At 36.7% G+C, this 68,644-nt stretch overlaps 2 protein-coding genes and 2 long non-coding RNA genes across 14 annotated transcripts; 2 read left to right on the top strand and 2 right to left on the bottom strand.

Annotated features, from left to right (window-relative positions):
* Positions 1-14,904: 14,904 nt before the first annotated feature.
* Positions 14,905-24,645, bottom strand: LOC18443733 (uridine 5'-monophosphate synthase / UMP synthase (PYRE-F) (UMPS)). Of its 10 annotated transcripts, none has more exons than XM_088867364.1 (8): positions 24,375-24,645; positions 22,948-23,741; positions 21,771-21,854; positions 20,726-20,808; positions 20,543-20,630; positions 20,195-20,449; positions 15,335-15,464; positions 14,905-15,236 (listed from the first exon to the last, which is right to left on the bottom strand). In XM_088867364.1, exons 2-7 carry the CDS (start codon positions 23,719-23,721, stop codon positions 15,336-15,338), a joined length of 1,413 nt encoding a protein of 470 aa, XP_088723490.1. In that variant the 5' UTR covers positions 23,722-23,741; positions 24,375-24,645; the 3' UTR covers positions 14,905-15,236; position 15,335. The 10 variants fall into 10 exon arrangements, with proteins under 10 accessions (XP_088723490.1, XP_088723489.1, XP_088723488.1 ...); XM_088867363.1 differs by having other exon boundaries at positions 14,905-15,223; XM_088867362.1 differs by having other exon boundaries at positions 22,948-23,767; positions 24,387-24,645.
* Positions 24,646-28,011: 3,366 nt separating this feature from the next.
* LOC110008050 (uncharacterized) lies at positions 28,012-66,363 on the top strand. Its single transcript, XR_016055860.1, has 4 exons — positions 28,012-28,092; positions 65,038-65,106; positions 65,836-65,887; positions 65,995-66,363. It is a non-coding gene; the product is annotated as an uncharacterized LOC110008050 (long non-coding RNA).
* LOC148781935 (uncharacterized) lies at positions 41,121-49,574 on the top strand. 2 transcript variants are annotated; one of them, XR_016055862.1, is made up of 4 exons: positions 41,121-43,353; positions 48,014-48,155; positions 48,316-48,507; positions 49,030-49,574. It is a non-coding gene; the product is annotated as an uncharacterized LOC148781935 (long non-coding RNA). The 2 variants fall into 2 exon arrangements; XR_016055861.1 differs by having other exon boundaries at positions 41,201-43,353; positions 48,020-48,155.
* Positions 47,005-54,036, bottom strand: LOC18425989 (ent-kaurene oxidase 2). The gene is made up of 7 exons (XM_088867360.1): positions 53,185-54,036; positions 51,923-52,083; positions 51,650-51,811; positions 49,016-49,405; positions 48,339-48,500; positions 48,039-48,233; positions 47,005-47,611 (listed from the first exon to the last, which is right to left on the bottom strand). Exons 1-7 carry the CDS (start codon positions 53,303-53,305, stop codon positions 47,294-47,296), a joined length of 1,509 nt encoding a protein of 502 aa, XP_088723486.1. The 5' UTR covers positions 53,306-54,036; the 3' UTR covers positions 47,005-47,293.
* Positions 66,364-68,644: the final 2,281 nt, after the last annotated feature.

Raw genomic sequence — 68,644 nt, 5'->3', positions numbered from 1 at the left:
TTATTACCATATCTAATGATTTTCTAGATACTTTAAAGATGAATTATATTAGTTTCCCAACACCCTATTTTATAAATTTCCTTCTGAATTTATTTTAAATAACGTCTAATAATCATTATGATACAACTACTTTTTATTTTAATATATTTAAACTGAAATTAAGTAGGTATCATATCCTATATTTAATGGTAACTCTGGTTATCATATGGGTGTTTATGATTTACTTTCTATTATAGTGCGGCTGGCATACGGATGCAACCGTAGCTGTAGAGGTAAAGTGCACTTTCAAATTTTATCATGGTATATAAATTCGATGTAAAATGTTTTTAGGATTATCTTAAAATCTATTTTTATATTTAATTATAAAATTTTAAATTTCAAAAATAGTTAAAATCAAGTAGGTCTATAAAAATAGACGGCATAAATAATAAAATAAACTATTTATGAGACTTAGAATCTTTTTATTTTGTATAGTTATACGTTTCGAGATGATCCATTAAAAGATTTTTCAACTTTAAAACTACCCTTTTTAATAGATTTTTGAGGTACATCCCTAGTGCTACATTATAAGGTTGCATCCTTACATAAACGTTTTCCTTTTATTCTTGTTATCTGTAATTTGTTTAAGACAAATCGGTACATAAAAGATAAATCGGTATATTCATACGATAAATAGACATCGAATCTGTTCAGAGAAATCTGACATCGAGTGTGTTCAGATAAATATGACTCTTCACACTCTGAACTTCCGTAAGGACGTGTTTTGAACCGTGGTAATTTCTAGGGTTTTTCTTGTTAATTTAGGGTCTCTCTACATTGAGAGAGTGGCGGGTAGAGAAAGAGAAGGAGAGAGGCGGGTAGAGAGAGAAAGACAGGTTAATTTAGGGTTTCTCCCTACATTGAGAGAGGGCGGGTTAAGAGAGAAAGACAGAAGGTGGGGAGAGACAGAAAAAAGCATTTTAATTTTTTAGAGTAGGCAGGTAGAGAGACAAAGACAAAGGGTAGGTAGAGAGAGAAAAAGCATTTTAATTATTTTTTTTACTTTTTTACTGGTGGTAAATAATTTTGGCGTATCTATCATTTTCCCTAAATTTATCCGCTTAAGAGTTCGCGCTCTCGTTTTCTTTTTGGGGCACAGGAAACTCTCGTTTCTCCTAAGTTTCATATTCTCTCATTTCAGAGTTGAAGAATATTACACCTGATTAATGGCGTCCTCAGTTTTAAGAGCCGCATCAGAAAGATTAGCGCCCTCTGCAAAACGCCAAGCCATAACTTTAACAGACACTGCAGCTTCAAGAATTCGCCAACTCCTGCAGCTGAGGCAACGCCCTTATCTTCGTCTTGGTGTAAAGGCTAGGGGTTGTAATGGCCTCTCTTACACTCTCAATTATGCAGGTTTCCGTTCGCAATCTTTTCCCCTTTTACTGTGTATTTATGCAGTTTTTCTTTGGTAATATTTTTCCCTTTTTCTGTGTATTTCTGCAGTTTTCCTTTTGCAATCTTTCCACTTTATCTGTGTATTTGTGGAGTTTTTCTTTCGCAATATTTTCCCCTTTTTCTTATGCAGGTCTTCTTTTACAATCTTTTCCGCTTGTCATGTGAAATTTTATTGCGTATATGCTTCTGGTTTGTATTGTTTTCTTTCGTCTGTAATCTTGTTTTTGAATGGATGATTTGTGAGAATATCTGGTGAATCCTAGGCTGTTTTGGGAGAGAAATGAAAGATACTTTGGAGATTGAAGGGAATTAACTGGACTCAAGTTTAACCATTTTTTTAGATGAGATATCAATTTTTGTTCTATATTGTGTTTATATGAATTTTATCTTCATCGTGCTGATTATCTTGCATTAGTATTTGAAATTTCATTTTCAAGTTTTGAATATGGATCCAGAAGCTCGTATGTTCCAATTTTTCTTTGCCAAAAATGAGTTCCGTTTTGCAAAAATTGGGGTTTTTTGTGAATGAAGCTATAAGATGAAACTGACATAATCTCACTTTTTTCATTTAGTTTTCTCTGAAATATACCCTTTTCTTGGTTGCTTCTTTCTATTATTTCTGTAATTTTTTTCGTGAATTGTATCTGGCTTTTTCAAAAACATGGTGATTCCTAGTTTACCTTGTGCAAGAATGAATCAAAAGGTGGTCGTTGATGGAATTAAGATATTTATTACATAACTGCATTAATGTCTTCTTTGATATGCTTCATTTCTTCTTTGATATGCTCTGTATCTTACATTATTTTTGGAGAAATATCCTCTCAAACATATGATGCATAATTTGTGTGGATACATGGAAACACCTTGGATGCTGCTTCATCTTGGTCAAGAGGTCGAAAAAGCCGAGTTACAAAGAGCGAATGAATTATTGTTAAGTAACTGCATTTAATATGCTTTTTTGTTTATAGAGCTATGCATGTCTGTTTTAAACCATGCAACATGGATGAAGCAATGGCACTTAGGATGCTCTATAGTTCTATAGGTGCACTTCATTTTTCAACGTCACTAGGTTTATTTTCTAAATTATTTAGGTGGCCTTTTAGGGAAGGAGGCTTCATTCAAATAATTCCAATTGGGAGATTAGAAATCTGTGAGTTTAGCAATATGAATTAGTATGGAGTGGTGAATCGCGTGGCCCATAAATTTATAGAGAGTAGGTACTTTTAGCCTTCATATCCATAACAACCAGGTGTTCAGTAACATCCTTCGAACTCTGGTTATTAACTATCGACCCATGATTCCCCGACTCAGATGCGAATGTGGGGTCGGGTACGAAGAGCGGTGATACGACTCTGTATTTTCAAAATCTTGGGTATCAATAGAATATGAGCATCCTATTTGACATAACAAATCATCATCATCCCAGCTTTATCCCAATTAATTGGGGTCGGCTACATGAATTTTGTTTCTCCATTCTTCTCTATCAAGTACCATATCTTAAGTATGATAAAAAAAGTCACCATATTTTTTCTTAGTACCTCTATCCATGTCCTTTTGGGCATTCCCCTTGCCGCTTACACCAAATCGCACTTCGTAACTAGTGTTGTATTAGGTCTACGCTGCACATGGCCAGCCCACCTAAGCCTACTTTCCCCAATCTTATCGCCTAGTGAAGCGACACCTAAGTTCAGTTCAGTCTTCCAAAACTGCTCGGCGGTGCCTAGGCGGCCGGGGGGGGTCCAGGCCACTTAGTGCCCAGGTGCCCTAGGTAGATTTAAAAGCATCGGAGATCCAATTGTTTTAGGATTAGATTTTGTGTAACTAAAAAATGCATATTGATACGTATAACACATTAAGGATGCATAATATATAGTCCATCCATAGTCCATTACTCCACAATTCCATATATTTCAAATTCAAAGTTCAAAGTTCAAACCATTCGACATTAGACCATACTCCCTAGACCATACTCCATAGTCCATGCCATTGTCCGAACTCCATGCACAAAAATAGGATAATATAATCCAAGACATCGATTCATCATCAAGAAAAGGAAATAAATAACACATAGGGCATATCAAATGTCCATGGTTCATAACATATACACTCCTCCATACTCCATATCCGTAGTTCATACATAGTTACATACACATAACTAAGAGGACGAAAAGAAAAAGGAAAGAAATTGACTTTGAAGACTCAAAGAATCCTCAATCATTAGTCATCATCAGAAAAAGCAGGGTCATATGCATTGGAGTCGTGCCCATCATGATTAGAATCATCTCCCTCCTCAACATGATGGTTTTCCGCTTTTGTCTCTTCTGAATCTGCCTCTACACCCTCTTCTTCTGTGAAGAAGATCTAGTGGCCCTAGGACGGTCAGCTATTGTCCCTAAGGCCTCCATGACCATATTCCATGTCAATCCTTCATGTCCCTCGACCTCATCATCATCAACCAACCACTCCATGGCATTATCCATATTTGCTTATCTGAGGGGGTCTCTCTTATCTCTCTTAGCAAACCTCTCCTTCAAATATCGATTGTACTTCACATAAACTTGGTCATTGAGCCTCTTTAATTCAAGTATGCTTCGTTTCTTTGTATGAATCTAATAAAATCAAATGAAAATAATTAATAATTTAATATAGTACCACAAATTCACAATTGACAATAGTAATCAGTAATTTCTAAACTTGGTCATTGAGCCTCTTTGATTCAAGCCTGTTTCGTTTCTTTGTATGAATCTAATAAAATTAAATGAAAGTAATTAATAATTTATTTTTTGAATAAGTTAGTGATTGTATTAATACAAAGGAACTAACTAATAATTTATTATAATCCTACAAATTTACAATTGACATAGTAATCAGTATTTATTAACTAGTAACTACGAATACAAATTAGTAAACTGTAAAATAGTAATATACACCAATTCCGCTCATAGACGGGCGAGGTAATAGTTAGGCTGAAAATCCGAATGGCCAACTTTTATAAGTATGAAGCAATAGACGGGCGAGGTAATAGTTAGGCTGAAGATCCAAATGGCCAACTTTTATAAGTATGAAGCACTACACCTGTGTTGGCTCCACCAGTTGGCTGCAAATTGATCATGAATCTCTATTATTTGTAAAAGATAAAATTATAGATACCCCCCCAAAATCAACTTTTTACACATCCTACCCCCAATACTTTTTGTATTATACCCTAAACCCCAACACTATTTTTCCTTATATTTACCCCCTAATAAAAAAGTCAATGAGTTTTTGGACAAAATTGCCCTTTTTCTCTTTCTTCCCCTTTTCTCTCTCTTTTTCTCTCTACTTGTTTCTCTCTCTACCCTCCCTCACTCTTTCTCTCTACTTGTTTCTCTCTCTACCTTCCCTCACTCTTTCTCTCTCCATTTTTTTATGCTGTCTGGCACACTCTTTGTTAGACCGAAATTTTTTTTAGCGATTCGGCACAAAAACGTGCTAGACCATAAAAAAATTTTAGTCTGGCAAGGAGTGTGCTAGACTGCATAATTTCTAAGAACTTTACCTCTTGTCAATAATGCGGTCCCGCACACTACTTGCTAGACCGCATAAAAAAATGGAAAGAGAAAGAGTGAGGGTGGGCAGAGAGAAACAAGTGGATAGAGAAAGAGAGAGGATGGGTGGAGAGAGGTAGAGAGGGAATAAAGAGAGATAAAAGGAGAAAAACGACAATTTTGCCCCAAAACTCATTGACTTTTTTATTGGGGGGTACATACAAGGAAAAATAGTATTGGGGTTTATGTTATAGTACAAAAAGTATTGGGGGGTAGGATGTGTAGAAAGTTGATATTGGGGGGGTATCTATAATTTTCCCAAATATAAAAAACAAACAACAAATATGAAACTTGAACTTGAGGATTGGGTTATGTATATTATTAAGTGGATCAAGTTTGGCCTTTGTCTCACCGCCATTGGACTCCCAAAAAACTTCAATGCGCACTTGTAACTTACCAGCTCGTCAGAGCATATAATGTCTTAGATATCCTGATTAGGGACTAGCACATCCGGACACTTATTAATCTAGTAATTATTGTGTTATTTGAGTGTATACCCCATCAACATAATAAAAAGTTTGGGTTTAAAAAATAACCAGCTACATGCAATGATCGATGTAGCTACCTATCCCACTTCTTATCAATAATCTTCCAAATTGACTCATAGCGATTCACATCATCATCCAAGTTATGCACTCTCTGTCGTTTGCAACTTTCCATTGCCTCATATATGTAGCCCATGGACGGCTTGTCGTTGTCAGCCAGGCGAAGGACTTTGACGAGAGGAAAACATACCTTAAGAGCGCCCTTCACCCCTCGCCAGAAAAGCCTTAGAAAGGACAATATCTCCCGCCTTCTTCCTTTTATAATCCCTGACCCACTTGCATGCACTCCAATCATCAGAGGTAAACATCTATCTCAACTGGACTCTCCTCGAATTATGTTATCAAGACATACAGGTAGCAAATCTCGTGATCTTGGGCCTCACAATCTCCTCCTTTGTAAATATGCGCATCATGTAGGCCATAAATGAAAGTCGTAACTGACCTAGCCTTCTTAACTGCACCTACAATCTCGGTTAAACCGTAATAGCCTCAAGCATGAGGTCTATACAGTTGTTTCTCATGGTGTCCAAATGATATTAGGATAGGCTATGCACAACAAATTAGCAGTAGCAATATAAGGAGCATTGTTATCTATGACAATGTGTATAACATGCTGCTCCCCAACCTCCTTGATGCTCTTCTCCATGACTTTAAATATGTAATGGGCATCATGGCTATCATCAAAGGCATCAGTACACCTCAAAAATGTTGTCCTTAAAGAACAATTCGCCAACAAATTCATGTAACTTCTTCTCTTACTATCACTCCAAGTATCAATCATAATAGATATGACTCCACAATCTCCCTTGTGACATTCAACTCTTTTTTAAAGAGGCTTTGAAAGCTCATATGGGGTTGGGGGCTTCAACCCATGCCCAAATTGGCCAATAGCCTCTACCAAAGTGTAGAAATTGCTTAGGCAAGCAGCATTGAAAGGAATGAAGCCTCATAAAACCACCTAGAAATGTACTATATTGTTCTCTCTCTTCCTTCTTGATTATGTTTTCAATGGTTATTGGCTTCTTTGTTTTCTCACTTTCAACCTTAGAGTCAAGCCAGGGAAAAAAAGAATCGATAGGCCCCCTATCCCGAGACATCTTAGGCCCCCTACCCCCAAAACCAACTACAATTCCCTCCTGATTACTATCATCATCATAATTAATACAAACCCCAAACCTTAGCCCTGTATGCAGGCCTCTTTTTCCTCTTTTTTCTTTTTAACTATACTCGTATAATTTTTTATCTCCCCCCTAATTGCATCAGGAACTTTTTTAAACAGGATAATGTCCCCCCTTGATACTGGCAAGATGTTTCTTGAACCGGTTTATACCCTCATTCGTGTCCTTTTCACAATAATTGCATCTTATGGAATTTTTATCTAAAGGATTCAGGTTAGCCATATTTCTAACCCGGATCACCACTCTGTTAGATCCGAAAGAAGACATCAGAAATTGATCTAAGTAATCAAAAAACAAAATTTGTCACTAACCTTGATTGCTTGATCTTCAAACTTCCACCTTTGAGATTTTTTTTCGCTGACCTTGATTGCTTGATCTTCAAACTTCCACCTTTGAGATGTTTTTCAATCTCAATATCTTATATAAAACCCTCTAATAGTCCTAAAAAATCTCCTAAACTAAATCTAAACTCAAAGGGTGATGTTTGGACCGATTTCTTGGAACTTTTAAAAACCCTTCGATCTTATGGAAATCACAAAATTTCAATTTTTTTGATTTTTTTCTCACTAAAAAATGGTTCAAATGGGGTTTAGATTGCATATGAACCTAAACCCCATTTTTTAGAAGCTTAAATTTTTTAAAAAAACCTAAAATGCCCCTCAATGAGGGGCATTTTCGCCCCTAGGCACTGGGCAACCACCTAGGCCAGGTCAGAGGACCATAGGCCGCCGCCTAGGGACTCCTCGCCCAAGCCTTGGCAATGCACCTAAGCCCCCCTAGGCCACCTAGGTGTTAGGTGGGTGCGATTTTTGCAACACTGCCTGGCCTGTGTGTGTGTGTGTGTGTGTGTGTGTGTATGAAGCCATCACTGTTGGCACAATTCTACTCCAAGTGGAAGGCCACCACCACGCCAGCATCCAAAGGGCAATGGAAGAGTAGATGTTTGACTGTATCATCATGGAAGTTTCAACCTATGACTTCGAAATTTTTTTAATGTGAGAATTTTATTTGTGTTCACCAGCCAGCCACTTGCCTCAAATCTGAGAGGAAGAAAGGCATCCTATACAAATCTGGCCACAGAGACTCCATGGCCTGAAGGACCAGTGTTTCATGACACCGACACAGGTGTCACTATTTAGTACGTATCCAAGTGTCTAGTATGTGGGCAAAAACTCAGTATTTCCTTAATATATCCTTACAAGTGTGTAAGATAATATAAATATATAATATAATGTATATATTGAATATATTGATATTCTATCCCATAAAGTTACATCGGTTGTAGCCTAAACCTGTTGTTTCATGCCCAAATGATTTGAGGTTCAAATCCTATTGTGACTAACTTTTTATATTATAAAACCTCTATCCCACGAGGCCTACAAGATTTGAAGCATACAATATTTGACTCTTGAAAAACGCCTACATGGGCTACAAGATTTAAATCATTGAAAACCTTCATGTGGCTTAAAAGGCTTGAATCCCTTAAAAACGAGGCCCCAAGAGATAAAAGACAAAGCAACAAGTAGAGATCGAACCTTAGAAGAGCAAGCAACATGCCATTCTATGAGGTAAACCATCAATGCTTTATGATATGAAACAATAAGTTATTATATAAAACACATTACAAAAAAAAGCATCAATGTTGTATTAAAATCTAATGATGTCATCATTACAAAGGGAGAAGGTCAACACCTGTCGGCACACGACACCAAAGAAACTTACAAGTGTCGAGGTAACACTGAATTGAAGGTGGAAGCAGTTTCGCTTTGATGGGCGAAATAAGCGTGTATCTAAAGTGGACTTAGCATGAATCTGGTTAATCATCAAAGACCAGAGTATAGTTCAGTAGAATCTTTTACATTTACAAAGTAAAGGGTAAGGGTAAGTAAAGTGAGTACTATGATTAAGAATGTGGATATGATCAAAGCATTGATGAAAAGATAGATTAGAGTCTACATCCTATAATCTCTAGGTTTCATGGGAAAATAAGAAAGGTGAGGCATTCCAAGACTAATGATGATGTAATCATCGATGCGGATATTGTTATTCGTGATCCAACAAAACACTAAATATCTAAGGAAATGCCCTTAGGAGAGTGTGCCAATTTTGTTTAAGTCCTAAGGTATTTTAATATATATTAAGAGCTTGAGTCCTAAGGTATTTTAATATATATTAAGAGCTTGAACCATTTTTCAAAAAGCAAAGTGAACTCTTAATTTGGACCAGCCTACCAAGATGTCGCTCATTGGATAAAGTAAAAATAAATTGACTCTTAAAGAAGGTGGTACATTATCATCATCATCATCATAGGCATATCCTAACTAAAAGAAGGTGGTACATGTGTCGCTTTTGGCCCTCTACAATGGATAGGAAGGAGAGTAAAGGAGGTCTTTCTGCCTAGTTTAGGGGGTAATCTGAGTATCTGAAACTACGATAGTGAAGGTCAGATCTCGATAAGGCCTTCGCATCAAGTATTATTTAGTGTTAACCCGCCACTTGAGATTTTCTTTGGTGTCACATGTTGACACTTCTGCACAAATTGATACTCACCAATACCCCTTTTGACACTTGCCCATATGTATTGATGATGTCATTAGATTTCAGAACCGTGTTGTTGCTTTTCTCTAACGTGTATTAGATAATAATTCACTACATATCATCAAAGCATTAATGGTCGATTGCTCTTCTATCTAAGGTGTGATTCCTACTATTAGATTCATGTTTTTTTCTGGCCATGTGGGGGTTTTCAAGGATTCAAATCATGTAGGCCATGTTTCTCTCAAACAAAATGATATAAGCTATGTGGGGCAGAAGTTTTATATAATATAAAAAACTATTCACAATAGGAATTGAACCTTAAAGCTTTTGGGTATAAAGCACCAGTGCCACCGTACTACCAACATAGCTTTGTGGGACTATAATGGGATACTATATTAATATACTATATCATATATTTATATTATCTTATTCACTTGTACAGACATGTCATGAAGTATTGGGTTTTCCGCTCTACATACTAGACACTTGGATACGTATTAAATACCAACATTAGTGTTAGTGTCCATGTAACACTACCCGTTAACCCTTTTCTTTATATTTACCACCCCTCTCTCTATATATATATATATACACACACACCAATCTCTCCTCCATTGGTGCAAAGAAAACCGAACTCTCCCTCTCCCTTCATTTCGTCTTCATGCACAGAAGCTCCACTTTTCCCGTCTCATTCTCTCCAGCATATTTTGGATCCATTTTTCACTCTCTTTTTTGCCCTTTTCTGCAGAGAGGACCCACCATTTTCCCCTCATATTTTTTTTTTTTTGGTCCCTTTCATGGTCTGCTGTTATTGATTCTCGTTTCCACAGTCGACAATTTTGTGCAAGGAGAGAGAAAGATGGTCAAGGAAGATTGCAGGGTCTCAAATGGTTATGTTAAGCATATGCAAGTTTCTATGCATTATAAAAGTAGGCTTTTTCCACTATCATGTTGCGAAATGTTTCATGCCCCTTTTTTTCTTTCGTAGAAGATGTCCTGGTATCAGAAATGTTAAGTGGCTTAATGAAATCTTGGGTATTTATAAGAGTATTGCAACATTTATATCTATTTGGATAACCGTTGTATCTTCTAGTTCTTTTATAACATCACAGATTCCAGATTCAGAGTTATAGAAGAAGCTATCGAGAATGAAAAAGTTGGGGGATATAAGTATGTTAGTTAGACTTCATGATCAAGTTTATTCTAGCAACGCACTTTGGGCTGAAGTTATGAATTGTAAATATATTAAAGGGGCACTTCCTCTTTCACTGGTTTGTAAGCAGCTTATTAATGTGTGTTTTCATTCATTCAAAGTGATCTATGGACTGGAATTTTTTAGTAGCTCACTTTCTGGTCGAGACATCACCATTCTAGAGCCACGAAAGAAGGCTAGAGGTATTTTACCTGTAGACTTTTTCCAGGCTGGTTAAAATCAATATCCATTAAACTTTTATTTTTCTCATGGTTTGGTCTGAATGGTCTTATCAGTGTCAATCTGAATTAGCTTATGCAAATGAATGTCCATCAATGGGCCATACAGTTAATTTATAATGCCCATCTTCGGGTTTTGGTTGCATATGTCCTCATAGTATACGATACAACACTGGAGCTGGGTGGTCGATCCATCATAGTGCAAAGTGATTTGCAAGTTGTTGTACAAATGACAAAGCTGACTTACTCAAGGGAAACTCCTCTATAGGACAGAAGTCCAGCCGATTCAAAAGTGCATTGGGAAATCAGAAGTCTTAATCTCATTGTTGTGTCACTTTTGGCTCAATAGGGGCCCAAATGTCAGATTCTCATATTTTGGAGACTCTTCATAGGGGTGCTTATTTTAGGGACCATTGTTTTAAAAAGCGGACCGCCCAGTGCCTAGGTGGTCCAGAGAGCCGGACCGCCTCTCCCAGACCTAAGTGGCCGCCTAGAAACCCTAGAACCCGCCTAAGCCGGTGCCCAGGACTTGTGTCCCGCCCAGGGGTGGAAATATTCCTAGTTGAGGAGCATTTTTCGGTATTTTTTAATAAACAAGGGGAAATTTGTGGGTTTTAAATTCATTTGAAACCTAAACCCCATTAGATCGATCTAAATGTCACTCATTGATATTAGACTCTTGTCTTATGTGTACCCTAAGTCCCTATCTCTTGTCTTATGTGTTATACAGTTATATTGTTAGACTGTTGACATTTTTTTTTATACTAGGCCGTCCAAGTTTTGAACGTCCACCTAGGTGCTGGGCGGCCTGGACCCCTCCGGCCGCCTAGGCGTTAGCTAGCGTTTTTTGAAACATTGTTTGGGACGTGCCCCAAATAGGTGTGATACCATTTTTTTTGTCCTATAATTCGTATTTCCTACTAAAAGAGAAAGAAACTAAAATTGGAAGAAAAGATGTTAGACTGCAGAAAAAGTGGGACCAGCGAAAGATTTTTTTAAATAATAGATAAGTGTGGGACTCTCTTTTTTTGTCTCATTTGCCGGAGAAATGCGAATTAGTGAAACCTTGTTGATGGAATTCGGACTTCTTTTTAATGGACAGCAGATAAGTAAGAAAATAGTTGTGACCTACATTTTTTATACCTTAATACAGTAGGTGGTTTGCACTCTCAAACCCTTGCAAACTTAGTGAAAAAAAGAATCGAGTATGTACTTCTGAGCGATGTAGTGATTAGACCGGTATATTGGGAGCCTTTGAGAGCCTTCTACATTTCAGTCTTGTATAATCCTTTTATACAATCTTCCCACATTGATACAATGATTGGGCACTCGCTTTAACCTCCACTTACTTTGCCAAAAAATAACAATAATATCTAATGGCTGGGTGGCATGTCAAGTAGGATTTGAAGTGGAAAAATGCTTTGGACCTTGTTCATGGTGACTTATTTGTAGTTTAGACAATGAAATATGAAAAGTATATGGAATGTTTCTCTTGTGTCTTAGGTAGAAATGACATTTCAAAGACTAGAATAACTCCTCAATTAGCTGTCTAGTATTGATCGATTTTCCAATTTGCCAAATTATTCTGCAGTCGAATTTGGGATTTTCTTTCAATTTACCTGATATACATGGTTTCAGAATTTGTTGTTAACGTGGTCTTTGTTACTCTGTTTTGACGATTACTGCCTTCTAGCAATTTACAAATAATGTGATGGTTTGGCATTTTACTTTGTGCAGTTGAGAAGGGGAAATTGACGAGCTTGTTGAGGATAAAGGTGTCAAAATTTTAATTGATCCGAAAGCACTCATGCATGTCATAGGGACACAAATGGAATTCGTAGATGATACATTAAAGTAAATCTACTGCCCTCTCTCACTCTTGACGTATTGTCTTTTTTTCTTGCGCACCTGCACCCAGCCCCACACACGTGCACACACAGACATAATTTTATATCTTATACATTTTGCCTTGCCACTTATTTCTTGCAAGTGCATTGCTTATCTTTCTCGGCCGTAGGAATCTCTCTCCTCTGCATTTTTTCATGCAAATAAACCCATCATCTCTCTCTACCTTAGATATGCCCCCTGGCCCCCCAACACCCCATTCTCTATCTGATTCTTGTCATATTACGATGAAATATGCAATCTCTCTATCTGAAAGAGAAATCCTCCACTGTATTTCTAAATTGATAGCACCCTCTCTCTCTCTTTCTCTCTCTCTCTCCCTCCCTCGCACATGGCGTCCTGACACAAACCTCTCTCTCTCTCTGTTACATAATTGATTTGCTTTGCAGGTCTGAGTTTATTTTCATTAATCCCAACTCAAAAGGACAATGTGGTAATTGATTTGCTTTGCAGGTCTGAGTTTATTTCATTAATCCCAACTCAAAAGGGCAATGTGGCTGTGGAGAATCCTTCACGCCTACGAGTAGTGGTGCAAAATAACAATTATTTTTAGCCATTGGATGTGAAATCCAATGGATTAAAGAGTGCCACAACATTTGAGAAAATTTTATTTTAGATATTGTGCTCAATTAATGCCATATCTTCAACCGTCCGATTTCACACCCAACAATCAACAATGATTGTGATCTCCTTGTATGAAATGATTACATCACTTAAATTGACCGTCCACACGAATCTAAGCTGTCCATTGAGATGAACTATAAAATGATTCATTAGCTCTGACGGAAACTAGAGGGAAAATTGAATTTGCCCATAATTCTCGGCCAAAGTTCCAATTATGATGTAGTCATTTATGAACAAACTAGAATATGTATCTTTGAAAGTTGAATAAAAATAAAAACAAATTTTCCCGCCATCAAATTTTTGCTTAGGAGCATAGGCATTCACTCCCGTACCTTGGAAACCCCTTTTTTTTTTTACTCGAGTAGTCATTGTGATCGAAGTCAGTTAAAGACTTTCAATAGCTTATTTAAAAGCCACATTGGTTTTTTTTACCTTTTATTTTTCATCAGTAAGCTTGAATTCTGGCATGCATTGTAGGACTCAAAACTCGGATCCCTGAACTCCCATACTATTTGTGTTTCAGGATGTTACCCTTTAGAAAGTAGATGCCTTGTTCTTTCGTATCTTGGTCCTTTTCTTTATTTTATTCTTTTTTCTTATTTAAGTACCAATTAACATAGATTCGTAATTCATGATAAGATGTGGCAACGTGTTATGCTAACTGCTTACTTAATGGCACCCACCTTCTATAACCGAGCTTGAGACGGATTAGGGGAAAATTTAAGGTCCTTACCCCTCTTATCCTCGATATATATGCTCTCCTTTATTTTTTTTGTGATCAAAGTGCTCTCCATACTCGAACTTCCATCTTTTTAGCATAGTTGAGTTATTTCATTGCATTTGAGGAATTTATGTACTCGACAAGGTAAAGTGTGTTCCTAAGTTCCTTATAAATATGTGCGAGGGTGTAATTTCATTCGTTCATGGTTTTTGGCATGAGTTTAGCACTTCATATGGAACATTTCCATTGAATGTGGTGGTTTGTCATAATGTTTCTTCCCACGTTGGAATCAGGTGCTCATCTGTGATGTCTGCTTCTCTTTAGCATAATAGACTAGCTAATGCATATTTTGGTCATTTTATGTTATTATTTACAATTCATCGAAACAACATTTACCATCCGAAGAGCGAACAACTTATGTATTCCACTTGTCCATTCTAAATAGATGACTAAGATAACTTTAATCAAAATGTCAGTAAGCCTCTATCATTTGATTTTGATTGGAGGTCTCAAAATTTTTAATTTTTTTTCTACATATCATTTTGAGATGTAATTTGGCGTTTCCCAATTCTCACAAGGTGCACCTAAAAAAGCAAAAAAAAAATTTATTTAATAATAAATTATGATCAAAATGTTCCTATAACTTATTGGCATATTTTGGTCATTTTATTCTATCATTTTTTTTTTTGCTGTGTACGTTTCCAAAGTGTAGACACTCCAAATTTTGTGTTAAGATGATTTGTAAAAATTAAAAAAATAAAGGGCGAGGTTTGTGTATGCTCTCAACTTAAAATAATCAAAGTAATGTGGACTTCTAAACGAGGGAGTAGAGGCAAACTATGCTCAAGGAAGTATAGTATACATCCTCTTAGTCTCGTACTCAAAAACATAATCATACAGCTATTTTTTAGCTAATTAACTAGAGAGTTCAAAAACGATGAACCACAGTAATCAAGACTTATTTGCTTTCATCAATTTGACCATCCGTAACTACACACCAATAAGTGAATTACTGGTAGTTGGAATTTTAACTGAGACAGAAGAAGTCCAATGGACGTATAACTTACAAATAAAGGGATTTTTCCTTGCATTTTGCTGATGAATACACCCAATCAAAGTTTCACTTTATTCTTCATGGCAATCAACAAAATCCAAATTGAAGATGACCATATATTCTGTCATGCTTCAATTAGTTTGAACCAAACTAATGGCACTGTAACAAAGTAATGCAGCTGCCCCAGGTTGCAAACCTTTGTCCTGACATAAAAGGCTATGAGCCATAAAGCTTATAAACCATCACTCCGTGAAAATTTACATCAATGCAAAATAAGTAGATTTATAAATACTATAACAAAGAAAAGTGCATACTTTATGAGCAGCTTGCCTTATACGCTTCCCACCCCGCAAGACGATACTGCCTGGCTGCCTCTGCTGGATCTGTCGCTTTAATGATGCCACGACCGACAATGATAATGTCACTTCCTCTATCATGAATGACCTGAGAAAAGGAAAGCACTAACTGACAAGCCCCAAAAAACAACTACATTAAAACTTGGATCTTTAGGATGATTGCATTCCTGATTCATATAAAATACAAAGGGCACAAATGTTGAATCCTTTATATCGGGATCAAAGAGTTCGTTATTCCCCCACATGAGAGTAAAATCAACTTATTTACGTGTTATGTCTCTGCAGCTTTCAAATTGAATAAAACTTATCCATTAGTGATGCAGTTTTTCACAATATAAACTTGATGGCAGTTATCAGCCATGGCCAAAGAAAAGCATCTCCCAAAGGTTTTTGAAACAAAATCGAGCCAATTTGAAATTGCTTTGCTCAAAGCATTTTGCAGAAGCCAATCCATTAGCTAAATTTGCATCTTCATTTTTCCCTGAATTCAACTATACCAGTCATATTCCTCAGCACGAATGTCCTGTAGTTAAGGCAGCCCTTTGATCATTCTTGCTGCCAAGAGGTGTAATTAGGAAATCATGTCACTGCACTTGACATGTAAATAATTTTTTAGTTGCTTAAGGGGGTCTTAATTCTAAATTTGATTGAGAATAGTAGTTTGGAACTTCTATCAATCTTTAGGTAACTTTTCTCCAAGTGACTAAACCCATTTCTCATTTAAAATATTTTGGATTGTGTCCAAAGCCTAAAGCCTAGATAGACTGGCATGGTTTTGAAGTGATGGAAACATGGAATATTCAATCGAAGCCCAACAAAATTGTGGTGCGGTATACAGGATTGCTGACACATGAAAAGCCTTCAAGTGTTAGCCTCAGGGCTTTAAGAAGAGAACGTTGAAAGGGGGGGGGGCGGGTTGGCGGGTTTGACCACTTAAAAGAGCTGCATGGTGCCATGGAGTTGGGTGTCTAGAATATGACTTCCTAGTCCATAGTCCATTTAGACTCCATGGGCAGTGTTACAACAGCCATAAATGACAAATCATCCTACCTTACAATGACCAATGAAAAAGACGGATTCAGGTGCCTAGGCAGTTTGGGTGCCTGGCCACCTAGGTGGGCGCCTAGAGACAGGGTCCCCTCACCAAAATCAAACCTTCCCTCCCCCCGCCCCCAACCCCAAATATCGTCCAAGCAAAAAAAGCATTCAATTAATCACCAAAAAAATATATCGTAAAAGGAAAAAAAAAAAAAAAACACATGATTCATAAAATAATATGTTGTAGCAAAATAATAAAATATGATAATATTTTAAAAATATCAAAATCAAATCGATGTTGGTGCAAACCTTGTCTAGTGGGTCGCCAAAAATTCTCAAAATCAACTACTAGAAGCTTCAAATCCACCCACGAACTATTTCTTTCATTTTGGGAAGAAATCGAAAAAATAAAAAATTTATCGATCTTTCGATAAATTACTAAAAAGTGGTTTTTGGGGGGTTCCCCACCCCAAAACATCGTCCAAGTGAGAAAAGAATTCAATTAATCACCAAAAAAATCAATCTTTTAACCACAAACATGTAAATATATCGTAAAAGAAAAAAAAAAGTAAAAGAAAAAATACATGATTCATAACAAAATATGTTGTAGCAAAATAAAATCAAAAGCTTCTTTCAAATATGATAATATTTTAAAAATATCAAAATCAAATTGATGTCGGTGCAAAACTCGTCTAGTGGGGTCGCCAAAAGTTCTCAAAATCAACTACTAGAAGCTCCAAATCCACCCACAAACTATTGCCTTCGTTTTGAGAAGAAATCAGAAAAATAAAAAATTTATTGATCTTTGGATAAATTACAAAAGAGTGATTTTTGGGGGGGTTTTATCACCCTAAAGGCCAAGGATTTTCTATTGGGGGTTTAGAATACCCCCTTAAACCCTTTTCCCCCTATTTAAGTGGGAAAAAATTACATTTTTTATCCTCATCGAGCGTTTTTTTTTTCTGCCCACCCACAAGTTGTCACTTGGCGACGCCTAGGTGGGCGTCTAGACAATAGCGGCTAGGCGGGCGCCTAGAACTAGGGCGCATAATGATCCCGCCAGGACTGCGCCTAAGCGTTCTCAAAATTTTTTCGCCTAGGCGGTTGGGCGGCCGAATTTTCTAATATTGACAAGGACAATCACAATTCATGGGTGCTACAATTAACTAAGTAGTTGTAGTCAACAATTAAGTGTTTGTGTTCATCTTTAGCCTGAATTGAGCTTGTCACCGATAATAAAATCACTAAGGCCTGCAGAAATGATTATGGGGAAAGTCAATAGTATGGAGACCTACAATGGAAATTTCATGATGGGGAACATTTTGGAGGGCATATATTTATTGTATAATAGTAGAACTAGATAAAAACACAATACTACAATAGTAGAAATAGTTGAATCCAAATCACCAACCATTGTTGAGACAGAAAGCTAAGGCCATAAAAATCCAATATTAATAACGTCCCTACTTCATATTCAAAAATAAATAAAAATACGGTTCCTACTGCAATCATGGACTCACTACAAGCACGTACATAAATAATGTTAAGCATCAGACAAAAAGAATGCTCACAATTTCTATTACCAGTAAGATGTTGCTGAATATTACCAATTCAAGTAATTTCCTTCTATCAATATCCACCTGAATAAATTTTAAGGTCTTAAATCAAAGATTGAGCCCTTCCAATACTACATTTCTGACTTGGATCATTTTTGGAAACATCAAGCATTTATAAGCTACACAACATTCACCAAATGCTGCTTCACAAATGATATGTCCAAAAATGGATTGTGGCTTGTTCATTTTACAATGGCGATGACAGCCAAATTTAAGCATCTGCATGTCTCTCATAACTGGCATGTATCGACCATAGAGAGAACAAGGTTAGTTTAGAGTTCAAACCTAAATGAGCAGATATGACACCTAAGAATACAAATTGAACTACAAATAGATATACTAGTCTGCTAATGTAGGACCTAAGCCATGCCTAGTGTTTAGATCATCAATGCAACAAGAAAATCGTCCAAGGTACATTGATATAAATGCACAGCTTCTGAACATGCAACAGTGTTTTTCATGATGAACTGAAAAAACTCAATCATACATTGCACTGCACCCTCTCTATTGAAGTGCCTAATGCAAAAGCTCCTAGTAACCTCACATCTTGCATGCTTCTAAACCAACAACTATACATCCATCACCTTCCAACATTTCTCATACAACTCCTGGAGAACTTGATCAATCATTGGGTTTCCCAAGTAAGACTCATACTAGTTCTATTTGTCGGTACTTTGGTTCAACGGCTCAACCATATGGCAACCAATCGCTCCTTGCAATCTTCAGTTAAGCCATGAAAATGCTGCACCCAATATAAAAGTTGTTGTTGGACATACTTCAAATGTAGGCTCCGTCACTATCTTATAAAAGAGCCCTAAATTGTTTGCCTATCATATGTTATCCTTCTCGGAAACCTAGTTATGACTTCTTTGAAGGTCAACTAAATGAAACATTTAAGCTTTTTTTTTGTAATCATTTTTTTGTAGTAATTTGTTTAATCCTCAATGAAATACTTATGTTGCTATTCCTAAAAGATCGTTGCCTTGTCTGGGGCAATCTAAATAAGGAAGCTTAATAAGACAGATCAAACAAGAATTACCGAAGTATGAAATCAACCCCCAAACTTCAAGGATCTATTATTATCGTAGTCATCTTCCATTCATCCGAATGTCATCAGGATCGGACAGGTTTGACAGAACAGAAACAATAGCCAGCTTTCTCTGAACTAATTGCAATGTTTCATATGATAAAATCCAACTATTTCAACTGGTCCAGCCAGTTTGAAAGCTGATTCTAACCAATCTAGCCACCTTTGTCCATCCAACTGCTCTTGAACAGTTCAAGGGTCATCTAGACAAAAAATTGGCTGGATTGAAGTGACTGGGCCCAGTATGTTCCTTACAATATCAGTTTTTTTCTTCTCAAAGAAGAATTCTACCAAATTTATAGAAACACCTTAGACTAGGTATCTTAAAATAAGAAACCAAACATATTTTAACATCTATAAAAGCTCGTGAAGACTAACCTCCAGTCTAGAGCTTCAAAAAGAGTGTTAACAGGCTAATTTCTAGTGTTTTTAACCACTAGTTACATTTCAACATGATATAACGCAGTTTTCTCTCATTGGCCCTCAGGACAGCCATAGCACATATACACATTTGAAGCATTGAAATTCATCCATGAACATGTACAAGAAGGTTTCGTCTTTCTAAGAATCCATCATGCTGCAAATCAGCATCCAATTACATGGCATTGGCAAAAGTGATCTTTGCATTTAGCGGAAGGATTTGTAAAAGGTTACACATGGAGATGGCACATGGATCAAGACATTCATGAGACCAAACAATTATCGGGATTCATTGATAGAATTTGATGTTGAGTTTTACATGAGACAGCGGCTGATGTCAAAGTAGTTTAGATGGTAGTAGTTCTGATGCAAAATGGCGTTTAGTCAGGTATAAACTTGGTAGGTTCATCATGACCATAAAAACAAGCTTAAGGAATTTAGCCTGAAAAATAACAAGTGATAGTTTTAATCATGTGAAACATGTGATACGAGACGCCATGTAAATTCAAGAAAGAAGACCAAACTTAAGGAGCTTATAATTTGCACAGTTCTGATTTCATAGTTTATGTTTAATGTCCTAATGTTTGTCAGAATCTATTAAAAATTAGATAAGTTACCTAAGATTATTCAATAGGAAAGAAAATGAAAGTGTCGTACAGAATAAGGAGTGTTGTATTGCTGCCCCAGTGCATCTCCTCCAGAAACCAATTGAACTCCAGGAGTGGCATGAATAAATGCAGGATTTCCGGGCCCATCTTGCCATGATGCCGGATTGACTGATATGAATCCAATCACGAAATCAAAATGCTCTGTAGCAATTTTCACTGCTGCTGATGTGTAGTCTCCCTTGGCAAGGTTTCCAGCTGAACTCATTTCTGCAAGTAAAAGCAAGCCCCTACCAGCAGGCAAACCCTGAACGAACAAAGTAGATGTCAATAACAGGTCCAGAAGCAACACACAAAGTATTTATTGCATGAATAGAATGCTTTAGTATAAATTACAAACCTTCAATTTCAAGCCATCCACGATGCCAGGGCCAGGGATGACATGGGCATTGACAATATCAGCCCAATCCAGTATGCGAAAGATCCCCCTGTAACAAGCAGTCAAAACATTGAAGTGGTCATGAAGGAAAGGATAACATATATACTGGAACCAAAGGTCCTGGAAACGGAAGCTAAATCTCACCCTGCATACTGCATGGTCACTGTATTTCCAATATCAGCAAATTTGCGATCTTCAAAAATTAAGAAATTGTGTTTTTCTGCAATCTTCATTAGAAAAATGTCTATTAGAATAGGAAAATTGTTTTATGCAGCGGGGACTGCATTTTTACAATAGCGGTCCCCAAGGTATAAAGCATACATCTTAGAGATGGATGAAAATAGGTGGTCCACCTAAAAACAACTGAAATGAACAGTCCAAATGTTTTCTTAATAGAATTATTATTTGTAATTTTCAAAATTTATTTATTTTTTCATATTCATAATCTCTATGTTAGAGATTACATGTCCTTAAAAATTAAGTCCAAAAATCCATCTCAAAAAAGAGATTTTTAAGAGGTGACTCATTTCTACATTGACTCATAGAACCCATGTCCATTAGATTATCAAACACATCATCAAGAAACATAACTGAAAGAGGAAAACCCAAATAGTCCTAATAAATGTCATCTCACAAGGATCCAATTACTTCACTCAACATGGGCTCAATATAAATCAAAGTTGTTGAAAAATCTCAAGGCAAAATTATGAATACAATCATGCAATACAACAATATGAATAAAAGATTCAAGACATGAGCATATGCACTTTGCGGAAAGTGTTTACAATAGTAACAACCTGACAGATCAAATGTCAGTTTTATAGTGCATTCTTAAATATTCAGAAAATGAATTGCATGATAATGCGAAAGACTACCCCAACTTGTACTATTCCATCACTGTTCCTGAAAACAAATCCAATTAAAGGTAAAGTATGAGCTTTAATAATAAAGCTAGTAGAGACTAGGGTAGTATTGAAGGTCGCAACATAGAACTTCAATTTGAGACCGACGGAGGATATTATTCTCTCAATGCTAATGAAGGAGGCTCATTAATTTTATTATTGAAAAAAGGCCGCACTAGACAACTTCTCATAAGAGAGAGTTGGTCAATGTGAACTCCTAACTCCTAAATCAAAAGCTCACAAAGCCATAGGGCCATGCCCATATCGGAAGAAAGAAAGCAGAATACCGAGCGAAGCTGAGAACCAAATTCTGGTGTGAAATCAGGAAATATGTCCACATGCGTTTTTAATAAGCAAATCTCCGGTCCAACCTGCAAGCACCCATATATTGCTTAACGTTCATCGACAAAAACCCAGAGAACCCATACATCATACTCACTAAACACTAGTAAAAAATCATTCGGAAATCTCCTAGGACCAAAAATTGAGAAAATTTGATGAATCAAAGAGAAGTATTGCATATTGTGTTACTAACTAAAAAATATATATATAAATAAATAGCAAAAATTTCTAAAATTTATAAATAGATGGTATCTGAGAACAATATGGGTTGCTCACAAATCACAATGCATGAAGCCATACCAAAAGCAATATTAAAAATGAGAGAGAACTTTCATGGGCAATGAACCCAAAAAAAGATCCAAACCATCAGAGTGATTTATAAATGAGGGAAAAGGGTAGAACAAGGATGCATATCTGGATGAATACATGTAAATATATATATATATATATATATATATATATATATATATAGGTCAGTAGGGATCTGGGTCCCTATCCTTTGGTGAGAATGGAGTCAAAGATTTTATCATAGGGTGGTGAGAATGGAGTCAAAGACTTCATTATAGGGTTCGCTGGTACTACCACTAAGACCCCAGCCCATTCTCGGATGAATACATGTAATGTGATGTAGATATCCAAAGATCACCTTGAGGGAAGAAGGAAAATTTCAACAGCAAAAACAAAAAGGTTTCGACTTCTGCTACTTTAAAGCGACCATCCATAGTTATCTTTTCCATTTTCATGAGCAGAAGTTGATATCAGCATTGTTCTCATCGCAATGAAGAATATCATCATTTGCAACAGATGAAAATACCAATACTTGAACATGATGCGGTGAAGATGCAATGAAACCCAGAGTAAACAAAACCAAAAATAATCTACCCAATGAACAAACAAAAGTGCGGGTTAATGTTAACAGAAAATAAGGAAAAGAAAGAAGGAAATGTAACTTTCCACTAACGCTCATGCCTCGTATAAGTTTAGAATTAGGAAGGAAATGTAAATTCCTAAAAGTTCACAAGCCAAAAAAACAAAAAAAAACCTTCTGACTTATCAACAAGGAACACAAGTTCAAACCAATGAAAGAATGAAAATACAAAACAAATATTCAGAGAGAGAGACCTTATCAGCAAGACTCAGCAATTCAGCAGCAGTGAAGACGTCAGCCGCTAAGCACAAATTACTCTTCTTCGTATCCATTATCTCAAACAACTGCTTACCAGTTGGGTTCTTCACCAATCTCGACCGCTCCCCGTAAGGAATCCTCTTAACCTTCACTTTCTCTGCAACTTTCGCAATACCAACAGCTTGATTCTCCTCCAAAAACTTCCTCACATTCTCTGCAACTTCTTCTGAGACCTTCCCATGCCTAACCAATACACCCAACATATCTGAAAGCTTAATCAAAGAATGAAGCTTGATATCATTTTTCTCCAAATTCTCTCTACCCCCTTGTTCTCTATCAATCAAAACAATGGCATCGCTGACAACCAGACCAGCTGATCGTAATGGGGCTGCTGTTTCAAGAACAGAAGCTCCACTGGTTACAAGATCTTCAATGATCAAACAAGTTTGGCCATGCTTAAACACCCCTTCGATGGCTTTCGAGGTACCATAGTCTTTGATTTCTTTTCGGCGCATAAGCATGGGTACATTGTTAGTTGCAGAGATACAAGTGGCTATTGGAAGAGCAGTGTATGGAACACCGCAGACAAGATCAAAGGAGAGAGAGGAGACTGAGTTGAAAATGGAGGTGGAGATTAGTTTAAGGAGGCGAGGAAATGAGACGATAAGACGAAGGTCAATGTATATGGGAGAGAAGATGCCACTCTTGAGCTTGAAGTTACCAAATTTCACTGCTTCGATCTCATGGAGCTCGAGAATGACGTCTTCCATGGTTTTCGACGTTCTTGCCTCTGTTATTGGGTTTTAGAATCTGTTACTTGATGACAGAGAAAGGGACTAAGCTATAGAGAGAAAATGAAGATAAATAGAGTGCAATTTCCAGTTTTAATTTGCTAAGGCTTGCATTTTCATAATACAATTTTAATCAGGTCAAAAAATCGTATCTTTTTTTACCTATATTTTTTTTTCCTGTTTTGTGTATTGCAGCCATTGCTACTTTCATGCTTTTGAAAAAAAAAATATTAATTAAAAAAAAAACCTAAAATATAAATTTGTATCCCCACTGTGTTCTTCAAAGCCACAATTGCAAGGTATAATTTTTTTTTTTTCCTTTTTTTAAAAAACTTAAACAAATAGATTCAGATTTCACTTGTTATTATAGGAAATCATTGTGCAAATGAAATACTGTTTATAGCAAATCATTTTGTAAAGTAAATCATTGTGTAAAGAAAATCGTACACATGCAGATTTCTGTGATTATTTGTGATAATTGTTTGTATGAGAATACTGTTTATGGCACAAATTAGAGCTCAAAGCATAGTCTTTTACTGATGAATGAGAAGCATAGAGTGTGACAACAGGACCAAGTAATCAATATTTTGTTTTGGATTATGTTATAACAAAGATAAACAATATAATGTAACCTGTAAACTTACAGGAGCACCCCAAACCTAATCCTTCAGCTCTGCTTGCTGTTTCCCCAAGAAAATGAAAAACCCTCTTCCTTTTCTCTCTATAAAAATTTCACAAATCAGTACAGTTAGGGCTTCCTCTCAAACAACATCCCAAATCAGAGAGGAAATCCCTCTTCAAACTAATCAAAATCAGCATCCCATCTTCCTTTATCAAGGCCTCTTTGTAAAGCCGATGACCTCTTCTTTCTTCTCTCTATAAACCCGGCTATAAGCCCAGCGCTATTTTTATTCTCTTCTTCCTCTCTCTAAACCCAAATCACATGGACGTGAAACGCAAATTTAAAACAAAAATGGTGTATTTCTTTGGGTGCGATGTTTAAATATTTAAGGAAGAGTAATGATCTTATTGGACCCTCCCCCACTCATTAAATTTTGTACGGATCATTTGATTTTTTTTAATATCAAATTTTAAATTTAATAGTAATTTTTTGAGATATTAGGCAAATAAAAATAAAAAAGAGGCCCTATAAGATCATTTTTGAATAAATTTATATAATATATTTGTTACCGTACTATACTTTAAGTATTTAATAAATAAATTTAATATGTAATAAGTATATTTATATATATTTTTTAGTATATATTAATTAATTATGTATTTAATATTGAATCATTTTCATCAGCATCTGAATTAATTGATTTAATTATAATAATCTAATAAAGTTTTTATAGATGAATTAATTATTGATGGTTTTGACATAATTTATATTTTTAAAAATTTCAAAATTTCTACTATTGTAAATTTATCTAATTTTTTTATTCCGATTTTTTGAGACTAATCTAATATATTAATAATAACTTTATATGAAATATTTTTGTCTATTAAATTTTCAAAAATAAAAATAAATTTTTTTTTTATTGTATGGTGAACCGATCTGTTAATAATCCCCGACTTGCATACTATGGTAAAAAGGAAGATGTAATGGGTTTACGAGCTCTTAAGGATTCTCAGGGTTTCTTCTTCTCTGCAGCATAAAAATCTCAAGAAACAGAGCAACAGAATAAAGGTGGGAAGCTCCGAGAGAAGAAAAATGCAGTATTTTGGGGATTTCATAACTCTAGAGAAATTAGGGTTCTCGATTAAGGGTGATCAATTTCTAGGGTTCTGGAGCTTTAGGCCATCATCTAAGGTTTCCTTTTGTCATCAGGAGGGAGGAGAGAAACTAGCCGTAAAATCCTCCAAAGAAGATCGCAGAAGAGAATCGATGAACCGAATTCCATTGGACGGTTTAGATCGTGACGTACGACCACGCATAGGGAACTCCACCTTTGAGAATCTTTCGGCGGTGCTCAGCCTTAAATTCGGCGAAATCTACCGAGATACGTTGGGATTTTAAAACTTTCGCAGATTTGAAGAATGCCGCTAGGCAGTTGCGCGACATACTTTCTAAATTGCGCCCAAAGTTTCCCAAATTTACGGGAATTTTCGGATTTCTCTGCTATTTGGCCTTAAAATACAAAAAAACATTGTTTTTTATTTATTTCCTTTGTTATTATAGGGTCGTCCAAGTGTTTTATAATGGAAAATGGTTTTAAAGTCTCACCTCACGATTCATTGAAAATTACAATTCAAGCATTAAAAATTCTTTTCATTAATTATTTTTATTTGAACATTATGGTTGTAAAAAGAAAGTTAAGATTTAAAGCTCAAAAAATAGTGCATACTGTAAAAAATTATTTAGACCGTTTATTTCACCCTATGTATAAAATATGCTACTGCTATAATTTATATTTGGGATTGTATACAATGACCTTTGGTACATGGAAGTCACAATTATTTATAACCATCAAATGTGAAATCTAATAGCGTGGGTGTCTCAAAATTTGAAAAAAATTCTTTTGAACTTTGAGCTTTGTCGATTAAATAAATGCAGCCACTCAATTTCACATTCAATGGTCATGATTAATTGTGACCACTTTGCATCAAAGGTAAACGGTATCATGATTTACTTTCCTTTTATATTTGGATTGTATACAATGAAGCCATTTACCTTTGATACATGCATTGTTTGAAAATCTGCCTCAGCTAACTGGTAATCGCTCGGTTAGATTGGAACCAGCCCTTTGATGGTTATGGTTTCGAGTGGTTTTGGTGAAAAGCCAGTATTTTAAAAATAAAAATTCACAAAAATGTATATAAAATCTTAAAAATAAGGATTTTGTTTTGTAATACATTTTTTAAAATATTTTTTACATTATGGTAAATATTAAAAATTGTTTTGGTCATTAATACTCACTTTCAAAATCCCTTTTCATTAATTTTCAACTTCATTTGAATCTGTTTTGTTTTAATCATTATTTATATGTTTTTTATTAATTTAGTTTTTTATTTTTTCAATCATTTTTTGGCCACTTGTGACTTGCCTGGTTAGAACGGTTGTATAGCGCTACACCGGGTAAGAACAAACAAAAAATGAGCTATCAAGAAGAAAGAAGGGGGTCGGGCTCCCTGTTCTTCCGGGGCATCATATAGTGGAGTCCAATGATTGTGTACGAACAAAATACAAGTCCAAAGGCAATGTCAGAAAGGGTTTAGCGAATGGAGATATTGACTCTTCTGGAACCAGTAGCGCGTAAACCATGTCAAACCAAGACCGATCAATATCCAAACGGAATGTATTCAAACTTCTCCTAGAAGAGTTTCTGGTGCGAAATTCAATTCATAGGATATGGATGAGTAATTCTTAGGATATTCTGCCGCTCGTCCAACGCGGCTGGCTTACCGGTTAGGGTGGTTAACTGTTCCAATTCGATTTTGTGTACATTGTATGGATGCGTATCAAAATTAGAGAAAAATTCATTTGAACTTTGAGCTTGGTCGATGAAATAAATGCAGTCACCAATTTTACATCCAATGGTCATGATTAATTGTGATCGCTTTGTATCAAAAGTAAATGGTCTCATAATATACTTTCCCTTTATATTGGGATTATATTGGGATTATTATATATTTTCCCTTATAACGTATTTTTGGAATGTTAATTTTCAAAATTTTATAGTTATGTCAATCTACACTATTTTTAAAGCTTTAAACTTTATAAATAAAGATAAAAATATAATATAAATCTATCACAAAGATTTCTAGTATTAAAACCATATTTCGCAATACTATTTGAAAGTAGGCTCTAATTTAATTGTTTAGAGCCAAGGCTCTATATACACCCCACCCAAAATATAAAAAAAACCGACCTTTCCGTGATGTCATTTCCTCATATCCAGGACTCATTTTTTTTTCATTTCCACGGCGACACGCCGCGAAATGTCCATCGGATCATTCGTTAACCTAATTTTATAACATCAAGACACAAACTCCCTCCCTCAGCTCGGTCTCTAACCAGACCATGCCCCCCGTCGCACTCTCTCTAACCCGACCACGGGCCCTGCTGTCTCTCTCTAAGCCCTCTGTCTCTCATACCACAAACTCTCTCTCTCTCTAAGCCCACTCTTTCAGGACCGAAATCTCTTCCCCCTCCCATTCTCTCTCTAAACCTCCCTCGCTTCCTCTCTCAATTTGTCTCTCTCTCTAAGCCCAGTCTCTCTCATTCTTAGATCACTCTCTCTCTTACCATTCCCCCATTATCTCTTTTTTAATTTTTACCAGGGTTTGCATATTTTTGGGAAATGTAGACACAACATTGGCTTGTTCAATCTCTCTGCAAGCCCACAAGTAAGTTTGCAATTGGGGATTTTTTTGTAGATTATTATATAAACCTATTAATGGGTACTTGGCTACTGAAATTTGGTGATTTATCTCTTTATCCCTATTTTTGAAGCAATTTCCTCAAACCATTAATGTCTGAACCCAAAAATGTATTGCAAAATGTGGTTGGTTGAGTATTGCTTATTTATCAAACAGTATCATGTTATATTTCAAAGGAAGAGCTTTATGCGCATCTTTCATTAAAATGGGGATTTGTAGCTTTTGGGTACTGCTAAGAAAGTCATGGAATGCTTTCCTCAAAAACAAAAGGCAGTAATAGAATGCTGCTAGGTTCCAAATTCTGAAATATTTGGGTGTCGTTATTATTATTATTATTATTTTTATACAGTCTTTTATGTAGTTTATGGAATAAACTCATTAGCAGTCAAATAGATGCGGTAGATGCCCAATTAGGTTTTTTAGATTCAATTCATGGTGTTTGAATTGTTGAGTAATCATTCCTTTATTCTTAAGAACTGTGAAACTATGCTCTCGGCTCAACAAGGGCATGCAGTATATAATGCCCTAACCATTTTTTGTCTGGAAATGGTCTTGACCTTTTTCTTTTCTTTTTTTTGGTTATTCATAGTTAAATGTGAAATTTAGCAGTAATGGATTTCATCTCTTGCTTTTGACTTAAGAATTGGAAGTTTTTATGTTCAATTTGCTTCAAGTTCATGAAGATTTAGCTCCATATGTCAATTTTCCATGGCTTATTTTGTACCCTGTTGTATCAGTCCCAACTCCATGCCATTTGTCCTCATTTACATCATCTTTTGATTGTGTTTTCTTGACATTTTGATTGATTCTTGTTTGAGTTAGATCATAAGGTCATATTGCTCAAAGTTCATGGATGATTTGGTTCAATATCTTAAGCATATGTTGCTGTTTTTGTTTCCTGCAAAATTAGCAGCATGATGAAATGAATTGACCTTGGTTTGAACATCAATTTGCTCAAATTACATCATACAATGTGTGATCAAAGTCTGCAATTGAATGCTTCTTTATTTGGAGCTGATCTTGTTACACCTAACTGATCAATCTCAAGAAAGCTGCTACTACAGTTACTGATCACATCCATAAGCTCAATCACCAACCACTAATTTGTTGTTATAATGACTTAAAACACCTTTATTACTTCCATTCAAATATGGAGTTCATGTGACAAATGTTGAGTGCTGAAATTGTACATTGACTATTGAAGTTGCATATATTTACTACTGAAATTGCATCAATTGTTGAGTGCTGATGAAAATGTACATCATTTAGGGTGCAAGTGATTGAATTGCGTAACTTGTGAACATGGTTCAACATCTGCAGATTGTGTGCATCTTATTGTAATTTTGTGTTATTTTGATTTTTGGATGTGGGTTATTGCATCAATAGTTTTTATGGGCAGTTATCATTGTATGACTGAAAATGTCATTCCTAAGAAAATGTTTTGCATAAAAATGTCACAAGCTCCTATCCATTTCTCTATCTGGGTCTCAAACCCCCTTATATGTAATTGAAAGATACATCAGGTTCTTGTTTGTGAGAGAGAGAGAGAGAGAGAGAGCATCTCCAAGAGCTTTCACGGTTTTCTTAGTACCTTCCCCCCCACCCATGAGCAAAACAGCAAGCAAAGCCATGTCCATCTCCATCTCCTCTCTCAACTCTTCCTAGGGAGATGTATGAAACCCTTGATATGGCTTAGGTGAGTTTTGCAGGACATCTCTTGAGCCACTAGCCTCTGATGTTGTATGAAACTTGTTGCCCAGGTGAGTTTATTAAGACAACTCTTGAGCCACTGAGCTCCTTAATGGTTGGCACTAAAAAGCTTATGAGTTGCATAAGATGATGTTATCTTAAAAAGTGGAAAATTTATTGTCTAGAAATTATTCCGTTTTATTATTACTATTATGGCTTAAAAAAAAAAAAAAAAGTTTTATTGCTATTCATGGCTTACTACAGTGAAATTCCTAGTGTTCTTGCTATTACTTATCTATGTCTAAGCTTCAATAGTTGAAAACGCCTCTAATGTTTTCCCTTCCTACACTTACTCCTATTTATTTCTTACAACAGTGAAGTTCCTTGCATTCTTATTTACCTGTCCATATTTAGCACATGAAAGAGAGGCAATGCAACAGAGTTTATTATCAAATTGACTAACATCTTGAAAGCCACTAATAAAGGTGTTTTAAGTCAAATATATTGGTGACAACAGTACTTGATAGAAGACGCACCCATGAACTCAAGCAAAAATTGAAGCCTTTATTGAATATTGAAGAATTGTTTGTCTTTATTGGCTTTGCATGTTTATATAGAATTGGGTCTAAACATGAGTGTAAAAAGACTGTTTTGCCCCTGCTTAACAATATGTAGAATTTCAGAACAGTCCCTGCTGTTGCTCGAAAACTTGTGTGATCTTCCATGATTAATCTGGGGTTGTTTTGATACCCGTTTGATCAAAAGATGATTGTTTTTTTGCAGGGCTTGGAATGACGATCGATTTTATACCAATTTTGAGCCATGATCATGAGACTTGAAGTTTGGATGAATCTTGAAAACTTCGGATCGATAGTGCGCTCGTTCCATTATGTTTTTCTTTTGTTTCTTCATTGAATCGCACTGAGTATGCCATTACGATCATGTTGCAACAAACGTAGCTCGATTTTGTGTCTAGATGAAGATTTTGTTGTCTTGAGTTTTTTGTCAGAATCTTGAAATTCCGTAGCCAAAATTTATAGCGGCTTTGACACCTCCGTGTGTGAAATCCAACCGTTCATCATAATTGATGATCGGACAAGAGATAGCTTCGGACCTTACGCACATAATGCAATTGGTTTCGCGTCGATCGGGTATGCGAGCATTGTGATTTGGCCGTCAGAGTGAGGTATGCTGCTGTTGAATTTTTTGCAACTTTCTTTACGGATTAACAACTTCTATTTAGTTTTTTTCCTTTCTCGGGCATTGTCACGGGGCGTACCACATATCAAAACACTCGTCTTGGCGAGATAAATATGCTCATAAAATTTGAGCGCTATTCGACTCGAAACGAGTGAGATGTGGGCCTCGAAAGCCACTACTTGTGAATGTGAAAACAACCACCTTTAATGGTGTTTTGGTGTAGGGTGGGCACATGGAAATAGTGTGCGGCTTACCCCTTTTCGATATTTTACCTATAACTTTGCCCAAGAGTGCTCGATTAAGTCGAAACTTAACCCATAAGAGTTTTTGGCCATGGCGGATCCAATGTCGATGGTCCCACAGCAATTGGAAGCACCAAAAATATAGTTCTAGTTACAAGGTCTATTTCAGGGTGCTAAAGGTCGAGTTTTTTGAAATTGTTTCTTTGTGTTCACTAGCTTAAACATGTTTGATTTCAATGAAACTTGGCTGGTGGCCTTTTGAAGTGCTTATAAAGATCTCGACTAGTTCTAGGATCATTCTGAGACTGTTGATATTTCTACTGTTTTGTCAGGCTTTATTGACCTGCTTCCTCTTTATATCGCATCAGGGACCAAGGTGCTGAAAAGTGCAAACTTACCCTTTTTAGATAAGTTGGCCACAAAATGGTCCAGCAGTGTCTGAATGAGCTGAAATGTGATATCTGGGGGCTTTAGGACCTTTTGAATCCAATGGAAGTGGGCTGGTGTTTATCTAAAGCTCCAGTGATATGGATGTAGTTATAAGGTGCCTTTTCATCACGATAGAGGTCGAATCTGAAAACTGATTTTATCTCTGATCCACCTTAACATCGTCGGATCATGACGAAACTTAGTGGGTGTTCTTAAAGAGTCAAGTGCTACCTCGGAATGATTTTTGGGACCCATCTATTGCCTTTCAAAAATTCACTCCAGATCATAGTTTATTTCAACAGTGCTTCTGTTGTCCGTAGGCATTTTGGTACCCACGGGCCTAGGTCGCGATTGGCTTCCTCCTTATTGGCATTGGCGACGCAAGTTTCAAAAAATACCCTAAAACACCGACGACTTTCCCGATTTAGAAAGTGGTAATCTGGCGCCTAAATCAAGAGATTTTTATCACAAAATGATCGTGAAGGCATCCCCGTCAATGTATGATGAAGGAATCGACCCGAAACATCAAAAAACAATCAAGATCTAGCATTGAAGATCTCAAGTTTATGATCTTTCGTCGGATTTTCAAAGTGGGTCCAACCCTGATTCAATATCAAAGTCATATGTCAAAATGATCGTCTCATCTAACCTGTTATTTCTATGTTGTTATTTTCATCGAAAGATCGTTGGAAGCATCCAAAAATGGCCCCGAACCATGGCTATGGCTTATCGATCCTTTTTGGGGGCCATTTGGCCATTTTCATGATTACGGCTAGGGACAAAAAATGGGACTTTTTAATTAAAAAAAATGTAATATTTGACAATTTCATTTTCTTTTAATCATCCACCCTTGTTTCAAGAGGTTGATATATAAGTTATTTAAGCCATTATAACCTAAGGTTGGAGAGATTGATAAAAAATTATTGGCCTTACCCCCTTGAGCTTGATTTTTGGTTCTATCTTTTTTGCCCCAAAGAGAGGAGAGAGAAAAATTTTACCTATTTGGAATTACCCTTAGAACCCACACTTCCAACATAGAATCCCTCACTCTCAACATCCGTAGTTCTCACTTCCATATACTCTAGCCCATTCCATAGTCCTCACTTCCATACACCCTAATACCTTCTATAGTCCTCACTTTCATAAACCCTAACCCTTCCATAGTCCTCACTTTCATACACCCGAACCCCTTCCTTAGTCCTCACTTCCATACATCCTAACCCCTTCCATAGTCCTCACTGTCATACACCCTAGTCCCATCATAGTCCTCACTTCCATACACCCTAGCCCATTCCCTAGTCCAGAAACCCTAATCCTATCCCTAATCTTCTACACTAAGACCCCAACCCATCTCAAGGTGTACCACAAGAAGGTTAGGACCAACCTAGTACTTGGGTTTGAGTCTGTGACTCATACTAAGTACCCAACTCTTCTCTCTCTCTCTCTCTTATCTCTCTCTTTGTCCCTCTTATCCCACTTTATTTGTCTATCTTCCTCCTCTCTTTTCCCTCTCTCTCTCTCGCTCCTCGCCCTCTCCTTATCTGACTGGTAGCCAAGCCGTCCGTTCCCGTCTCTCTCTCTCGATCTCTTTCTCTTCCTCTCTCTTTCTCTCTTCTTCCTCTCTTCTCCCTCTCGCTCCCCCTCGGTCTCCTATCTTCCTCTCTCTGTATCTCTCCTCGCCTTCTCCATCTTAGGCCATCGGTCTCCTTCTCTCTCTCGCCCTTGGTCTCCTCTCTCTCTCTCTCTCTTTATCCTCGCCCTCTCTCTCGAACTGGGCCAAGTTACCGATCCCCTTCTTTATCTCTCCCATTCTCTCTCTTTGCCCTCTCCCTGTCAAACTAGTGGCCAAGCCGTCGGTCCCCTTCCCTCTCTCTCTTTCTCCCTCTCCCTCTCTCTTGTCTCCCTCTCCCTCTCTAACCGATGACCAGCCACCTTTCCTCTTTGTTCTATCTCTCCTTCTCCCTCTCTCACTCTCCTCGCCCTCTCCCTCTTAGATTGGTGGCCTCCCCTTCCCTGTGTCTCTCCCCTCTCTCTTTCTCCCTCTCCGTCTCTCTTCTCGACCTCTGCTTCTCTGACCAGTGGCCGGGTCGCCAATCCCCTTCTCTCTCCCTCTCTCTCTCTCTCACTCTCTCTCTCTCTTCCCTATTATAATTTTGTGAACGAAGCTTCTGCTGCTAAGATTTCCCTTGCTTCCTAGATGGTAACCCTTGAGAGCTGTTTAATGTTTGGAAAGGAGAAACATTAGCTGGGAGTTTAGGATGGAGAGATGTGGCAGTGACAGCTGCACTGAACGGGTTTCTTGGTTGGCCAATACGAAGGTTTGTCCTATTACTGATAAGATTGCGATTTTGGCCTCCTCCCGAGGTCTAAGCTTGATTCCCACTGTGATGTTTTTACTAGCTTTCGATTTTTGCTGCCTTTGTGATCATGTCTAAGAAAGTAATAGGATTAGAAGCCTCTACATCTAAGGAAATTTCCTTCTTCATATTCCTCATGCATGTTTGCGCTGCATCGATCTTAGGCATGGGATTAGTTTGGTACATTGAAAGATCCCTTCATCTTTGGATGTACTTGTTTATTGACTCATTCATCCCGTGGGTCATTGTGAGAAGTTCTATAGCTTGAACATCTCGTTCTACCTCATAGAAGCGTTTGTAAAACAAATGCTCTATCTCTTCCCAAGAATGAACTAAGTTTGGGGGCAAACGTGCATACCACTTAAAGGCAAGCCCAACTAAGGTTTTTGCAAACTGCCGAATAAGCAGTCTGGAGTCTGAAGCTGATTCTTGGCATGCTGACAGGAAATGGGCCACATGCTGCTGGGTCGAACTAGTACCATCGAAAACAAGCAACCTTTCCCATTGATATCCAGTGGGAAAGGGAAATTTGATCAATAAAAGGTGGGTAAGGCTTCTTATAATGAATACTTTCTTGTAACTTTGAAGCTTGTAAGCCTTGGATGCTTTTGTTGATAAATCTTTGAATTTCTTCTTGGATAAATGCCGATGGCATAGCATGAGAAGCTACGTTGGGTTGGTCATCAAAGTAGACATGGAGGTTTAGAGGTCTTGGAGCTTGGGCCATAGGAGGAAGTGCGAGTCTCCTTTCTTCTTCTTCATGTTGGGTTTCAAGAGGAGAATTTGCCTCTTGATGCGAGGATGCTCCAACAGGTCTAGCATTTTCAAGTCTTTTGAGCTTATCCAAGATGTTGCTTAAAATTTCCTCAAAGTGAGCCATCAGATTTTCAGGTTCCTCCCCCTCATGCATACTACCATTATATCAGCTTGTTCACCAAAGCTGAGTAGTTCTGCAGTAGGGGTGATCATAGTTCTCTTTACACCACGATCTGCCAGTCCAAGTAATAAGGTCTCAGCTTGCCCTGATTGAGCTTGGGAATGCCTTGCAGATCGAGTGAGTACACGCTCTTGAGGACCTTATGGCCGTTCTGCTACTGGACTTGGCACTTCAAGGCCTTGGGGCCAACGCTCAATTCAAATAGGCTTGAGACGGCCTTGGGGCCATATTTCCCCTAATTCATTGTGACGTCCTTGAGGCCACGAATCAGATGAACTAGGTTCATCTTCTTGCATATCTACGACGCAGCAATGAATAGTTCCACTTGTCTTGGGTTCTTCCGTGGTTCGCAACGGATAGAACAAATTATACTTTAGTAGGTCTTATGAGGTTGAAGACTCTACTTTCCTCTTTCTAAGTGGCACTTTCATGCCCCTTATCTACTTGATGCGTAGGTTCCAGTAAATTTTCTCCTAAAATTGAAACTAGCTTTGACATCCTTCTCGACTAGCTCGCCCACCGAGATGAGGGCAAAATTGATCAACTCAGACAACGCATGATATCCTGGGAGAAGGGAGCTTAAAGTTGACTTTGGAAGCTTGGTTTTGCCTGGAGAAGGGGCATGCTATTTGGTCGTCTTTGGAGGCACCATCTTGCCCCGAGTCCAGCCATGAGGGCCAGCTCATGCATATGAAGAAGAAGGAGTGGATAGGATGGTGCTCGAAGGCGTAGCTAAGGGCACGTTCAATGACCCTTTTCCGTTGCCATCAACAACATCATTGGACCTACATGTGTGTGCATGGCCCACAGAAGTGCTTGGGGTGGTTTGTGATCCAATCCCCAGTGAAGTGAAAGGCTTGGTATTTTAAATACCTACCTTTTTAATTAGAGCAGCCTTAGGACCATTAGCATGCATGTGCGGTTCTTTAGAAAACCTTTGATTGTCTTGAAGGTCATGTGCTCGTTTGGTCATAGTCTTGGGGCTGCCCCGAGCTAAGAGATTATTATGCAATGCATTAGTGGTTTGGAGACCGCTTTGGGTCTGGATCCCAAAGCAGGTGAGGAGACGAGTTTAAGCTTTTTCTTGTCCCGTTTTGTCACGGTGATGGTTGAACCATCGGCCATGATGTGTGTGAGTGTGTGCGAAGTGACTTTGGAGCCACTCGAACTGGCATAAAAATTGCCAGGGTGAAGTGTGTGTGGCGACATGCTAGTACTAACAATGCCATTGTAGAGTGAGAATGAGGTAGCCTTATGTTTACCCACATAAATGGTGGTCTTAGCAGACCCCACCGAATGAAGAGAAGAAGTGGCATCAAAACCACCTTAAGCTTAGAACTAGCTGAGTGTCTGCCAATAACAGGGCGTGCATGAATGCAGGTGGTTTTCAAGCCACCAATGCAACTGATATCACATCAAAAGAGAGGGGACAAGGGGCTTGAGTACGCTTTCCCAAAGTTTCTCGAGCCTGAACTAGAGTAGCAGGGCCAGCCAGGCCACTCGAAGAATGTATGGGACAAGCAGATTAACCAACTTACTTCCCATAGTTAAGGTCACAAATAGGGGAATGATGAAATCCCCGATTTGGATGAAAGAGGAGTGATTGAACTCCATTACAAGTTTAGAAAAAAAGAAAGAAATGAGATGTCTGTTTGAGAACAATTCGAACCAACTATAGGGTGGCGTATCCCCAGTGGAGTCGCCAGTTGGTTGGCGCCTGGTTTTCTCTCTCTTGTGGAGGAAGGAGAAAACCCTCTCTAAAACGACCGCGAAGGGTCCACGTGCCTGGACGCTAAAGGCGTGCATGTGTACTCTTTTTCATGCTGATAGGAATCAACAACGAGAGAGATTTTATCGACAAGGGTGTGTTTAGGTGCCTACCTTGCCGTTTGGGGCTTCTGGGATACGCCCAGGCAGTGCCCTCTTAGAACAATTACGCAGCCTTCGGCTGTATGCCAGCTCGGTTTGGGCACGAACTCTCCTCAAACTTCAACACATCATCTTGTTCGTTTATCTTGAAACTTGTCATGTGAATTCAAATAGCGCTCCTTTATGATTGTTCACTCGAGTGGGGGTTGGCTGGCAAAGAAAGAATGAATAAGAAGGGATGACAAAAATCCTTTTATCCGTTCAGACGCTACAAGACTTAGCAATCAGAGCAACTAAAGAATCGAAACTCTCTTGACTACTAGCTCAGAATGACTCCACCCGAGTGAGTGAGGGAGAAAGCATCTATGTCTCTCGCAACTTGACTCGACTGTACAGAGAAGAAGCTAGAGTGGCAATCTAAATGTTAAAACTCTTAAAATAGCTCTGAGAAGTATTAATTCAAACACCTAATGGATAAAAGATATTATCGATGTACAAGGGAGAAATGAGTGAAGAATGCACGGCAGAACCATATCCGCACAAAGGAGCAGACATGAGTATGAACTCAAAGGGGACAAGAGAGTAGAGACAGATGTCTGCTCTATGGTGCGGCTCCGTGCTCTACAAGTAAAGAAACAAAGAGAGAAGGAAGAATGAATGGGGTAGCAAAAGGCTGGGGCCGCCCGTCACTGCGGTTCCATGCACAATGGAGCAAGGACCAAGGGGAGAAAAAGACTAACAGGGTGATAAGATGCCAAGACCGCAAGTCGTTGTGGTCTTGGCATGACGTAGTAGAAAATAGAAGAAGAAATACAGGACCGCACTTTGTCGCGGCTCTGTTTGTGGCAAGGCGAGAAGGAAGTGCAGAAAGAGAGAGACAGGGCCACTGGTGACTGCGACTCCGAGGTCTCATGCATGCAGAGATGAGAGAGAGAGATAGGGACACAGGTGACTGCAACTACGAGGTTTATGTGTGCACAAAGACGAGAGAGAGAGATGGAGTTGTAGGTGACTGCGGCTCCGAGGCTTATGCGCACGCGAAAACGAGAGAGAGAGAGAGAGAGAGAGAGAGAGAGAGAGAGAGAGAGAGGCTATGGGGTTTATGGCGCATGAAGACGAGAGAGAGAGATGGGGGCCACAGGTAATTGCAGCTCCGAGGTTCATGCGCACGTGAAGATGAGAGAGAGAGACGGGGCCGCACGTTTGCTATGGCTCCGGGGTGTTGCGTAGCAGAGAGAAGAGAGACTAGGGGAGAGACGGGGCCGCAGGAAGCTGCGGCTCTGGGTTGCTTACTCAAAGAAGATGGGGTAGAGAATGAAAGAGAAAGGAAAGAGAGGGGAAAGAGGAGAGAGAGTGAGCTTGGGGTGTGACCTAGCCTAGGTGCACCACCTTAGCCCCTTTGCTTACACAAGAGAGAGAGAGAGTGGCTAGCCATGGGTCAAGACTAGAATCCATAGACCATGGTGTAGGCTTGGTTGTAAGCTAGGATGTAGGCTAAGGAGTGTGGACTATGGTATAGGCTAGTGTGTGGGCTAGGGAGTACAGGCTAGGGGTAGTTTCTCTCTCTACCAAAGTTTTCTCTCTCCACCAAAGTTTTCTCTCTCCTCACCACTTGGTCCAAAGAGTAAGAATCAAAGCAGAAATGGCACATGCTTAATGCTTCAATTTTAATAACTCTTTCCAACTCATTTACAAATGACTTGGGTTTCCTTATATAGAGCAACCACTAAACAAGGGTGGAATGCTAAAAATTTACCCAAATTGTGGAAAATTATAATTAAATGGAATTAAAATAAAATCCCCTTTTTGGACAAGATGACCAAAATACCCTTTAGATCTTTCGGGCAAATGACAAAACCATCCCTCCATGAGGTGCCTCTTGCCATTGCTAGATTTCGAGAGCTTTTTCAAACACGTATGGTGGCAATTCGGGCGATCAATCGTCGTATCTATCACAAACATTTTGATGCCCTTTGATCATCTTGAAGCGGACTTTCATGAAGGACCAAAAATCTGGCTAAGTCCATAAACTTCGACCACCAATCCGGTACGATTCATGATGTTTCGAGTCCTCATTTTGATCATGAATTAAAGAGTAGTTTGTCACTAAATTTCGTCCGATTTGGTTTCTGTTTGAGCAAATTCAAAATTTGAGAAGTTGCCGAAAAATGGGATTCCGGCGAATGGAAAATCTTGCCTTTTTCAACCTCAAAATTCGCACTATTTGGTTTCCAATTGTGTGAAAAAATTATACCAAACTATAGCCCTTCACGATATGGTCACAACGAACCCAAATTTTCGATGATCCGACAAACGGATCTCAAGTTATGACTTCACGAAGTTTGAGACGTCTTCTTGTTTAGAATTGTGACTTTCATGGTTTCGGGGTCATTTTCTCGCTAGAAATTCTCTCGTCACGGTCCACGTCACGATGTGTGCTATATGTCAAAACAACTGAGTCGTCGAGGCCTAGCTTGTGTGTTGAGCTTGTTCCGACTCAAAATGAGAAAGTTATGAGTATTTACAAATCATCGCAAAATGAGAAAACACAGTTTCTATAAATGGAAACTGATTCACCGATACTGCATTGTAATAGTGTGAAACCGTCTTTTTAGGGTAAGTTGGTTCTAGAACGGTCCTGGAAGGTCCGAGTGAGCCCAAATTTGGTCCTTGAAGGTGTTTCGACGTTCTGGAACTAATGGCGGTGGTCAGGAACTGTTTTGAAACCTCGAAAGTATGGCTATAGTTATAAGGTCCATTTTTAACATGATAGGAGCTGGATTTGAGAAGCGAGTTTCGTCTTGATCATATCAAAACTAATTGGAATGCAACAAAACTTTGTGAGCATCCTTCGGGCATCCCAAATACCATTTTCATGTCTATTGAGGCCGTTCTAATACTTTTTCAGAGGTCACCCAATTTTAGGCTTATTTGCAGTGTTTCCATAGTCTGGCGGTGTCTTGGGTACCGGTAGGACCAGGTTGTTACTAGCTCTCTCCTTATATGACTCAGAAATACAAGTACATAAAAAATGACGTATAACAACTTGCCCCGCCGAATGCTACTCTTCGAGAGAAGCGAGAAGTGTAGCATTCAGAGCAAAAATGTTTTCGTCGATGTTCATCTTTCAAATCATTACTAAATTCACTGTTATTGCCTCTCAACAATCTCCATTGGCATCAACACGATCCTTGAAGAGGAGACCATGCTAAGCTTCTTCTCGGAGGTGCGACTGAAGTGGACTCTAGCGATTGGGGGCCTTGCTTAGGGGGTTCCTTACCAATGCTACTGGATCCATTTTCTGGGAGGGTGCCCTAATAGGGTGCCTTATGGAAGGGCTTGTCGTTTCGTCTCAACAACACCTCCTAATGGACCAACTAGTGGGTGGCCTTGGTGGGCTTTGCTCCCAATCTACTTGGTGGGGAAGGGTTGATCTAGGTTTGTGCCAGCAACTTCCAAACTTCTTGGCTTTGAGTGAGTGCCATGTTTAAGGGCTTGCTAACAGCTTTATTTGCAACAACTGAGGGTCCTCGGTGGACTTAATCTCAGTGTCACGGGGACTTTGTTTTGAGAAGGGCAAATCTAGGTTTCTGCAAGCACCTTCAAATCTTCTTGACTATGAGACCAGGTAGTGGGTGCCCTTGGTGGGCTTTGCTCCTGATCTAGTTCATGGGGAAGGGTTGATCTGGGTTTATGCCAGCAACTTCCAATCTTCTTGGCTTTGAGTGAGTGCCTTGTTTAAGGGCTTGCTCCAACATCAACAGCTTTATTTGCAACAACTGACGGTCCTTGGTGGACTTAATCCCAATATCGTGGGAACTTCGTTTTGAGAAGGGTTGATCTAGGTTTCTGCCAGCACCTTCAAATCTTCTTGACTATGAGATCAGCTAGTGAGTACCCTTGGTGAGTTTTGCTCCCAATCTAGTTGGTAGGGAAGGGCTGATTTGGGTTTCTGCCAGCAACTTCCAATCTTATTGGCTTAATTGGTTGAAATTGTCTTTGGTCAAGAGTTGCAACAACTTGTTTATTGGTCCAAGCGTCCTTTCGGGTTTTCACCTGAACTGGATGGAAGTGGCACCATAAAAATGGTTTTCACCAATTTCTTCTTTTTATTGAGGCTCTTTTACCTATGACTTCGAGATCACGTCCACCTTTGATTTCTATTTTTACTCATGGTGCCTTTTCCGATTTTCACCATGCCTGGTTTTCTTATTGTCAGAACTCTTTTACTCATGGTGTCATGGCCATGCCCGTCTGTCATTTTTACTCATCGCGCCCTTGACTATGAGACCAGCTAGTGAGTACCCTTGGTGGGTTTTGCTCCCAATCTAGTTGGTAGGGAAGAGCTGATTTGGGTTTCTGCCAGCAACTTCCAATCTTATTGGCTTAATTGGTTGAAATTGTCTTTGGTCAAGAGTTGCAACAACTTGTTTATTGGTCCAAGCGCCCTGTCGGGTTTTCACCTGAACTGGATAGAAGTGGCACCATAAAAATGGTTTTCACCAATTTCTTCTTTTTATTGAGGCTCTTTTACGTATGACTTCGAGGTCACGTCTACCTTTGATTTCTATTTTTACTCATGGTGCCCTTTCCGATTTTCACCATGCCTGGTTTTCTTATTTTCAGAACTCTCTTACTCATGGTGTCATGGCCATGCCCGTCTGTCATTTTTACTCATCGCGTCCTTGTGGGTTTTCACTATGCCTAATTTTTATTTTGGCAATTTTACCCATGGTTTCGTGGCTATGTCCGCCTGAAGCTCTCACTTTTGCTCATGATGATCTTCACTGGATGCTCATCATGTCCAGTTTCCTCTTTTTTTTAGAGAAACTCTCCTCTTTGACAAGGCATAGGACAGAAGGGTTACGTTTGGATAACGCTCATTGGGGTAGCAGATACCATAGTCAGGCTTTTATTTTGGAAATGAACCACCTTGGGGTTTTTTAGTCCTTTTCAAGGTGGTATATGGTTCACATGTGCTGAGTATGGTGTTTCAGATGGTTCAGTGGCCAGCTGATGCATAAAACTCCACAAGGGATGAAAAACATGTGTTTGAGAGGTAAAGAAATAGTTACCTCACTGGGAATAATGGTCTTGTAGGTGACAATGGACCACGTGGACCATTGAAAGTGGTGACTTACAGGGGATGTTGGTATATCAGGCATAGCGATCCACTAGGGGATGTGTATTATCCAGGGTGATGAACAACTGGGAGCAGTAATTTATTGGGGACGTTGGTCTATTGGTATTGCTAGATTATTGAAACTGATGGCCCATCGAGAGCGGTAGCTCACTGGGGATGATAGATCGTCGCGAGTTTTATGACTGTTTAAGTATAGCAGTACTCATGGGATCTCATGGGGATTTTGTCATGCAGTACATACTCCATGGGAATGATGGAGATTTGCAGTGAGGCCCAAGTGATCAGAGGTTTTAAAATGGGGTGTTTGAGATTCTCATGGTTTTTACTAGTTATTTGGAGTAAGGTATAAGACTCCCTTGGGGAAAAATTGTCTTTAAGGTTTCTCAAAATTGGTTGGATTTATCCGGGGTCATACTGGCATTAGAAAGCTCATGGCTTGAAATCAAAAGGTCTTGAATAGGGGGCTAATGAGCTTAGAGTTCAGGGCTTCACTTTGGTCAGAGATTACCCATAGAGGTGCTAGTGTGTGTAGGTAGAACAAGAAGCATGGCTCACTTGTGTACCGAGTGTAATGTGCTAAGCCCTAGGGACTTATGTGAGTCTGCGAATGTTTGAATGAACTCAAGAGACAAGGTTCAAGTTTTAAGTACGAACCTAAACTTTTCAACCAATGAAAGGGGGACAAGAATGAACTTGACGGAGCCGCACATGAATGCCTACCCGAAATTGCATGAGGATTTGTAGGAGAAAGAGGTGTATTATGATGGGATAGCGTGTATGCCCGTGTCCAAGGTTTTATAGGAGAAGAAGAACATTTTGCTGGGGTTGGACGTTTGCGCATGTTCAAATTTGCACGAGATTTTTAGAAGAGAGAAATGACAGTTTTGTCGGGGCGGCGGAAAAGGAACGTGCTCAGGTTTGCATGAGAAATCAAGGTAAGAAGGTATTTTTACGGGGGCCGCACAAAAGGTGCGTGCTCGGGTTTGCACGAAAGGCTAAAGAGAGAAGGTATTTTTGACGAGGTCGTGCGAAAAGTGCGTGGCCGGGTTTGTATGAAAGGAGGGGAGGAGAGGGTATCTTGTCGGGGCCGGGTGACATCCGCGTGCCCGAGCCCGCATATAAGCGGGCCGGAGAGTTTGGGCACAAAGCTAGAGTGACGGTGTGACGGAGCCTCGCAAGCGTGTGCAACCCGCGCATTTCTCCGCATAAAAGACGCGTTGGTTTTTTTTCACCCTATTTCACGTCAAGTTAAAAATTTCTTAACCTTTACCACTCCATTTTTGTCTTCTTTGAGAGGGATCAATCAAGATCAATGAGACTTTTGTGAAGCCATGGTTAGCACAAGTTCCTCCCCTCCTCAAGGTATGGATCGTTCTTCATTTTCTTTCGATGTTGTCTTTCATTTCCTCCTTTTATTTTCTTCTTGCTTTTGTAATTGCGCACCAAATGTTTGGTTGAATGCCTCAGCGCCTCTTTTTGTTTATTCTGAGTACGTCTTGACTCTCCCAAGCATGCCTTCATTTGTATGATTTTTCTCACACCTTCACAAACCATTTGCATGAGCTTCTTGACGAATTTTGCTTTGAATGGGTCACAAGCATTGTGCATATTCACATCATGAGCACCTAGGCATGCTCATGTGCATGCACCGTGAGCCTCTCGGTGGTGATAGCTGAATTCGTGTAGGCATGTATGTGCTCATGCACCCTGTGCTTTTGGGCAATGTTCCTGGACTTGCTAACTATGGTATAGACACAAGCCACTCCTTTTGTTTATAACATGTGAGATAGTTAGGAAGAGAGAAGAATTCACATATATACATGTATGCCTCACAATTAGCCTCTTTCAATCGTCTCTCTCTCTCTCCTAACTTGGATTATTTTTATTTGGGTAGCCTTCGTCAACAATTTAACTAAGATAAAATTTAATTAATCGAGATTTGATATATTAAAGAGAAATTAAGAGCTTTAATGGTGATCAAATATCATCCCTTAATCTACGGTAGTTAGTTAAGGATAAATGGTTTTGAAGCATCTCTCACCTTATAGATTTCCTAACAGGAGATTTCACAATGCATCTCCGAAGAGAACCTTTTACACTCTCCTAAACGCTAATTCCTCTTTACAAAAAGGGTGCTCACCCTCTTCATTTTACAAGTCGCTTATGCAATGTTATGCTGCTAAGGTTTAGAATGAGAGGGGCCTTAGTTAGTGGCATGCCCAGCCCAAGAGAGAGAGTGAAAGATAGTCCATGAAGTGCGACCTTGTGTTGTCCATATGCCTTATTCATGTCCTAGGCCACACAACCCATCTACACCATGCTTCCTCTCCACACCCACTCCTAGCCCCATTGACACTCATATGCCTGCTGTAACAGCTTCTCTGTAGGTGTTCACAGCAAGGCTTAGTGCCTCCTATTATCTATATAAGGCGCTTTCTATAAATTCTCATTTTGCACCTATATTCTCACCCATGCTCTAGCATATTGCTTGCATTTGCCTCCAAAGACTCCCATGCCACACAATAAATTTAGGACACATATCCCATTGTTTCTACAATTCCTTTAACTTGGAGGAAAGCTTGCGGCTCTTGTAAACCTAGCTTTTCGAGAAGTATCTGGTTTGAGCTCCCCCCATGGTCAATGCTCATTGATTTGAGTTATTTGTTGAGTTATAATGAGAAGATATAGCTTTTGGTTAGGAAAAGAGCCCGGGCTTAATTGGTCAGCCCTTGACGATTTGCAACGCAACGTCTTATGCTCAATTCCTACCAAGGGTGTAGGGCCCCTCTCTCCTGACTTACCCAAAAAAAACCAAAAAAGGCTTTTGGTTGAGTTCGTATGTCTTGAAAGGGTTTGATGTAACTGTTCTACAAGTGTGTTATTGAATTTTGTTTAATTTTAGATTCCCTTGTATTCAAGCACTATCTAGATCTCCAAATGAATGGATGAGTTGGGGGCAATGATGAGGTAGTTTTATTTTGTTTTGAGTTTTCTACTAGAAATTAATTGGGTTTGTCAGTCCATTTCCTCTGTACTTTCATTAGTGAAGTGCATGTAAAGGGTGCACTTATATGTATTGTGAAATTTTTTGAAGCGTTGTGTATCTTGAGACCAGACGCTACACGTTACGGTTGCCACATGTATTGAGCTAACTAACTCAAAATCCGAATGCTGCTGACTTGAGTGAAACTCTTCCACTCCCCTTTATTAAGAACATGACATTCAATAATGGAAAAAGTTTATATAAGGTTTGCAACCTTGAAATGTAGAACTAAAGATGCACCTAAAAAATCCATCGGAAAAGGTTATTTTAATATTTAAAAACCTTCTAATTGATCATCTTGACATCAAGATGTATATATATATATATATATATATATATATATATATATATATATATATATATATATGTATATATCAATAAAGTTCCAAAAATAGTGCATCTTGCAACACATTGTCAAAACAATCTATTTTCAAGATTTTCATATGTTTATAGATCTACTTGATTTTAACCATTTTTGGAGTTTAAAATTTTATAATTAGATATGAAAATAGATTTTCAGATAATCCTAAGAATTTTTTACACTAAAATTACATATTATGATAAAATTTGGTGGTGCGCCTTAATTAGATTGTTTAAGGTTGCAACTTTTTAGGAACCACAACCTTAAATAAAAGATGAGAGGATGCTTATCCCATGCCCAAGCATTTATCTCAGCTGCCAATTCCATAAAGAATTCTATGAAAGAAAAGAGTTGGGAATAAGCAGGGAATTAGACAATGAGATAGGATCAGGTCGATCGAAAAAGAACAAGGCATCTAAAGTAATCATATACAATCCTTAAATAGAGAAAACATACATATTGAGAGTTTAGGAAACAGGGAAGACATACAATGTCTTGTTCGCTGTTCTTTATAACCCCATTCCTATTCTCCTCTCAAGACTCTGGAAAATTTAAAGTTTCTCACTTTTTAAATGTAATTAATAGATAATCAACTGATGCACTGAAAGGATTTGTCCCCAGAGCAAAGGGATATGTAACATACTTTTTTCCTTTGTGAAAGAGAGAGAAAATACACATGGTTTAGGAAGATTTTCCATGCGAATAAGAGGAGCTAATAGGACCACAAATCTTTTGAATTATAATTGAAGTATGATTAAGAAGCCTTTCGATCAATAAAATCATATAAATCTATTATAAAGATGATTGGAAACTCATGTTTAATTACTATTGAATTGTTTTTGAAATCTCACGGAGAACTAACGATTTGTTTGTCTATCATCGGGAACAAAGTATGCGAGTTTTGAACCAAAAATTTTTTCCTACCCTAATTCACATACTGATTTTGCAAGCTAGTATAACATGATCTATGGATCCAAAGGCACCATGAGAAAGAAATATAGAGCATCACAAAGAGGATAAAATTGTTCTCTAGAGTGATAAAGAAAATTTTATCAGAGGAAATCATGAGGAGAACATTGTCAAGGAACTTGAACCATGATAGGAAATCGATATTGAAACTAAACCTCAAAGAATGCGACTGGAAATCTATTTAAAGGAGATTATGAAGGAAACAACAACACAGAATATTGCTTGGGGCACTAATCTATAGATGAAGCTCACAAATATAAAAGGACTCATCTGAGTAAATGCTATGAACATCAACTCACACAACTTGTTAATGCTAAAGCTAGAATTTAAACAGAAGACAATTGGCAATTTTAATGCTACAGCTAGAACAAAAGACTGGAAATTTTATCATCATTGGCAGCAGGATTAACTCAAGGAAAATTTATTTTACTTCATAAAAAAATGCAGTTTTGAGTCATACTTCATCCCTTGCATATAAACTTGAATATTCATAGACTATTCTGCAACTGTAACTTTTATAACTAATTATCTCAATATTAAGCTTTCATTTCCTACTTTTTCTGTCGAAATGATTTATTTCGTGGTTGACAATCTTTCTTGGAGTGTTGCTTCCATGGGTAAAAAACAAAGATTATCCGAATTTAGAAAACATTAATGAGCATTAGAAGCTATTTCTTATTTCTACAAATACATACTCTGACATATTCAATACATTTGCTAATAACCTAGAAAATTATAAGATGCTTATGTAATTTTACACTCTTATCATGACCAACTAATATCTACTTATTTGCACTTTGAACAAGAAATAAATAAAAGGCCCGTGGATTTCTTATTCCAGGATCTGTGGAAGCTCTTGATGACAATTAGTAGTTGTAAAATTTGCCCTGGCTTCATACAAGGTACCTAAACAATAGGTTTTTTGAATTTTAAAAGGTAGATCTTGGCGTAATGTATGCTTCAAGGGGTTGGAGCTTATGAGTGGTGAAGAGGACAGTGTCATCATCATCGCCTTGGCCTTCTTTGAGTGTCCATTTGAACTCTTGTGCCATCCTAGCCACCGCAGTGCATGAAATGTTCATGGCTTGCATTGAACCAGCGCAAGCCCTCCTGCCAAGACCAAAAGCTAATGTCTTGTGCATGTCTTGCAACTGATGCTTGCCAGTCAGGAACCTCTCTGGCTTCCACACCTCTGGATCCTCCCACTCCTTCTCATCTCTATGAGCTCCATAAATGTTGATGGCAATCTGTAGTAGTTCCCATGCCAAATAAATACAAACAATGAGGGTTTTCATGATTTCACTGTGTATGAAGTATTATTGAAAGTGGATATCAACCATCGACTCTGAAAGAAACAGAGGATGCCAGTTTAACTCTAGATATCTTGAAATTACATTACGAAGGCAGAATAGGCATGAGTCTGAGAAGGATTTAACATTTTAAACATTGGGGGATCAATCATCATGTGTAAAACATGAGTATGTTGTAAATGCCATAAATTGAAGTATCTATGTTGTTTATTGAAGCTAACAATCGCTTTAGCTTTCCTTTTCCCTTGGCAGGGCACTTATAATGCGTGATGGTGAGTTTAAGATATAGTGCACATTTTGTTTTGGTATGTAAAGCCTGCTCATATAATATTTGGAAAGGCGCAGATATGAACATCCGACCAACCTGAGACCCTTTGTGGATGTGATAGCCCCCAATCTCAGTGTCTTTATGAGCATACTTGAGGGGCATAATGGGGACTGGAGAATGTTTTCTGAGTGTCTCATGAAACACAGCATTGAGGTAAGGCATGTGTGGTAGATTTTCTTCAGTCACCTTCTCATCCCCACATACACTCTTTATCTCTTCGTATAGACGCTCCTGCACCAAAATCACCACCCAACAATGTCACACACTCGGTCCCTCTTATCTTAATTGTTGGACGCAAAATTTTTAATCGTAGGTGAAAGAGAAAGAATCTACTACCTGGCATCCGTGGTTCTTGGCGAGCTCATACATGGCCCATTCGACCACAACAGGAGTGGTATCAGAGGACTCAAGTAAAGCCTCCCATATTAAAACCAGCAATTGCATCTCACTAAGTTCCTGAGCCTCCTCCAGCAAAAACCTCAAATAACAGAGATGTTCCTATAAGGTACACCATTTTATGAGAAAACATGCTTAATTTCTCTTTCTTGGCATCTAATTTTTGTTAGTTAATAAAACAAACAAGCATCCCTTAGGCATTGGCATAGACATCTCAGTTTCGGTCATGGAGGTCAAGGCCTTGAACCATCGAAGTCTATGTCAAAAAATCGAAACAAAATGTCCTAGCCTTTTTGAGGATTTAGACATGGGCTTGAGTTGTTAGTGGTTGATGGTTTCGGCATGGGCTTGAGTTGTCGGTGGTTGACGATTGCAACACTGTGTCCCAAGACGAATACACTCCAACGTGATGGACAGTGTGGTTCCTTCGCTAAGGTGCTGTGGTAAAGAAAATAAGACCACCTTGGGATCCACTGCAACAGGATGGTGTATGGATCCATTCCATATGTAAAATGCAAGGTTACCTTATATCTTAGGGGATGTTGTCATGGCTTGAGCAATGAAACTATCAAAAACTAAAATACATTTTAATTAGAATTATAAACTTAATCGAGTACCTCGTCGTGGTCAGGTTGCCGCTTTTTGTAGAGGTTGATGAGGGCACTTGTAACAAGATTCCTGCGAGTATATACATCATTGACCTTCTTCTCAACGGATTTGTTGGGGAGCCAGGAAAGATAGGGGAAGAAGTCCCTCCAGTCAGCCAAGCCGGCAACCAGCAGGAGGTCGGCAACGAGCACGTCATAAATTTCAGTTTTTGGAAGATTGCCACCCATCTCCTTAATATACAATGTGTCATAGTTCTTCCCCACTGCCTGCTTCATAGCTAGCCCCAATGCTTCTCTCTTCAGCATGCTCCTTATGCTTACCACTGCACCAGCTGCCTGCTCATGCAGCTCATGTAACATGCTCTCGATCATGCTATCTCTGTGGCAACGGAAACGCTTCTGTGATGCAACAGTACGTGAAGTTAGGAGAAAAATAGAGGGAAATTCTAAGAGATCAACTATTTAACATTAATAATTTGCAGCTATTTACGACCCTTACAGATGTTCCCTGATATGGGCTACTTGAAATTTGACCAAATAGTAATGGATAATTGAAATTAGATTCAAACATTATGTTAAATAGTTCAACTCTTAGGCGCAAATCGATAAGTTTTTTTTTTTAAAAAAAGACAAATTTGGAGTTTCTTCACTAATGGAACGTTAATTTCATTTCATCCTGTTGGAACAATTAATCAGAAGAATTTTGCTTTGTCCTCAACATCACCTTCTCCCTTATGCATGGCACCTACTCTAGCTTCTTAACCAAATTAATTATTTTTAAATTAACTGTCCTTTAATGTATTTTTATAACTCTCTCTTTGTATTGACAGTGTTGGTTGAATGAAAATAATATTAGACTATTGGATTATACATATGTTGCACGTAGATATACAATGTGGATATACATGACAGATATAAGAATAACAGAAAATTTGAAAATTTCCTCGTTGAAGAGTCTGACAAATTTATTATGAGTATAGTAGAAGTACAAAATTTTAATAAGTATAATGCATAATTATTTAATAAAAATATTATAGTTATTGATTTTTAAGAGGAATACTTAAAACTTTGCACTATTGTTATAGTTATTATTCCTCTAAGTGTTATTTTAACAATAGTATAATACTTGATGATATTAGTATAATCATGATATCATGTTATATTAGTAGATATGATTTATATAATCATTATTACAAATTATAAATGTCTATTATATATTTTCATTATTAAATAATTAGCAATCATCCATTGTTGAATTGATATTTTCATAATTATGTTCAACAATTATTATTTATTAACATTTCATTTTAATAAGTTTTATTGCTAAATATAGGAAATATTGATTATTCTTGTTAAATTATTCAAAGATAATGTCTGCTTTCTTATTTTCTTTTAAGCGTTATATATTAAATTTTTTTTTTGAACGTTATATCTTTAGATATTAGTGACCTGAAAGCATGCCTTAAGCAAAGCCTCACTGATGTTACCGTAAAACCCAAATAACAACATTACATAAAGGAAAAAGTTTATATAGAGCCGAGGATCTAAACAATCAAATTAGAGCTCACCTCAAAACTTTCACTAGAAGAGGTTGTTTTGATACCCAAATATCCTCAAATTTATTATCTCGATATCAAGATGCATGGACATGATGAAAACATGGATTTCAAGTTTTGGGATTAGGGAATCTAGTAATGCTTTTTCGGATGGTGAATTTTCAAGATTTTCAAGTTTTATGCTCGATCTACACTATTTTTTAAGCTTTAAATTTCATAATTAGATATAAAAATATATTTTAAGGCTATCACAAAGATTTCCAGTATTGAAACTATATTTTTCGATACTATTTGAAGATGCGTTTTACTTTGATTGTTTAGAGCCTTGGTTCTATACAAACCACACCCCATTATCTAATATTAATGTTTATTCTCGTGCACCAAAAGTTCTTCTAAAATCTCTCACTTTGAAAGGATTTTCTTTACCAATATACATTCTCATAAAAATATCACAGAAAATCTCATAAAGACTCAATTTGAAAGGATTTTCTTTACCAGTATATATTTTCATTAAAATATCACATAAAATCTCATAAAGTCCAGATATTTTCTATATTCCTACCTCTTCCATTGTTTCCAATTCAAGCCTCTAATTGTATATATTATGAAAAGATGGGATTTGCTTTGAGAAAAAGGTCATCTACATTAAAAAACAATGAAAAGAATGGATAGTTTTGACTTCAATAACCACCCCTAGGCTGCCTTATGCCCATATAAAACAGTCACTCTGCCCATATAATACTGTTTGGATGCTAACAAGTACTATAATACCTGGATTCTACCTAAGATGGCCAAATAAGTAGCTTTTAACACAATTTAGATGGGAACAGCAGAATTATTGGAGCTACTAGGGACTCCCTGTCTTATAGGCAAATCAGTCATTGTTGACTCGGTCTCACCGGAGCGACTCGAACAGTTTAGGGCCTGAGTTAGGTGCCAGAGCGCAATAAAGGGGATAGACTGAAATCATAAGTGCACGTGTGACAAGTACCACAACATGACGTAATGAGTTCCATTCTAATCGACTCTCTAGCTAAGGTATTAAAAAAATAAAATAAAATAACATTTTAGGTCTAGAGAGTTAAACCTGAGAGTTTGGGTTGAGGACTGAAGAGAGATAATATCTTTTCATAAGCTTATGGCGCTCCCCGTAGTCAGCCATGGCCACCATCCACTTATCTGCTGTCACCAACATGAAAATCCATGAGAGTTTCCTCGTCGAGAATGACGGGAATCTCGTCACCATCACCTGTGACCCCAATGAAACATCTAAGCTCGTATTCTTTTCATGCTCATAAAATGATATCAAGCATGCATCAGATTTTACATAATTTAGAGAGGGAGAGGGAGAGAGAGGGACCTCTCTGGCGAGCTCAGAAGAGGTGACAACAACAAGGGTGGTCGTCCCAGTCTTGATGGTGTACAAGGGACCGTATTTTCGAGCCCATTTGGTGAAGAGTATGTGAGGCACCGTGCCCTTCATTTGATGCAAATTCCCGATAACTGGCCACCCCGGCACCGCTGTGGAGAGCAAAAGAGAGAGAGAGACAGAGAGAGAGAGTTAATTCAGATCAAAGCCTGTATTCATGCGCAATCAGACCACCCATCTGAAGTTTCTCTTCTGTTATACAAGGGCGTATACCAGTGTAATGCACTTAATATAGTTTCCCTATACTGTACTACCACGTCTGTTGGGAGAGACAATTGAAAAGCACCCCCCACAAGCCAAAAGCATGCTGAATTGGCAGCACTTTTTCAAATATTAATTATTGGGAAAATATCTCCATATCTCTTGTTTTTAAGTTTCATTTCACAATAAACTTAAAGTTTTAAAAGATATTTTGAGACAAAAATTATAGATTTTATTTCTTCTAACCCTTTGAGTTAATTTAAACTTGTTTTTTTAAGTCAAACAAATCTAAAAAGATATACTTTTTCTAAAAGTCATCATCTCAAACTTCTAGATAAAGAGAAGGGCTTCATGGAGATAAGAGATTACCTGGAGAAGAGAGACGTGTTTTGAAAATTACGAGAGGAGAGAGATTGAGAAAGACGCAAGAAGAGAGAAAAAGAGAGAAATTTGAGGTATATACGTGAAGAAGAGAGAAATGATTGAGTTTAAAAATAGCATGTTTTTTTTACATTTGTTTAGGTTAAAAAATAAGTTTAAAGTAGAAAGGGTTAGAAGATATCTTTTGAAACTTTGAGTTTATCAAGAATTGAAATTTAAAACTAGAGGATGTTGAAATATTTTCTCTTAATTATTTGAAAGGATAAAAAATTTGGAAATATTTTATTTATAGAAGGTGACCCTACCAATGTCATCAATTGGTGTAATAGGTTTTTTAGACCTCCATGACACCTTATATCCACACAAGTTTTGGAGTTATTATCAGATGACATTACGTGTTTTTGTCCTGTCTATCGAGAGGTTAATGCATGATTTAGTAAATAAAAGAGCTGCCTTAGATTTTTTATTTTTTTCCAATTTTTATTTTAAATCCGTTTCGCCTTTTGTAAAAGCCCATTTGATGTAATAATACAAAATATTCTTGTCAAAAGAGAGGGAGAGATGGTAACCCATGTCACCCGTAGAACATAGAGAGAGAGAGAGAGAGATACCTGGGGGGCTTCTAAGGCTTCCATTCTTAGCTTTGAGGGCTCTATGAGTGAGGAGCCATAGTAGAAGGCCAAGTGCGGCCGCGGCCCCTGAAACCCTCCATGACTCTGGAGACAACTCCATCGTCCTCCTTTTGAACAATAAGGAAAGAACAGACTCAGTGCTGAAGCCATCTTGCTTCTCCCTCTATTTATATAGCTGCCAAAGACCAACCACACATCATTATTATTATTATTATTATTATGGAAATATCAAAGACCATTCACATTGTTTGGGTCAAAGTGTTATGTGCCCCTGATAATTTCTGAAATCCCCTAAATTGTTTTGGTTTTTTTGCTTTTTTCCATGAAATCTTTGCTAATGTGCGTGGAAATATCAAAGACCATTCACATTGCTAATTTTTTTGTTTGATGGCATATTTGTTAGCATCTTTCTAAAAATTATTTCTAGCATCTTTTTTCTAACCATTTGGGTTCTGCTATTATCATTAGATTTTTTTCCTAATTATTTGGGTTCTGCTGGCTATTTCTAGCGTCTGGCTTTCATATTCATGTGTGAAGAATCAATATGTGACATATTTTTATGAAACCTTTTGCTGACCTGCATGTAAATTTTACTAAAGGAGTAGGGCTCGGGCATGGATGGTTATGGGGGGGGGTTCGTCAACATAGTGTCACATCCTCCGTTCCCACCATTAACATGTCATATTATTTTTCACTGATTGTTTTAGGGGCCTAGTTCTATGCGGCCAGCCTACATATTTATTTTTATCCTAATTTTTAGAGAATATATAATCTTTAACATGAAGATCATGAATATAAAAACAAAAAAAACAAAAAAAATTGAAAATTAAAAATAATAATTATATTAAAAAAAATATTTGGATTATTAGTTACACTTGTTTTTATTTTTATATGGACCACCTATTTGCATCAAATGGATGCTTTATACCTTTTGACCGTATATTGTAAAAATGCGGTCCAGCCCATATGAAACAATTTTTCTTATTTTAGTGAGTATAGCACATTAACATGTTTTGCGGGCATATCCTATACTATATACTCCCTTCAGTAAAATGCTGGTTAGAAGGACTTTACTGAAAGAAAAAATAAAATAAAACACTCCAGAAAGAGCACAAAATTTTACTTTACCTTGTGGATATGGTGCACCCTATCAACCATCATCAAGTGGATAGGAAGCATTTGTAGGAGTAACTTGGAAATACATATAAAAAATATTAATGGCGATTGCCCCTCTGCCTTAGGGAATAAATAAGAGAAATAATGTGACGTGTGTGTATTTGTCGGACTTTGGAGCACAAGATTCTGTCTCTCTCTTATTTCATGAGTTCCACCTAAAAACTTCAGATTTTCAATGGCCGCAATATTATTAAAAAGTTGTAAATTTGACTGTCAAAAGAAAAGTAGACAAATGGGGTTTGTATGAGTTGGCGGACTCATATGTACATATGCGACCCCCCCACTAAAATTTATTTTAAATGACTTTTTTTTTCTAAGTTCTTTTTGTAAATTCTAGGCCAAGATTATTATAAATATGTAAAGAAACATAATTTTTGTAAAATTAAAAATATAATTTTTTTAGTACTTTTTATGCACTGTCCATATCTTATTTATAGATGATACTCTTTAGTTAATGTCAGCGAGCTTTTGTGCACACTGACTTATGAAACAATTTTCCTTTTAAAAATAAATGAACATGGTAAAAATTTTGCTAAAGAATTCTAGGATTACCTTTAAAATCTCCAACAATCGACGAGTGATAGAGTGAAACTTGAATTCTTGAAATCGTTTAAACAGGAAAAGTATACAATGATACTATTTACTTTTACTATAAGGTGGTCACAATTAATCTTGACCATTGGATTTGACCATTGAGTGACTATATTTATTTTATTGATTAAGATCAAAATTCACAATAAATTTTCTTGAACTTCGTGACATAGTTAAACTATCAGATTTTACATCATATGGCTATAAGTAATTGTGATCTTTTTGTACCAAAAGTAAATTGTTTATTGTGTACTTAAACAATACTGCATAATAAATACTACTTAAGACAAACCTAGAAAAGTAACTGAGAGGTTGTCTACTTAATTTCTGAATATTTATTGACTTCATTAAGTCAAAGATGAGAATTTGTCTACTGCATTGTCACAAGAATTAGGTGATAGGGCGAGGCTGAGTTATCTTGAACATAAAAAATTAAAAAACTCCAAAATTTAAACAAAAATATCGATACATTGTATAAACTTTTTGTATATGATTTGGATGCTTTTGGCCTACATTGTTGAGTTTTTTTTTGCCATAATCCATGGTTTATATTTTCTTTTATTTTTTAGATCTTTGAAAATTACCAACTATATATCAAAATTTTAAAATCCATTTTTTCCATACTTTTTTAAACATTTAAGGTTTCTTTTTGTTTTATTTTACTTTTACTACCTTTATTTTGTTTTTCCATTTTTTATTGTTTTGAGATTTTCTAGGGCTACTTCACCGTATATAGGAATTGGCCAAGTCTCTTAGACGGCCAATTAACTTGCCTCGGCCAAGGACCGAGTCCCTTGGCAATGTTGGTCAACTGCATTGCTTTATTTTTTGTGATCTCATTTTTTTTTTGTTGCATTCTTATTTTTATGATTTTTTTAAATATGTATATTCAAACCGGTGATCTAAAAAGGGTGAGGACCTTAAACTTTCTCTTAACCCAACCTATACATGGGTAAAGGAGCTAGGTTGTTTTAAGTAGGTAGCCAATGTAAAATTTTGCCAAAACTTATCATGAATCCTGAACCTACAATATATGTTTATGCTAGTGCGTTTCTCATAAGAGACGCACTGTATTAGAACATGGGAACAATGATGAATGAGCAATGGTTAGCTACGGTGTTCCCCAGAAGCGATGCATCTTAGTGCCGCCCCCTGTTGATGTAAAAAATAGGCAAGGGTTATCGTAAAATTCTTGACAAGTGTCAGTAAAGAAGTTTGTCCAAGATAATAGGATTCATATAACCACAAGGAATGTAGGAACACTTATAGATAAGAGTATGAATTAGTGGATACAATGAAACAAATGAGAATATTCATAGCCTGTCTACAAGAAACTAAATGGAAAGGAGAAAAGCTAAAGAAATAGAAAGGTATGAACTTTACTATACATGAAAGAATAATAATAGAAATGGAGTAAGCATAATAATAGACAAAGACTTAAAAGATAAAGTAATTAATATCAAGAGAATAAGTGATGAGCTCCTATTAATTAGACTTGAATTAGGGGAAGAGATAAGTAATTAGTGCTTATGCACCACAAGTAGGATTAGAGGATTGAATTAAGAGACAGGACATGGATGGAATAGTCCAATATACACCAAATAGAGAGATAACCTTTTTACGAGGGGACTTAAATATTCATGTAGGGAATTATAGTAGAGAATATGAAAGGGTGCATGAGAGATATGGGTTTGGTGAAAGAAATGAGATGGGTGAGGCTAGTCTAGATTTTGATATGGCCTACGACCTAGCAACAGTAAACACTTACTTTAGAAAATGAGATAAACATTTAATAACCTATAAAAGTGGATCACATAAAAGCCAAATAGACTTCTTCCTAATTAAGAAGTTAGATCGATCATCATATAAAGACCGCAAGGTTATCTTTGGAGAGAGTTTAACTACCCAACATAGACTCGTTATTATGGACATCTGCATAAAGGCATGGAAGAGAATATGTTAAATTAATAGGTGTCTAAGAACTAGGTGATAGAATTTAAAAAAATGAGAAACTATACTTATTTAGGGATATATTTGTTAAAGAAGGAAGTTGAAACTTGGAACATGAGGTCAATGTTATGTGCAATGAGATTGGCTGGTTGTACTAAGAAAGGTACAAATTTTTTTTTTAAGATAATCTAGAGGGAAAAAAAATTCTTAGAAGGAAAATTTTTGGTGGAGTGATGAGGCTCAGAAGGCCATTACCGAAAAACGATTATCTTATAAAACTTAACAGTGTAATAGAAATGATCAAAACTTATAAGAATGTAAAAATACTAAGAAAAATGTTAAAATAAATAGTAAGTAAAGCTAAACTTAAGGCATATAATAATCTATACATTAAACAGGGAGCAAGAAAAGGTGAAAAAATGTCTTCAAATTAGCAAATATGAGAGAGAAAAAATGTAAAAATCTAGATTATATTAAATATATTAAGAGTGATGATCAAAGGGTCTTGGTGAAAGATGAAGAGGTCAACAAGAGGTGGAAACTTTATTTAAAAACTTATTAAATAATGAGCACAATGAGAACATATCAGTAGACGAAACCATTAACATAAATGATGACGAAAGTCACATACATTTATAGAATTAGGATATTGGAAGTGAATGAAGTTTTGAAAATGATGAAGATAGGAAAAGCTTTAGGACCATATGGTGTCCTAATAGAAGTTTGAAATTACATAGGGAAGATTGACACTGATTGGTTGACCAAATTGTTCAACAAGGTGTTGAGAAAAAAAATAATGCCAGACGAATAGAGTAAAAGTATTGTGGTATCTATTTACAAGAACAGAAGAAACATATAGAATTGTGCAAACTATCGAGGGATCAAATTTATGAGTCACACTATGAAGCTCTAAGAGAGAGTGATTAAACAATGACTAAGGCATAAAACAAGTGTATCAAAAAATTAATTCAGTTTTATACGAAGGAGGTCAATAATCAAGGCTATTTTCCTACTTAGGCAACTGAATGAGAAGTTTAGAGTGAAGGGAAAAGACCTCCACATGGTCTTTATTGATTTAGAAAATTTTTATGATAGTGTACCTCGATATTTGATTTAGTGGGTGTTGAAAAAGAAAAAAACAAAGATCAAACTTCTACACCACACTACGAAGCTCTAGTTGAGAGTGATTGAGCAATGACTAAGGTATAAAATGAGTGTATTAGAAAACCAATTCGGTTTTATGTTAGGAAGGTCAACAACCGAGGCTATTTTTCTACTTACGCAACTGATTGAGAAATTTAGGGCTAAAATGACTTCCACATGATCTTTATTCATTTAGAGGAAGCTTATGATATAGTACATCGATATTTAATTTTGGAAAAGAAATGAGTCTTTAGACAAAACATCGACTTGGTGAGAAATATATACGATGGAACGCTAACTAGTTTATGAACTAGTGGAGAGACGAGTTTTTAGTGACAATAATTGTACATTAGGGGTCGGCATTGAGCCAATAACTTTTTGTCTTAGTTATAGACGATTTAACTAGGCACCTACAAGATGAGGTACCGTGATTGATGAGATCCGAAACGACGTCAATACAAAATTAGAACGTGGGAGGGATGCTCTCGAATCTAGAGGTTTTAAAATTAGCCATAATAAGACAGAGTATATGGAATGCAAATTTAGTAATATAAGAGTAGAGACAAGGAAGTAATTAAGATTGATAGCTAGGAAATACGAAAAAGAGCACACTTTCGATATGTTGGGTCTATAATCTAGGAAAATTGAGAGATTGAAGAAGATGTTGCATATAGAATTACAATTGGGTAGGCGAAGTGGAGATGTGCAATCAAAATTTTATGTGATCTCCATATACCAATGAAGCTGAAGGACAAGCTTTATAAAACAGTCGTGAGACCAACTTTACTCTATGGGGCATAATGTTTGATGGTCAAAATTAATATACCCGTAGAATTAGTGTAGCAAAGATAATAATGTTGAGATGGATGAGTAGCAAGACAATAAGGGATAAAATTTGAAATGAGTACATTTGAAAAAATTTAATTGTGGCACCAATAGGTGATAAGATGAGAGAGAGTAGACTTAGGTGGGCTGGCCATGTGTGGCGCAAACCCAGTAACACACTTGTTAGGAGGTGCGAGTTAGTTCAAGTGGAGGGCTAAACAAGGACATGGGTAGGCCCAAAAGGACAGGGTTGGAGGTAGTGAGAAAAGATATGGGGACCTATGACGTTATTGAGGGTATGACCTTTAATAGAGCAGAACGACAAACCAAGATTCATGTAGCCGACCTCAATTAGTTGATAAAAGGCTTTGACAATGATGATGATATTCAAACCTAGGACGATTTACTACAATTATGACACTCTAAACACTCTTAGTTCTGGGGTCCTTCTAAAAGTATTTATGTTATATAAAGTTGTGCGTTTGATGTATTTTTTAATTTGATTTTTTATTTAATGCTAGCCTGTCCTATTTTTTTTTTTTGTTCTTTTGCAAATTTGTGAAATCACACCAATAATTTAAACAATTTAAATTTCACCATAGTTTGATTCGAAAAATTGTGAAACCCAAAATGACATGTAATTTGACTAGCTATTTTAAATTTGTGCAAAAGAAAGAAAAACTATTTGAAAATAATTAGGATATTGAATACTTCATCCATATCTTTATTTTTATTTTTTTATTTTTTTTGTGGTTTTCTATCTCATGCCATATTGTCATCGATTTATTTAGCTAATGCGCACGAGAGAGAGAGAGAAGGGGGGGGTGAGGGGGGGGTGAGGGGGGGGAGAGGACCATTGACATGGACAAACATTCCAAAAAAAAAAAAAATTCACATGGCAAATTTCAATTACGGTGGAAAGGTGAGGTGTGCATTGTCGATGGGGGCAAGCGTCGCGATTGTGTTGGATGTAGTTTCAGTTTTTGGTAAAACAGCATCGCAAAACTTCATTGAAAATGTACATTTTGGTTACTAATCTATTTTCATCTCTATAGAATTTGAAGCCAAAAAAATGGTACAGATCAATCGAGTAGGTCAATGTATGAAGTGAATAATCCAAATAGATGTATTTCAATATATTTTAAAAGGGCACGGTTTCTATACGGCCATCCCGTATACTGTAGAAATGCAGGCTTGACAATAAATATATTTTTTACGTATAATTTGATCCTAATTTTAAAAAATATATAATTTTTAACATGGAGATCACGAATATGAAAAAAGAAAATATTTTAAAACTAGAAATAATAATTATATGAAGAAAACATTTGGACCGATTAGTTCCATTTGTTTTTAGATGGACCACCTATTTGCATCCATCTTTAAGATAGAGACTTTATACATCTGGACCGTCCAGCCCCGCATAAAACAAATTTCCATTTTACAATCCAACTTCTTGTTTTTTTTAATCTATGATTGATGAAATTGTGGTATTAGATTTGCAACTTTTCAAATACAAACTCTACTCCAATGAGATTTGAGGCCGCATCATATACGAGTGTGGGGCATCGCAAAATATGTTTCTAGTGTGCGATGAAATCCAGGTCTATGGGGGGGAATGGTCACCTATAAATCCGTTTTGCATCAATGATGCAAATCAGATATGGATCAGTTTGAATTAATAATCTAAAAAATATAAAAAATAAATAAAATAAAATACAAAAATAAAATAGAAATTTATTAGGTGGGATTGAAAAGCATCTAAAAAATTTATTATATAAACTAATATATATATATATATATATATATATATATATATATATATAGAAAGGAGATTTTAAGGGGAACTGGATTGGCCCATACATCCCGTATTCAATTCCGTTCCAGCTGATTCCCATCCAAATTGGAAGTTCTTGGGCTTCAAAACATGGACCTTCCCATCGAAACAAGCAATCTAGATCATCATGAATGCCCAAACGAGGACGTTTGAAAGTAACTAGACCGGGGGAATCAAGAAACTAGTGTATTATAAAAAGAATAATAATATTTTCTTGTAGTTAAATCTTTGCTGATCTATTTAGGCCTCGTTTGGCTCGATGGGTTAACAAACCAAGGTTGAATCAAAACCTTATTATGAATACTTGAGATGTTAAAACCTGGTCACTCAAGCAGAATTTGTTTGGATGGCTTTGAATGGTACCCATGCAAATCTCATGTTTGGATCAAATTTTGTAAAACCTGATTTACTATTGCACACAGAGAGAGAATATATTAAATTTAAAATTTTGAGATACTTTTTGTCTCTAAAAATTACAATTTCATATAGTTTCACTTTTAAAAAAATTTTGAGATAATTTCTCTCTCTAAAAATTTTAAATTTCAGGTAGTTGAGAATTTCTCTCTCCAAAAAATTTGAGATAGTTTCTATATCTAAAAATTTTCAGGTAGTTTCTCTCCCTAAAATTTGATATAGTTTCTCTCACTAAAATTTTGAGATACTTTCCCTCTCTAAAACTTAAAATTGATACAGTTTCTCTCAAAATTTTGAGATAGCTTCTCTCTATAAAACATTTTAGGTAATTTCTCTCTTTAAAATTTGTTATAGTTTGACTCTCTAAACTTTTAAAATACTTTCACCCTCTAAAACCTGAAATTTGATGTACTCTCTCTCTAAAATTTTTGAGATACTTCTATATCTAAAAAGTTTCAAGTTGTTTCTCTCTCTAAATTTTAATATAGTGTCTTCCTAAAACTTAAAATTTGATAAAGTTTATCTCTCCAAAAAAATTGAGATAGCTTCTCATTAAAACAATTTAATTAATTTTCTCTCTAAAATTTGAAATACTTTCTCTCTTTAAAATTTTAAGATAATCTATCTCTCTCAAGCATCAAATTTGAGATAATTTCTCTCTCCAAAAATTTTGAGACAGTTTTTCTCTCTAAAAATTTAGGCATTTTCACTCTAAATATTTAAGATAGTTTATCTTTTTAAAATTTTAAATTTGAGATGGTTTATCTCTCTAAAATTTTGATATAGTTTCTCTCTCTAAATTTTTTCGGATAGTCTCTCTCTGTCTCAAATTTGATATAGTTTTTCTCTCTAAAATTTTGAGATAGTTTCTCTCTCTAAAATTTTTCGGATAGTCTCTCTCTGTCTCAAATTTGATATAGTTTCTCTCTCTAAAAAATTAAGATACTCTCTCTGTAAAATTTGAAAATTTGAGATAGTTTTCCTCTCTAAAAATTTTCAGATAATTTATCTCTAAAAGTTTTTAGATATTTTCTCTCTCCAAATTATCAAGTAATTTCTCTCTCTCAAATTTGATATAGTTTCATCATCATTTTAGCATTTTTCTAATTAATTAGGGTTGGCTACATGAATCCTAGTTCTCTATTCTGATCTATTAAGGGCCAAAATTTAATATAGTTTCGCTCTCTAAAATTTTAATATACATTTTCTCTCTAAAACTTCGAAATTTGAGATAATTTCTCTCTAAAAGTTTGAGATAGTTTTTCTCTCTAAAACATTTCGGGTAGTTTCTCTCTCTAAAATTTGATATAGTTTCTCTCTCTAAAATTTTAAAATACCCTCTATCTAAAATTTAAAATTTGACATATTTTTGCTCTCTCTCTCTAAAAATTTGAAATAGTTTATCTCTCTAAAAATTTTTAGGTAATTTTTCTCTCTAAAATGTGATATAGTTTTTCTTTCTAAAATGTTAAGAAACATTTTCTCTCTAAAACTTGAAATTTGATATAGTTTCTCTCTCTAAAATACTTGAGATAGTTTATCTCTCTAAAACATTTTGGGTAGTTTATCTTTCTAAAATATTATATAGTTTCTCTGTAGAATTTTAACATATTTTATATATCTTAAACTTAAAATTTGATATAATTTCTCTCTAAAAATTTTCAAATAATCTATCTTTATGAAATTTTATATAGTCTCTCTCTAAAGTTTTAAGATAATTTCTCTCTCTAAAACTTGAAATTTGATATAATTTATCTCTTTAAAAAACTTTGAGATAATTTCTCTCTCTAAAATATTTTAGTAGTTTCTCTCTCTTAAATTTGATAGAGTTTCCCTTTCTAAAATTTTAGGATACTTTCTCTCTCTAAAATTTAAAATTTGAAGAAATTCCTCTATCTAATTTATGGGGATGTTTTGGTAGAATTAATTGTATTTAATAAAGTGGGCAGTTCCGGCGTGTGAAAATAGTATTATCATCATTTGTATTATATTATATTCTCTCTTTCATGCTTACATGAAGTCATATTTTGAATAACCCAATATTTTTTTTTTGTGTACTCTTTTTCTTGGTTACAAAAACGTGGCTTTGTATACCCTAGTATCCAAACCACCCATAAATGATTTCATTGTATTAGAAAACAATAGCATTAAAGAATAACAAGAATTTCCTAGACTTTGGAGAGAGTTTGGCGTCATGGAGCAGCTATTTTACGAATAACATTAATATATTTTGAAAAAAGTTTAGAAGGTTGCAACCTTAAAATGTAGAATTAAAGATGCACTTCAAAAATCAATCGGAAAATGTTGTTTTAATAATGAAAAACTTTCTAATTGGTCATCTTGACATCGAGATATATGAGTATGAAAAAATAGAAAAAAAAGATTTTAAGTCCCTAAAATAGGGCATCTTGTAACAATTATCTAGACGGTTCATTTTCAAGATTTTCATATGTTTATAGATCTACTTGATTTTAACCATTTTTGGAGTTTAAAATTTTATAATTAAATATGAAAATAGATTTTCAGATAATCCTAAGAATGTTTTACATCGAAATTACATTTTATGATAAAATTTAATTGAATTGTTTAAAGTTGCAACCTTATAGAAACCAGATCCATATGACCACACACACACACACACACACACACACACACACACACACACACACACACACACACACACACACACACACACATATATATATATATATATATATATATATATATATATATATATATATATATATATATATATATATATATATATATATATATATATATATATAGAAAAACTCTTGCCGACGCCTAAAACAGAAGATTACTGCTAGATTATCGTTTTCCTCAGTATGACCCTGATCTTATAGTCATTTATTATATATTCGAGCACATATTTCTATGGGAAAATACCCTCTAATTCCACTAACATTGAAAATTCATTGTCCATTCTGGTCATTTCTTTCATTTGAAATGGCAGATGGTGATGGAGAGAGTGGGGTCCACCATTTGGCCCATTCCTTGTGTTGTCTTTTCCAATCTTTGTTCTTTTATCATTTACCCTCATTTCAATGGACAATGGTTGGACCCATTGGAGTATGGTTTTCCAAAGTATAATGGATTGTAGTATACTTTTCATTTTAGACAAAGTATTTGGAAATCTGTGTCTTGAAAATCTTCTTAATCTGATCTCCTAATGAATTCTTGAAAGTCAAACTTAAATCCTTAGCTGGAAGGAACATACATTTATTTTTCCAGGCACTAGGAGAAGATGAACAACAATGATACGTCTTTGTGATGAAATGCAGTTTGCAACTAGTCATCTTTCAAGTCACATACCATCAACAAGCAAGGATGTGATTGATCTCAGTTATGTAAGAATCTATAATTTATTAAAAATTTAGACATCTACTTATACTAGAGATTTTATCATACTCTGTTTCCATTAACAATTATTATTTGTTAAAAGTTTTGACATATACTTAAACTAAAATCTTTATCATAATCAAATGGAGTATCACACCTAGTACCTCAGGAGGGGCATCCACTGAGATTGGACTTTAATTGCATGTAGTAATCCCTAGTATGGCTCGTATCCATTGTCTGCTACCAATAAAGGACTTGAGATGCTCCTTTGGATTACAGTATACCATACTCCACTCAACTCGATTACGGTATTCTTAGCGTACCCCTTTTTTTTATTTAAAAGCGTGCTATATTGTCCTCTGGGTTTGTATATTCAAATTAATGATGCATGAATGGAGTTACAATGGAACCCACTAGTGAGGTTCACATTCTGTTTTGGTGTGTCTCATACCTTTCTCCTTCAGTGTTCTCATTTCATCTGACCATCATGATCTATATGACTATATTTATTTATAACCTCCTCTCTTTGTTCACAGGGGTTGGAGAGTATATTTGCAAGATGAACATGGGACATCACAGGAGGCTCTGGATTTGATGATTGATATGTAATAACTGTTTGTAATTAGATTACGTTGTTCTCCCTTGTTTAAAAAACTTAACATTTTAGGTTTATAGAATATATGTTGGTCTAACAAGGGTGAGGTCCTTAAACTTTCCCTTAACCTGTCCCAAGCCCCAAAAAGGAGGTGGTTTGTGTTAGGTAGCAGCTAACATAAAATTTTGCCAAAACTTTATATGAGTCCTTAGCCGATCCCAAATAGTTGAGAAAAAGACTCTGATAATGATAAGGATTTATAAGATATTTATTAGAATTATTTAATAATTGGGATAAGTCTTGGATGATGAGGATATGAAAAAAATTGGCATATTTCTAAATTAAGCAAGTCATGCATAAATTTGCATTTATCCACAGATGTCATTCTTCTCAAAACTTCTTTCCTATCTCTCGTAATTTTCTTTGCAATTAGATGCCAGTCCTTACTGTCTGTGATGTCTTAAGTTCTTCCCATTTTTTAGAAATGATTAGTACCTTAGGTCTTTGCTTGTTACTAAATGGCTTACACCGACTATTTACATTCTTTGTTTAACATATATCACCTGAATGGGTACAATCTCTCTCTCTCTCTCTCTCTCTCTCTCTCTCTCTCTATTGTTGTGTTCACCTACAATTCATAGTTTGGTAATCAATCTCTGGTGATCTACATTGCTTGACTGCCACACATTTATCATCACCGTTGTCATCATGATGTTGACTAGTTAGTCCTTGTTTTTAGGGGGATAAACAGGTCCGCTGGAAAGGGCCGAGTGGATGCCTATGCTGCAATGGTACGTACTGTATTCTCCCTACATTTGTTAAAAGAGATTGGATGATCATTTAGGTATGTATTTGATAACTAATGTTAATTATATGAATGTGGGTTTTGTGGAAGTAGATGGTGTTGCAAAGATATTTTGCATTTTCAGGATGTGAGTTGAGATTGTTCTTCCAAAGAGTTTGGAACTCCAAGAAAAGCTCAGGAGAGGGCCTCCTAAGGACTTACATTTCTTTGGCAGTGATGAATTTTGTGCAAGAGTTTGATAATTTCTCCCATGGTGGTTTATGAATCGACAGTTGGGATTTCTCAAATGTGAATGGGTAATTGAGATGCATTTGAAATGAGCCTTATGAGAGTTCCCCATCCGCACTCCTTTCTTCGTCGAGATTTTTTTTGTTGAATCATCATTATCGCCCAAGTTTTATCCCAATTAATTGGGGTCGTGTTGTTCAGAATTCATGATAAGATGTGGCAAACCTTTGTTGTATATTATTGCTTATTACCTTTGGCTCAGAGTCTTATGGGACCCCCTTTCTTTCTAATGAATATGTGAAGGGGACCCTCTCTGCCTGTCTATGAACATGTGAGGGATCGTTTTAAGCCCTACATAAAGCGAGAGCTCGAGACAAGTATCTCATGTCTCACACGAGAGATCACAATGAGATGAAAATTGTAGAAATATTGATCGTTCTAGGTCCACGTAGAGAGAGAGAGAGAGAGAGCACATTGAGACAAGTGTCTCACCCATCTCCTATTGGAAAAAGAAGATAATGAGTTGCAAGCTAGGGCTGGTTGGCCTGGCTCGGCCTAGAAAAAAATAAGGCTTGGGCTACAAGATGTCTCTTGAGTGTTGGGCCATTATGGCCTGAGGACATGGCTAGGTTGGGTGTGGGCCAGGTCCACAACCGGGCTGACCTATCTTGCCTTTTTTTCTTTTTTCTTTTTTTCTCCTTTCATTTATTTTTATTGCATTTGGACTGGCCCACCTCTGCCTCTTCCAAAATGTATAGGGGGCTTGGGCTAAGGCCTCTTCATCCATGTTTGGGTTTGGCATGGCTTATGTTGGCCTTATAGGGACTAGGGTCAGGGATGACTTGGTCCAAGCCTGCCCTATTTAGAACCCTAATATGTACCTCTCACTGAAAAATCTAGGGGCATATCCCTCAATTTTATACGGTAGAACTGTTTTTTTTTTTTTTTGGTAAGTTAGTTGGGGAGAAGGCCTTTTACCTATTTTTTATTAATAAGTAAAAATATAAAGTTTACAGCTCATTACTTTACAACTGGGTACATGTGCCAGATTATGAGTTAAAGCAAAGCAAAGCAAATAAAATCTAGCGGACAAGAACGCCAAATAGTAGCTTCTCGACGAGATGTAGCCTCTTTACAAGAATATAGTACAATGTACTTGAAATCTCAAAAAACTCAATGGAAATAAATATGACATCCGACATACACCTTTGGATATCTGGGAAAAAGATTAGTAGGAAATGGCATTGTAGGACTTTTGGATCTATGGGAAAAAGATTAGTAGGAAATGGTATTGTAGGGAAATTGTTTATTTTTGGTATTTGGGTCCAAGATCAAGGCGATGATGATGATGATAATCTAGGATGGAATTTTTTTATATCTGGTAGAAAATCGTTTTCTTTATTTTGAGGCCAAAATAGAAAATCAGATAAATGTATTTCCTTGAATTCGCTGAAGTCTTTTTCCCCATTAGTTTTCCTTCACGGAGCTAAAGCCTTACTTACTTAAAACACACTCACACACACACTTTCTCTCTCAGCGCCCCTTCTCGAGTGGGGCTGTTAACGCAGACCCAACCTGACGAGGTCCAACTTAGACCCAGACCCAACCCGGTTTGGGATAAATATAGTTATATATTGTGATAACTATTAATTTATATATATCATGTACTTATTATATAAATGTTGGGTCGGGTTGGGTTGACCTTGCCTTGGACTCGATCCCATAGGGACCGAGTTGAACATGGCTCGACCCTAGCCCGATCAAAGTTTAGTAGATCTAGACCCCACCTGCCAGATCCATTATCTAGGTCTAGACCTAGACCTGGTCGGGCCAACTGATGGGGTAACAGGTCAACCATTTCCCACCCCTAGTCTCATATTCCTAGAGCTTAAGTTTAGTAGGGTTATGCTTGATGATCTTTTTACCACTAATTTAGGTGAAAATTTCAATCGGTTTTAAGGGCCAATGTATCTAAGTTTATGGAAGGGTGCATCAAAATGGTTAACAATTGAAAATATATTTTCTAGAAAATCAATTTTGCAAGAAATGTATTTTATAGAAAATAGATTTTTTCGGACCTCCTGATTTCTCAGTGGTGTGGGGGAAAATTATGTAACCACTTCCATTAACCTTAGGTCATAAATACAATACTCTATGATTTATTCATTCATTTTCTCATTTTCATTTTTTGTACAGCTCTATAATATGAAGTTTGCACAAATTTTGTATAACTAAATTTAATAGGGATGTAGTTGCTTCTGTTTGGTTTAAAGAAATAATCTTAGAATTTAATGGGTAGTTCGGGTCCTTATATATACAAAAACTGTTTTAACATATATCCAAGATCTACGATAAGCTAGGCTGTTTGGACGCATTTTGAGGCCCCAAATCCTGGTTTTGCATATCCCCATTAGGTCCCAAATAGGAGTGGCAATGGGTAAGGTTCGATTGGACATGGATTTAGACCCGAATAGTATTCAGGTCCAACTTTTAGATCCGGACCCGACCTTTTCGG

This window comes from Amborella trichopoda, chromosome 5, assembly GCF_054954075.1.
Source record: "Amborella trichopoda isolate Santa Cruz 75 chromosome 5, AtrichopodaSantaCruz75HAP2 v2.0, whole genome shotgun sequence".
NCBI classification, from domain to species: Eukaryota; Viridiplantae; Streptophyta; class Magnoliopsida; order Amborellales; family Amborellaceae; genus Amborella; species Amborella trichopoda.
Note: the sequence above shows the minus strand (reverse complement) of the source record. Positions and strands in the feature narration are given on the sequence as shown.

Excerpts from the sequence above, each read along its gene's own strand:
- LOC18443733 (XM_088867364.1), bottom strand. The coding sequence starts at position 23,721 with ATGGAAGACGTCATTCTCGAGCTCCATGAGATCGAAGCAGTGAAATTT. Across the intron at positions 20,809-21,770 it reads TTGGTTCTCAGCTTCGCTCG|ATTGCAGAAAAACACAATTT; the intron begins GTATTCTGCTTT and ends TTTCTAATGAAG. Across the intron at positions 20,631-20,725 it reads GTGACCATGCAGTATGCAGG|GGGGATCTTTCGCATACTGG; the intron begins GTGAGATTTAGC and ends TGCTTGTTACAG.
- LOC18425989 (XM_088867360.1), bottom strand. The coding sequence starts at position 53,305 with ATGGAGTTGTCTCCAGAGTCATGGAGGGTTTCAGGGGCCGCGGCCGCA. Across the intron at positions 52,084-53,184 it reads AAGCCTTAGAAGCCCCCCAG|CGGTGCCGGGGTGGCCAGTT; the intron begins GTATCTCTCTCT and ends TGCTCTCCACAG. Across the intron at positions 48,501-49,015 it reads GGCAACCTGACCACGACGAG|GAACATCTCTGTTATTTGAG; the intron begins GTACTCGATTAA and ends TGTACCTTATAG.